The sequence below is a fragment of the Haemaphysalis longicornis genome, unplaced genomic scaffold, assembly GCF_048455015.1.
Source record: "Haemaphysalis longicornis isolate Haplotype H1 unplaced genomic scaffold, Haemaphysalis longicornis Haplotype H1 scaffold_1, whole genome shotgun sequence".
Classification (NCBI taxonomy): Eukaryota; Metazoa; Arthropoda; class Arachnida; order Ixodida; family Ixodidae; genus Haemaphysalis; species Haemaphysalis longicornis.
Window position 1 is genome coordinate 26,083,473 of NW_027526203.1, and position 71,863 is coordinate 26,155,335.

At 49.5% G+C, this 71,863-nt stretch overlaps 2 protein-coding genes across 2 annotated transcripts; both read right to left on the reverse strand.

The window, feature by feature from the left end:
- Positions 1–39,296: 39,296 nt before the first annotated feature.
- On the reverse strand, positions 39,297–43,083 carry LOC144159874 (uncharacterized). Its single transcript, XM_077691558.1, has 3 exons — positions 42,841–43,083; positions 42,589–42,756; positions 39,297–41,508 (listed from the first exon to the last, which is right to left on the reverse strand). The coding sequence occupies exons 1-3, from the start codon at positions 43,081–43,083 to the stop codon at positions 41,254–41,256; spliced, it is 666 nt and encodes a 221-aa protein (XP_077547684.1). The 3' UTR covers positions 39,297–41,253.
- Positions 43,084–71,121: 28,038 nt separating this feature from the next.
- LOC144159958 (epithelial splicing regulatory protein 2-like) lies at positions 71,122–71,847 on the reverse strand. The gene has a single exon (XM_077691620.1). It carries the CDS (start codon positions 71,845–71,847, stop codon positions 71,122–71,124), a length of 726 nt encoding a protein of 241 aa, XP_077547746.1.
- Between the last annotated feature and the right edge of the window lie 16 nt (positions 71,848–71,863).

Sequence of the window (71,863 nt, forward strand, 5' to 3'; positions counted from 1 at the left end):
TGTTGGGCGGTTGACGGAAAGAGAGGAGGGTGCTCAGGGCTAAAGTCGCACACCCCGATTACGGGGCGGAGTGTTCCTACTTCTGAGCAAAATTTACATTCAGCGTCGTAGCGATTCGGATACATTAAGTGAAGACGCGTACGCTGTGGGAACGAGCCCGCTGTATGAGCCGTAGAGTAGTTCTCTGGAAAGGTCAGGGTAAGGCGAAGGTACAGTCTGTCTGAGAAGGCGATAATGCTGGGTTATCTCCCTGAACGTGACAAGCGGGTGACTGTCCTCGTGCAGCTCCATAGCACGGGAGGTAAAAGCGCAGGCTTGTTGGGTGGGCGTATCTGTTGCCCTCAATGAAAGCGTGAGGTGGTGTCTAGATGAGGTGAATGAAACCATTTGGGGGGAGTGGTTTTTCAGCACACGCCGTGCAGATCGGGACACCAAACCCGACTGGTAATTCTGGTAGGCTTGTCGGGAATCGGTGACTACCTTACGAACACCTGGATGAGTGAGATCCAAGGCGATGGCTGCCTCTTCTGCTGCCGTCATGTCTTCGGTCTTGAGTGAGGCACAAGGCAGCAGTTTGGATCTGGAGGTAGCCACGATCGACAAACGTCCAGGAGTACATCAAGCGGAGGGACATATTTGTGCGGCTTAGCCAAACTGGATATGGATGCGTCAACCCGCCACAGTTCTGTTCGTTCGGAGCTTCTGGATAGAAAGATGGCCCTCTATCAGCTCTTCCACCGTGTTGTAGAGCCCCGTGCTAAGCAGACTCTCTGTGGACGCACTCATCAGAAGACCAATGGCCTGCTTGACCGCCTTTCTAATGATTACATAAAGCATCTCTATGTCTTCTTTGTCGAGAAGAAGACAGTGGGTTGACGTAAGTGACTCTCGAGAGGACAAAAGCTTCAATTAATCGAAAGGTACCGGATTCCGTTAGGCCTCGCTTCTTAGTGACAACTCGCCTGATCATGTGTATGATTTGATTAATGCTGTTTTTGATGCGCTTCAAGGAGATGTCACTCTTGGTGTTAGCCTCGAGATGTAGGCCCAGAATCTTGATGCTGGGGCTCGGAGTGATGGCCTGACCACCAAGCAGTATTTGAATGTATTCCTTGGTTTGGCGTGAGGGCGGACGACAAGGAGCTGTGATTTTTTGCGTGAACACTGGAGGCCAGAGGATTTAGCACATTGGCGTGCTTGAAGTGAGATGCCATGCATTGGTGTAAGCTTCCTTTAACTTTCGTAACTCTTAGCACATGAGCAAGGTGCGCGCATGGCCGCTAGACGGGCGTGAGTGGTCGCGTGACGCTTTCACGTGGCATTCAGCGAGAACGCAGGGGGTAAACCCGAAGATGTGCTTGGTGAGTACACCACCTGTCTTCCACGTCTTCGCGTGGGCTTGTAGCTAAATCGGTAAGACAACGCGCTCTCGCTTTGTTAGTCTATTAGTTCGAGGTTCGATTCCCGGTGGTGCCAGTAAATTATTTTATTTGTTCGCTGGAGTTTTCTGGTGACACCAACGGTCGCGAAGAAACCCTTGGGGGGTAGAGGTAGAAAGCTTTGCTTTAAAAGAATTTACTGGCACCGCCGGGACTCGAACCTAGAACAAATAGACTAACAAAGCGAGAGACCGTTGTCTTACCGATTTAGCTACTAGCCACCGCGGAGACTGGGAAGACATGTGGTGTACTCACCAAGCACATCTACGGGTTTACCCCCTGCATTATCGCTGAATGCCACGTGAAAGCGTCACGCGACCACTCACACCCGTCTAGCGGCCCTGTCGCACCTTGCTCATGTGCTAAGAGTTACCAAAATTAAAGGAAGCTCACACCAATGAATGGCATCTCACTTCTAGTACGCCAATGTGCTAAAGCCTGTGGCCTCCAGTTTTCACGTAAACAATGACAGCTCCTTGTCGTCCGCCCTCACGCCAAACAAAGGAATACATTCAAATACTCCTTGACTCTCAGTCCATCACTCCAAGCCCCAGCATCAAGATCCTGGGCCTACATCTCGAGGCTAACACCAAGAGTGACGTCTCCTTGATGATCACCGTCTACTGTGAAGATGCTGTTCCTGACGTCGACGCTATCGTAGAGAGTGACCAAAGATTGCTTCTCGACCGCAGTGTCTCCGTTGCAAGAGGCATTGCGCGCTTTACGCAACGCCAATCCCAATGAAATGCACTAACGTGGCTATCTGGGCGTGTTGGTTTAACATGATTAGGAGAAGACAGCGCGGTTTACACACGGACACAGGGAAGAGTACTTGACACACACGAGCCAATCCCAAGTTTTGGTCACTAATTTCAGCGGGGAATACCAGCATTTAAACAGGGGCGCTGCAATTGCGTTCCTTGAAGAAACGCAAGAAGCAAGTGACGTGATCGCGGTTGCCGACTTTGAACGCACACCCGAAGATACCTTCAAGCTTCCGAATCCCTTCGACGTGAATCCGGCGTTACCGCAAGAAGAACGGAAGAAATTATTGGATTTGCTGCATCGCTACAGAGAGTGTTTTTCGTCGAACTCAAAACTACGGCAGACACCCCTAGCGAAGCACCGAATAATAACCGAAGATGGAGCCCGACCTACCCGACAGTCACCGTACCGCGACTCTTCAGGCGAGCGGGAAGCCATCCGCAAGCTAGTGAGAAACTCTATGGCCATCCGGACTCAAGTCGACGACATTCTCAGCGACGACATTATACAGCCATCGAAAAGCCCCTGGGCTGCGCCGGTCGTACTCGTGAAGAAAAAAGACGGCACATTAAGGTTTTGCGTTGACTACCGGCGACTGAACAAAATCACCAAAAAGAACATACCCCCTCCCCCGAATTGACGACGCCCTCGACAACCTCTGCCACGCGAAGTACTTTTCATCAATGGATCTGAAGACCGGCTACTGGCAAATTGAAGTGGACGAGAGAGACCGAGAGAAGACTGCATTTATAACCCCAGACGGCCTATACGAGTTCAAGGTGATGCCGTTAGGGCTGTGCACGGCGCCAGCAACGTTTCAACGAGTCATGGACACGGTGCTAGCTGGCCTGAAGTGGCACACTTGCCTCGTATACCTCGACGATGTTGTGGTGTTCTCCCGGACTTTCGACGAACACCTTGCAAGGTTGCAGTCTGTACTCGAGGCCATCCGTACGTCGGGGTTAACGCTGAAGCCTGAAAAGTGCCGCTTCGCGTACGAGGAACTCAAGTTTTTGGGCCATGTCGTCAACGCCGCGGGAGTACGGCCTGATCTGGCGAAAACTTCCGCCATAGCGAACTTCCCAAGACTGAAAGATAAGAAGGGCGTGCGGAGATTTCTCGGACTATGCGCATACTACAGGCGCTTCGTCGCAAACTTCGCCCGCATTGCAGAGCCACTCACCCGCTTGACGAATAATAGCACCCCTTTCACGTGGGGAAATGCCCAAGACACAGCCTTCTACGAGCTGCAACAATGCCTGCAAAGCCCGCCTGTGCTCGCGCATTTCGACAAAAACGCCGAAACGGAAATGCACACGGACGCCAGTGATATAGGCTTGGGTGCCGTCCTCGTAAAAAAAGCAAAACGGGTGCGAGAAAGCAATCGCCTATGCCAGCCGTGGTCTGTCCAAGGAAGAAAAAAACTACTCAGCCTCTGAGAAAGAGTGCCTCGCGATTATATGGGCCATTTCAAAATTTCGCCCATACGTGTATGGAAGACCATTCAAGGTTGTGACAGAAGACCACCATGCGCTGTGTTGGCTCGCCAATTTGGAGGACTTTTCTGGCCGTCTTGCTAGGTGGAGCTTGCGCCTGCAAGAATTCGACGTTACAGTAGTATATAAATCCAGCAGGAAACACTCTGATGCCGACTGCCTGTCCCGTGCCCCCGTCGACCCACCACCGCAAGACTCCGAGAAGACAGCGCGTTCTTCGGAGTCATGACTGAGAGCGACCTAGCCGCCCAGCAGCGTGCCGACCCCGATTTACGCGTCATGATCGACTACCTTCAAGGATGCAACGTCGCCGTGCCCAGGGCCTTCAAACGCAACTTACCTGCATTCAGCCTGAAAAACTCCGTCCTCGTTAACAATTTCAGCCCCGGAACGAGAGCGAATTATCTTCTTGTCATCCCGGCAGATCTTCGTGACGAAATTTTGGAAGCTTGCCACGACGACCCGTCTTCCGGACATCTCGGCACAGCTCGCACAATTGGGAAAATCAAGATGATGTACTACTGGCCCCGCCTTGCATCCGACGTCACCCACTACGTCCGGAGCTGCCGTGACTGCCAGCGACGAAAAACGCCAGCGACGAGACCCACCGGTCTTCTGCAGCCGATCACCGTCCCATCTAGGCCTTTCCGACAGATTGGAACCCGCCGCGGTGGCTCAGTGGCCAAGGCGTTGCGCTGCTGAGCACGAGGTCGCGGGTTCGATTCCCGGCTGCGGCGGCCGCTTTTCTGATGGAGGCGAAAAGCAAAAACGCCCGTGTGTACGAGATTTTGGCGCACGTTAAAGATCCCCAGGTGGTCAAAATTAATCCGGAGCCCTCCACTACGGCGCGCCTCATCGCCTGCGTTGCGTCGGCGCGTTAAACCCTACAATCATCATCATCACCGACAGATTGGAATGGACCTACTGGGCCCGTTCCCTAAATCCCGATCCGAGAACAAGTGGATTGTTGTAGCGACAGACTACATGACGCGCTACGCAGAGACCGCCGCTCTTCAGAGAGTGACTGCACAAGAAGTCGCAAAGTTCTTCATAAGCCAAATTGTGCTGCGACATGGAGCCCCGGAAGTCCTAATCACGGACCGCGGAACGGCCTTTACTGCGGAGCTGATGCAAGGGATATTACGCTACAGCAACACGGATCACCGAAGAACGACGGCGTACCACCCCCAAACGAACGGACTAACTGAACGCCTGAACAAGACAATCGCGGATATGCTGTCAATGTACGTGGACGTTGAACATAAGACTTGGGACGAAGTGCTCCCGTATGTCACCTTTGCGTACAACACGGCTATCCAGGAAACTACGCAGACGACGCCGTTCGAGCTTGCCTACGGAAGACGGCCGACTACGATGCTCGACGCCATGCTTCCGCACGTAGAAGACGACGACCTCAACGCCGACGTCCAAGGATACCTTCAGCGTGCGAAGGAGTCCCGCCAGCTGGCTCGAGTTCGTACAGCGGACCAGCAGCTGGTGGATGCCGGGTGCTACAACCTCCGACGCCGAGACGCCGAGTACCACCCTGGGGATCGTGTGTGGGTTTGGACTCCCATCCGTCGACGCGGACTAAGTGAGAAGCTTCTGCCACGGTATTTCGGACCCTACCAGATTTTACGATGTGTTGGCCACCTTACCTACGAGGTGATTCCCGATGGTCATTCCAGAACATCACGACGACGCACGCGGTCCGAAGTCGTCCACGTGGTTCGCTTGAAACCTTACTATGCAAGATGACGGACTTTTCTTTTGTTGTTGTTCATTCGGACTGTCTTTTATTTTAGCATCGGGTCGATGCACTCTTACAGGGGGGGGGGGGGGTATTGCCGCGAACCAGGTATGTGTTTGTTTATTTATTGTTTGTTTTTACTGCCGGGCCACGCCCGGCTTTGTATCTGCGTTCCAAGCGAAGCGCGTCTTCCATTCTTTACTTTTATGCCGCACGGGCTATCACATTCAGATAAGCAGACTGTTTCGCCCTAACCTCACTAGCCCAGAATAATCTTCTGTGATCTACAATGTTCTGAATGTGAATCGACGGTTCCAGAAACACTTGCGCCGAAAGATAAAAGCCTGCAGAGCAGACGCCGCGGCATTCGATCTCCGACGCTCGCTTGTGTACGTCACTTTGCTGACTGCTGGTTCGCCACCCGTGTATTATTTGAGTTGTTAGGGGAGCACAAGTTCGCTCCAATAAACTTGTTTTAAATGCAGTGCATTTCAGTAACTCACGATGTCACCCGCGTTGACGTCCGTAGTCCGCACTGCACCCCTCCCTACTATATATAAAAATTTCGGCACAAATTCTTGCCTTTCGGCGAGTAGATTCAGAACGTCGTCGGCATCAGAGCGAGGCGTTACTCCTCTCGAGTCACGTAAGCCCGCCCACTGCTGTTCCTGTATTGTCGCTGTTTACCTCTCACAATGCAGTAAATCAGTTTAGTTTTGCTCTCACCTCTTCGTCGTCCGTAACATAGGTGGTGGTGGTAAAAAAGCCGCCCGCATCTTCCCACGGGGGGAACTCGAGTAAATGCGTCGCATCTACTCGAGTCAAGCAAAGCGTCACGTCAAGCGTAAGCCATGCAAAGACGCCCTTGACTGAATTCCGAACGCGCGCTCCGCCGCTTATATACGTTGAGGGGACTGCGTAAGCCGGTCCCAGTCGACGACGTTGGCGTACTTGTAAAGCGGCGTGGACTCTAGGTGTTTGAGCCAACCGCGGATGTTGCTTGGCCGGAGAACGGCACACCGGTTATATGCGCAGCGCGCCCGAAGGAGAGGAAACCGCGGAAGAGAGAGTACTGCACATGCGCCGGCCCAAGCGCGTCTGCCGCGGCTATGACGCAACGTGCCGCGGCTATGACGCAACACAATCCAACACAATCCACTTTAATCCAATCCAATCCAATCCAATCCAAATCCAAGCCAATCCAAGCCAAGCCAATCCAATCCAAGCCAATCCAATCGAATCCAATCCAATGCCCCTCGCGAGAGAGTATTCGAATCCAATCCAATGCCCCTCGCGAGAGATGTGTTCGCTTTCGCCTCGACGCGCATGCGCAGTGAGCGTGCGGACTACGGACGCCAACGCGGGTGACATCGTGAGTTACTGAAATGCTCTGCATTTAAAAAAATACTATCCGGCGCCAGGTTTCGATCCCTCGACCCTGCGGGCGGAACGCAATGTACATGGTGCTCTACCCACTGCGCCACAAAGCCGACACAGAATGGGACGCTACGAACGCGCCTTATATCGTTGACTCATTCAAATTACTGCTGACTAGCGCTCTCTCGTCAGCAGTTGCCACAAGTGCAACAACATTAACGTAACGCAAACTACTTAACGTCGTGCGCCCCCGGAAATGCTCTGCATTTGATCGTGCCCCTCGCGAGGGGGATGTTTTACTGCGTCTTCTCTCGGTCGCGGGACCCGTGGCGCCATCTGGCGGAGGCGCGGCACAACTCGTAGCACTTTCTTTGAAAAACCGCCTCGAAAGCGCGGCAAATATGACGCCGTTTCGAGGCAATCCGTACAGACTCGGCGGTGAGCATCCTGGGATTCTGGTGCCGACCGAACCCCATTTTCTTGAAGACAACTACGTCGTTTTTGGCAACGTGACAATATTTGTGCTAGAAATAGACATTTTCCCGACTGTCTTCGCCATCACCGTGCGGTATTCATCACTATAATATCTCAGCATAGTTGCATCGTTTCTGCTGTGACGTAAGGCGGGGTATTTGAACACGAATGAGCCTCGAAAAGCTTCCGCAGAATTTTGCATGGCACTTGTGGTTGACGTCGCTTACATGTGCACGGATTCAGCCGATTAACTGGTTAAAAGAATGAATCACGACGGAGCTATTAATCGATTAATCGGAAAGTCAATCGATTATTCGCCCACCCCTATTAGAAACATTTGCGTCTTAGTGCCAGTCTGATGTATGGGCGCTTACAAAGAACGGAGCGCCTCAGTCAGGATGTTTGTGGAGAGCTGTAGCCTCCAAAGCGATGGTAAGTATAAACGCGGTACTCCTAACGCGTGCGTGGTCCTTTTGTGTGGTTCCATATTATTCTCCCAAATACCATGTCTTGTCCGACACTTAAATGCATAGCGACATGTCGACGATGTCGCCACGGCTGTTGTCCGCCGGAAGAGCAGCCTCTCCCCACGCCGAATCCTTTCAAGGCTCCCAAGCTCTTCAGGCCTGTCCGACTATAGCTTCGGCTGGTGGAGAGGGCTGTAGCGGCTGACAAGGCAAGTGGGGTCCTGGACTGAGGACTTCACCTCCTGAAAACTCCATGGAAAGTTTGCCAACAATAAAGTTGTTTATCCTCCTCGTCCCAAGAGGAAAACCACGCGCGACTTCAACGCAGGAAAGACGATTACTCGTCACGGTGTGGCGGGGAACCAAGGAATATTTTAGAGTAATTTGCGGCGGAAAAAGTGGGACCGCCGTCCATTTCTTGGTGGAGAAAAGGAAAAATATGCTCTTTGCCTGATTAAGCAGAACTGCGTGCAACACAGTGGCGGCAGAAGACGTCCAAGACTCCTACAAAGTGACCGAACAAAACAATGGGGCTACGTATCGTGCAAAATGTATGGTTGGATGAATGAGGGCCATGCGCGGGGAGAGGACCTTTGTGAGTAAGGCGCATAGCAATGGGCCTCTCCCGGGGTACGTCACGCGGCGGCCGTGACGTCACGGTGGGCGCACGCGCTGGGTATGGTCGGGAGTGTGGTTGTTGTTGTTGTAAACTTTATTAGAAAGGAAGGCCAGGTGGGGGGGGGGGGGGGAGGGAGGAAGGAAGGGAATGGTAAGGGCGGAGCACAGTTCTTATGATGCCGTCTTCAAGGGTTCTCTTCCGAAGTCGTGCAGACCAATGCTAAATTGCCCGTACTAGGCCGCTTTTTGTGGCATAAATGACGATATCGAAGAGTGTGTCAATTGGCAAAGCATTCGGACCGGCGCGCGGCGCGTATGTAGTGAGGCTGCATTAGACGCGCGCAAAATTGGAGTTTTTGTTTATGTGTTGGCTTTTCTGATGCCGGTGGGCTGCTGTGCTATCGGCTACGCAAATAGTGCGAGCAAGATCAGAGGCATCAGGCTCTTCCGCGTCCCCAAAGAGGTAAACTCGCCGAGTGCGCGCAGTGCGCCGAGTAGGCCAGCAGCCAAAGCAGTGGCATGGTCTGCTCTTACTCAGAGCAACACTTCCCATTCTCGAACTTCTGCTGTTCTTCACAGCGCAGTCATAGCGTCTACACTGGCAGTCCGCGCTGATTAGTGCCATGAAACGATGCTGTTTATCAATTATCTGCTATCATGAAACACCAGCAGACATTTTTTCCAGTGAAATAGTGCCGGGGGCGAAGGGTGGGCACGGGGAAATTTTCTTGCTGCGAAATATTGTCATGTTTTGACTAGGTAGAGTACTGTATTAAAAAGACAATGAATGCCTAACCTTCTTAGGCATCGCGAAATAAATATTTCGACGAGCGATCCACAATAGCCACCTGCCGCCAGATCGACCACAAGTTTTGGTCGTATGGGGCGACCTGTTTAAGACGAACGGAATTCTTTATTTGTAAGTGCAATAAATTTTTACCTTGATAAATTATATTATGCCTTCAGGATGCGGCAAAACAGAGATGCTTGCCGTGCTCGCAGTAGTATTCTGATTTTTCTGGGGAGCATTCCAAGCCCACGGATTTTGCATGAGCTTGAATAATCGTTGTTCTTAATTAGAGTAACAAATAAACAGACATCTATCGTTCCCTTATCAGCCTCACTGTCAATGGCCACCCAATTCCCCGACGACCCCACATCCGCATCCTAGGCTTTATATGGCAACAAGATGGGAAGAGCACAGTATGGACCAAAAGTATTACCAATCAGATCAATTTAATCAATAACATGCTTCGTCGAGTCACCCGCCACACAACAGGCCTCAAGGAACACGAGCTTCGCAAGATAGTAGAAGCAACTATCTTTTCCAGAGTTTTGTACGCCCTTCCCTACCTTAAACTCACGAAAACTCAAAACAATAAATTGGAGATCGCCATCCGGAAATGCTTACGAACTGAGCTCGGTGTGCCCATGTACGCCCCCAACTATCTTCTTGTCGACACGGCCCTCCACAATACTCTTGAGGAGAAAGTCGCCTCGCACATCGCTGCCCAACAGCACAGGCTCACGATGTCAACCCAAGGTCGCACCATCCTGGCTGATATAGGGTTTGCGACATCTCACTTACCTCCTCTACCAAAAGAACCTCCACCATGGGAAACAATTCCTAGAATAATGGTCAATCCCATCCCACGCCCCATTGACCCATCTTCAGACTCCGGCAGGCGCCGAAGTAGAGCCTTCCATCTTTCCAGCCCATCACATGACACATATTACACAGACGCCACGTTTACCGACAACATGGCCACAACTGTCACGGTAGGTCCACGTGAAGAAACCATCCGTCAACACTGTAATGTACCTTCTTCTACACCTGCTGAAATTCAAGCCATTACCGATTCGATCATGCTGCAAACCCACTCAACTGACCAAATTACTATCCGCACGGATAGTCAATCTGCCCTCAGAGAATTCGCAACTAACTCCTTACCTGCGCACATTCATCACGAGCTGACATGCTACATGGCAGCCCACAGTCACCTGCACGTATTTCTAGAATGGGTCCCCGGACACCAGGGAATTGTAGGGAATGAAAGGGCTCATGCCCTTGCTCGTGCAAATCGAAACCCGAGCGACCCTCAACCCTGGCCCCAGGACTACAGCCCCAAGGAAGAACGCGCCGCCCATCGCAAGGCCCGGAGGCAACAGCTGAAGGACCTTCGCAGATCCCGCCGTAATCTTCCTCCTCCCACTTCTGACCTCACACGCCGCGAAGGCACTTACATCCGCCAGGCTCAGACTCTCTCCCTCCCTTGTGACCTCGTTCTTCACTATTGGCGGTGAGATGTTTGAGTGGCGCCCCCTGGCTCTGACGTCGACTTAGGGATTCGTGCCGCTGTCGTCTGCTACACTCCGCTTGTGAGGGGCAGCAATGCCTGTGCTAGAAATCGCCCGCTTTGTTGCTGTAGTGCTTTAAAAAAGCGTATTTCTAGTGACAGTTATTTTGCCAGCTTCTGACGCATCTGAATAATTTGAAGCTGTATCCCCCACAAGTTTACAACACACGAGGAGATGGAGAACAACTTTCTTCAGAGAATCGGTCAGACGATCGTGTGCAACTCGTCCTTTCTAGCTTATTCGCGAGGATCAGCGATCATAGCTTCTCGGTAAGTATTCGAAATGCGTAGGCTTCCCTGCAGTATTTTTTAGATGCTCTTATGAAGACTCAACAGTCTAATGCTACGTACCAAGCAGCGGGCCCTACACGCACATCGCACAGCAGGAAATAAAGCGGCTTTCTTCTATTTCTTTCGTTGTTGTTGTCTTGTATCAGATTAATGTTTCTTGCTTTTTTTTCTGCTCAGCGCATTAATTTTTCTGCGCTGTCACAAACGTTTTATTAGGAGGTTTTTGGATGCTTGAAGGCAGACAAAGATCGTGTGGATATTTCCTTCATGTTGTATGGCATGCATTCCCTTCTTCACAAATTGGCTTTCATTAAGGCTGCGTGCAAGAAGGTGCATATCCACTGCGTGCTCTGTTTATTCACATGCAAATACAATGAGAAGGTTTGTGCTACGCCACCGCGATCGCGCCTTAAACAACGTTGTCCACAGTACTCGAAGGCGGCTTTTGTGCTCCGAATTTCTATCGCAATCATATTGTTATCATAACGAACTGACTCTCAACCCGAACCATGATGAAATGATTAAGGTGTTGAAGGCATTATATACTCGCTAACTCCCGCAATAAATAGTATACCTGCATATATTACAAGAATCGAAACCGAGGAATAATTCTAAGTAGCTCTTTATTGCTTTCCAACCCTTCCAGGCGCAAAGAACAAATCCTATTCTACTCGGGATGGCGTTCTATGAATTGGAGAAAATTACTTTTACTCGATTGTCCTGGACTGAAGACCCGGCCCACTAACGAGATCGATTTAATTGTTACATAAAGTTTTCTCCTCCTCCTCCAACTCCTCCTCCTCTTGAGTGCAGTTTTCCTATAACCCTTATCCGAATATCGGGAAGATATGGCTGTGGAAAATGTACCGAAATATCCCTCCAGGTCTGAACAAACATAGTGTTACTGTATATTTAACGTAGACGTCACTCGTTTTGCTCCATACTGGTTAGATGCCTGGTATAAAATCAGCACGCGCCTATATACACAGTGGGTTATTTGGAACTCAACCCACAGTTTTCGCAGTCTATAGTGCATGTCGGCAAACTTTAATGCCTTGACAACGTAAAGTGATGTGACACAACATGTTCGAGCGTTCGGCAAGGTTGCAAAAACTGTTTTAACTTACATATGATTACCGGGAATCGTAATGCCTTCTGCCAAAGCCAACAGCCCTGAAAGCCTAGAATTTGTTTTGGTCTTCCATTTTCGCTGTTGTCGGTTATTAGCAGCTGACTGTTCCCTTTGGTCGAAAGATTGCTTAATTGAGAAGCTGAAGCCGAACTCCGACTCTTCGTGCTCCGCACAGGACCAGCTTCGCAAGTAATAGGGCGACACCGGCAATGTTTCTTCCGCAGCGGTATCCAAAGCTATACTTTAACTGACACCATGAGCTAGTGTGCGATTTTAAGCCTATTATTATGATAAAAAATTACCCACATGCCAATTCTGGCTCGAACAAGCATCAGATCTTCGTTGACCGAGCGCAAAGAAACAGCAGGGAGAGCGACAATGAGTGAAGCAGACGACAATTGCGAGAATCCCTAAGCTGACGTCACGGAGGCGCGCTTCGCAGCGCCGCCCGTGTTCGCGCTCACCGCCAATATCATGACCCAAGATGGCACGCCCCACTGTCAGGTGTGTGGTGCCTATCCCGACGTTAAACACACCTACTGGACTTGTCCTCGCGCCAGGCGATCACCTCACTTTCTCCATCCACACCTTTTACCACCCCACATTCCATACTAATTGGGAAAACTGGGCCGCTCCTCCTCCTGATCTTCGCCCCATCCTTTGGCCTCGCCTCCCCCGGCACATTGCCCACGTGCGGGGCCCTGACACCTGCGGAATTCCCACCTGAACGTCTTCCAGGCCCACCAGAACCACATTTTCGGCAGCCCGGACATGGGCCGCTTTAAATAAAGTTTGATCTCTCTCTCTCGCAGTAGTATCGTGCCTTAGGCGCGAGATGGGCCACTCACGTGCCAAGAAAAAAACTCGAAAAATCTGTTTGCCCCAAGCAAACGGGCTCGGTGAATGTATTCTTTTGTTGCGGCCTCCCGACGCTGGCGTATGCAGCGGGCGTACACTAACTTTAACTATCATCAAATAATGACTACCGATAATTTTAAATGCAGAGCATTTCAGTAACTCACGATGTCACCCGCGTTGGCGTCCGTAGTCCGCACCGTCGTTGTCCCTTCTATATAAAAAGGAAATACTATCCGACGCCAGGTTTCGATCCCTCGACCCTGCGGGCGGAACGCTATGTACATTGTGCTGTAACCACTGCGCCACAAAGCTTTTTTTTTCCGAAACAATAACTTTATTTACACATAAAAATACACGTCATACCGAGTGTTACACATGGTTCAGGAGCAGCTCTGAAAGTGGATGTGTCGGTTACATGTTTGGCAGGTAAGATGGCAACGAACGTGAAACCAGGAGAAGCAAAAAAAAAGGGGCAAAGAGACACGAAACAAAAATAGGAGGACAATGAGAAACTGCAGCACAGGCTCTACAAAAACAAAGGCTAAAGGAATTGTGTGTGTCCTATGGCTGGTGCTATCTCTCCTGTTTCTCAAAGGAGGACTTGGTCAACGTAGATACGCTGGCCCGTTGAACGCTCCAGCCCCCCCCCCCCCCCCCCCTTTTTTTTTTAATGGCTTAGGCGTTTCCCTGCCTGCGCCTTTCCTCATTTGTTTTGTAGCGCTTCAGCGCATGGCTGCCTCGAGCGAGCTTCCTTCGCAGTTCCAGGTCGCAGTCAGATGTGCCCAATGCGCTGACCGTCCATTGGACCTCCCGCAGAAAGTGTCGTCATGCGGGTTGTGGGTGGAAAGCGCACTCCACTGCATCTACCCTCGCTTTCCAGAGGGAGTGAAGTCCGATGGCTAGGACACAATCACGGAAAGCGGGGTGCTCTGTGTCCACACACAGGAACTTGAGGCCCGGCCAAGTGACGTTCCACGATGTTCTGAAGCACGCTTGTATTTCGTGCCAGAAATACATCGCCGTGTTGCAGTCAAGGAATGCATGTTCTGCGGTTTCCGGTTTGCCACACAGGAGGCATCCGGCGCCCCAGGGGAGGAAGAAGCCCCGCTCCTGCTGACGCGCCACGACTGGCAACACTGCCGCGTGGAAACCAACGTTTTTAGATTAGGTCAGTTTGCAAACTGCGCCTCGAGAGGCAGCACCATTTTGCCGCCATTCCGAGAGGTGGCGCTGGCGTTGCGTTGAGATCTAGTTTGGGGAGCGAGGCTCACCCCGGGCATGTGTTTTCGCTGTGCTGTTGGTGCTCGCCTGTTCGTCACGTCTGTATTAACGTATTAGGTCTGTGCTGTCATCGTGCATACATATTTTAGTGGATCTCTGAAGTGTCGGTGCGGTTTGTTGACGTGCTGCGCGCCGGGCTGCCGTTCGGGGTATGCTTCGGAAGCGGCAAAGTCCGTGCAGCGGCATTTCTTCAAAGCGCTGAAGGGTCCTGACTAGAGATGCGTCGCTCAGGAGTGATCCGGTTCTTTTGAGCCGCTCTTTTTGAAGAACCAGTGAGCCGTGGCTCAGTAAAAGTGAGCGGCGGTTCTTCTGGAGAGAGGGAGCCCCTTCTCGCCCCCTCAGTGATCCGTGTCGAACGAGCCAAGGCATAGAGTTAATACTACTGACTCTAGAGCAAAAGCTGCCCGGCCAGCCCGTGCATTGAAACCGTGCTACACCCGGGCGCTGACATGATGCCACCCTCACAGCGTTGCCCGCTGCCTTTTTGCCTACTAGAGTTGGCGGCAGTAGTCGGTGTTCACCTAGTAACCAACGCATTCCATCATGGCAGCCACCGTTGCTGTGAGTGCGCCGTCAAAACTTTGATGTAAACGTTGTGTGAAGTTTTCCTGTTCTAGGTAGCGAACTTTTGTGCCATGCTGCTGCGTTAGACGCAGTTTTGCATTCTCCGCAACTAAGAGGGGTAGCGCGTAGATTAGCGGGTACTTCGTACGCTCGGAGAGGTAGCTTCGTCGCTTCGAAGTTGAGCGGACGTGTCTTTTCGTGCTCCTGTGCTTCGGAGGGGCTTCATTTCGGCGGCCCGTTGCAAGCGCGGGCTGTTGGTGGTGGCCCGGCTTTCCCTCTGCTGGTGTGGGCGGTCGAGTGCCAGCTCGACCGCTCGTCTGTCGGCCGCACTCCTATCCAGCGAACTCCAAAGCGGTCGGGACCGCCGCAGACTTCGCTCTTCGTCGCACCAAGCTCTCCTCCGCGCTTCACCGTTCCCTTCGAGGTTTCTCGTCTCCCGTACGCAGCATCACGCCAGCCAACAGTGTTCGTGGTGTGTTGTGTGCGACGGAATCGACCACGGTGGAACTACTCTTTTATACTCTTTCCTCACCTTTCTAATCTTTACTTTTCTCTCTCCTATCCTATTTCCCCTACTATTCCCGCTTCCGGACTGTGTTAAATTCAGGTAAGCTCCCATGAAAGCTTAATAATATCCCTAGTACATTTTCCTTCTTCCTTTAAAAAGAAATCACTTTCCCTTGATTGCTTTTTTCCCGATTATTTTCCCGTATTCGCGCACGCGCTGTTTCTGTATATATCATCTTGTGTGTGGTAAAAGAGTTCAGTTGATATGCAGCGCTAGTCCTGTGTAGTCTTTTCTTGGTTTTCCCGTGTACAGCGCTAATTTATCATGTTTCACACGCCTCCCCCCCCCCCTCCTCCCTGTATGAGTCAGCTGATAATTTATTGAGTTCGAGCTGGACAACGCTTCCAAGAAATGCATGTAAATGGAAATCGTATTTGTGACTGCACTTTATGCTAAACAAACACGCTTTCTGTGCTTGTGCCTGTCTACGAGGCCCCTGCAGCACGTGTGTCAACTTTTTTCTCCAGTTGAAATGCTTTTAGGTAGTGGCCCTTGCATTAGCTTAGATTCAATAACCGTGAAATACCCAAGCCTATAATATTACTATATTATGGGCATCATGAAACTCACTCAAGAGATTTTCCCTTTTTCCCTTTCCCGAAACACAAGCTTCCATGTTGCGCCAAATATTTTCCCAAATATATTCCGATAATAATTGGCAGGGAACAGCTTGAACGACGTCTTTTAGAATTTCTTAGAATGACGCCCGTTCGCTTTTCTTAATTAAAAGCCAAGCCGATGCACTGCATGCAAGAGTAACGCATTTTTTTATTAGGTGGGGTTTCGAAACAAATCATACGCGAACAGTGGTGATACAAAACAAGTTGCTTCTTTGTGTTACTTTATTAAAGAAGCGTAGTGAAGTGAAGGCCGCGTGTGATCACTGGTGGTGAAATAAAATTTGTTTCGTGAGCATTGCTCGCACGTATGCGCCCCTTGCCTTTTCTGTAATTCTTTTGGCTTGCTCTCGCAGCCGAAGAGTGATGTACTGTTTGAGCATGAACTTGATCAGAGTAATAACGTGAACAGGATTTTCCCTGTAGTGCTCTGCTTGTTCGAACGACTTTGCATGTCTTGAACAAAACTGTTGGAAGGATGACAGAACAAGGCTGTCAACATTCGTCCTTTTCTCTTTGCCTGAGTTGCAACGCAGAATGTGTTCTGCCGTATGGAGCACATGATGCACAAGGGGTGATGGCATTATGAGGCCCCCATTATTTCTTATGAAGATCAGAATGCTCGTGACCTTATGCTCAATGAGCATTTCTGTGCAAGAAGTACAGCTTATGCGCTTGCACACAGCTCTTACAATAAACCCACCAATGTACTGCACAATTTCGCTGCTGAAATTGCTAATACCATAGCCGAGGCTTGTGTAATCATGGTCGGCTACAGCAGTAGCAGCAGCCAGCTCTGGTGACTGAGCTTCTTCGGGGTCATCCTCGTTGCTTTGGGCACGTTGAAGTGGGAGTGTGGAAATCCCACCAAGGTCTGGCATGACGTTGCCTGTTGCTGCCGGCTTGATTTCAGCATGGAGGAGGAGGCTGCGGTACGCGTAGCGGAACTGCAGGGCCGATGGGTTGTTATACCATCCTCCTCTCTGACGGATACAACTGAAAAACATTTCCAGGTGGTCTTGGCTGAGCCGGTATGTGCAGAGGTAACTGTTGGAAAAAAAGTGGAGTTTAATGTATTGCCGGCTTCCGAAATGACTGCAATCATAAATACACAGTAAGTTTCTGTACACAGTACAATGCTGAATGATAATAGTCTTATGTAAAGCAATTTGGCTAATATGCTATTTCTTGTACTGTTGAACTAAAAGCTACACTGCTAACGGTTGCACAAGGGTGATAGAAAAATTATGATGCTTTGATTTTATATATTGTATTGTGGAACAGAAACTATAACGTGCAATATTTTTCATTATGATCCCTTTACGATTTATTCACCTTTTTCAGCATCTAACAGGCATGCATTTCCCTTCAAACAAATTCTGTCCTCACAAAATCCTCATCAAGGCTTCTTTACATCGCAGCCGGCTATGCTAGGCCAGTCTACAAAAACTGGCCCTTGTGGGTTGCAGGTGTTGACGCTTGCATGTGTCTACACATGCAAGCAACTACACAGAACTACAGGTACCACGAGAAACCCAACTCGTATTTTTAGTTTGTGTTAGGTTAAGCATTAAGTGTTAAGGTTAAGTGTCAGGTTGAGTTTAAGGTTAAGCATTTAAAAGGCAGTGCTATTGTAATGAAAGGCAAGGGGCAATGTTAAAAAATTAAGGCTTGTGTGTTTCTTTCTTTAGTAGTAAAACATAAAGGCATGATAATTTTTCCATTAGTCTCAATGACGGGAATAGTATGGGTTTACCTTTTTGGATCATTGGTATGGAACATGAGATTAATTTTCCAAAATACGACTGAGGTCAGGCTAGCATGGTAGCTTTTGTTGTACTGCTTGCAAGGAAGGTTAATTCCACCTTATAGCACCGTTACTGAGTGAGGATGATTGTGGGCGACGCCTGGTACAGTTATGTTCTAAAGCATTGGATGCAGTTGATAGGTTCTGAAATTTAATTTAAATCACATAAATCTTGTAATGCACTAAGCTTACACTTCAAGTTAAAATTGTTAACTCAGCATCACTGTGTACATTTAGCAGATATAATTTTTGTCAAAAGCAAATTTGTTTCTGGTGCACTAAAAAGTGCAACCAGCAGTAAAAGGGAAGCTATGGGCGTACCTGCACAAATCCGACTTGAATAGCCTGTCTGCAAGTTCAGCCACACTCTTCAGAGAGAAAGCAAGGCTGATTACAGACATTCTCCTCCCAGAAGTGCAGACCAAGTCGCCACTTGGGAGGCGCAACATCATCAGCTTAGCCGACATCTCCAGCATGGTTTCCTTCTGTCTTTGGAAGGATGCAGGTCGAAGCGGAGCCTTTAGGTCCATTGATGTGGGGTTCTGGGAGTTCAGCAAGTCAAACGACCTGGAAAAAAATGCAATATATTTTAAGTTGCATGTAAAGTTCACTTGAACTACAACGTAGCGATCAACATCGGCGATGAACATGGCTGTTCCTGCACAACCCTCAAATTGCCTAAGCTCCAACCGTCGTGCCAGGTCGAGACTTTTGCTCACAGATGAGCTGAACGTCTGCGCGGCAAGCTTGACCTTCATGATTTGCCGGTAATACTCAACATGGCCCCTTCTGAGCTTGTTTGCAGCACGAAGCCCTTCAGCCTCTTGGAGGTCTTGCAACCTCTCGATGTAGGCCCACTCAATGGCCTGTAAAATAAGTTGTGGTGAGACACCGTGAAGCTATCAAAAATACACAAGTTACTTACTCCGTAATACCTGCTGCTTAGGACTTTTTTGTCCCCAAGGAGATTGCGGAGCAGCTTCAAGCCATGAGCAGCATCGAAGATCAAGGAAATTCTTTGTGCTGGCTTGTCTGGATGAGCAAATGAGGTCTGGAAGGAGTCGCTATTGCTTTCATGGATGCGACACCCAAGCAGCTTGCCCATGGAAACATTTGCAGCAAGTGCATCACACACAACAGCGACAACATTCGCTGAACATTCAGTAAGTTGTGCAATGGCTTCGTGAAGAATGTTCTGTAGTGCTTCACCCGTGAGTCCATTGTTCAGAAAGTATGCAAAAGGTACCTTCCATGGGGCCGCCACACCAACAGCCATGAGCACAAGTGCGTCACCAGCTAGGCCAGTTTCATCTGTGTCCAGAGTACTCTGGCCATTTCCGAGATCCACGTACCCAATGAGTCGTCCACTTTTTGTATCAAGATCGCACTTTTTGCGTATGCTCATGCCGTCTAGCATGATGCAGCAGAGCTTCTCCCGGTCGCTTTTTCCCTCAAGGGTCTTTTTGATGTGGTCAAGGGCTTCTTTCGTGAATCCTGGCCAGGCATCAATAATTTTGAGCCAGGTGCGTATTGTTTGCTTGCTAGGCATGGGAAAAATGCTAGAAACATACGTATATGCCCTCGGAGAATGGTAGTAAAGCGTGGAGGCAAACTTCCTGAATTTTTCGCCGTAGCGCCGTCGAGCTGGTGCTTTTCTGATGTTCGAGCCCCAGTTCTGTATGAGTTCACTAGGGAGCTCACCGAAGGCTTCCAAGGCCTGCTCTCCAGCGGGAGAGATGAGCTGCTTTTTTTTCATTTCCTTAAGAAGAGCTGTTAAGGTAATCAGCTTTTGCTTCTTCTCCTTCAGCCGCTTTCTCGTATAATAGAGCTTTTTCTTCATGACTCCAAGCTTCTTGCTCGTTTCCCGGAGCCTTGATTTGGGTGTCTGGGTGGAATGGTATTTGTGGTCAAGGGCAGATGGTGGCTTTTTGCTTGATTTGCCTGGAGAGGATGCTACCTGTCATAAAAAACAGTTGCTTAACTTTGCAAAATTGGTTTCATTCTGGTTCGCAACATACCTGGGCGAGAGTCTTGGGTGTTGCTCCACCTGAGGCACCCATGCAAGGGCTCTTTAGTTGACCTGGAGTGGAGTGTCGAGGCGTGGATGACTCCTGAGACAGAAATAGGTAACCTGATGCTTTCGCATTCTCACTTAAAACACTGCTCATGAACATTTGTGTTGAGTCTCGTGAAGAGTAGGCAGTCCTGCACGACCAGTTGACCTTTGTGTAGGCGTGCCATTAGACAGTGTGTCAATTAACCAAGGGTAGCATTCATTTCATTCACTATACACTACCTGCAAGCTCTTGCGGGGGGTTTTGGTTGGTGTAGGTCCTTCTGCAGCACTGGTGGGCCCACTTGTTGGTGTGTCCTGAGTCAGAGAGTCGGCGAGCTTAGTCTCTAGAGGCTAGGACACTTGTGTCTGCAGTCGATTCACTTTACCTGCGGGCGTTTGCGTAGTTTTCGCAGTGGTGTGCACGGTTCTGCACAGCTTCCTGACCTAGGTGAAGGTGTTCGAATGGGCATTTCCTGCAATACAAATTTTTAAAGCTTGGGGCTCACAATAACCAATTTAACCTACCTCCTGGCGTTTGCGTGGGGTCCTTCGGGGTATAGCTTGTTCTGCAGTGTGGCCAGAGAGAAGCACAGGCCTGGGACTCTGCGCTTCCTGCAACAATAAAATATTCCAGGTCAGGCACAGGCATGAATTTGTGATTCCACCTACCTCCAAGCGTTTGCGTGGTATAGTGCGTGGGGTCCTTCGGGGTGTAGCTTGTTCCACAGTGTGGCCAGAGGGAAGCACAGGCATGGGGCTCTGCATTTCCTGCAGCAACACAATTTAAGCTTGGGCACAGGCATGAATTAGTCATTTCGCCTACCTCCGAGCGTTTGCGTGGGGTCCTGCGTGGCGTGGCCTGTTGTGAGGTGTGGCCAGAGTGAAGCACAGGTATTTCCTATAACAGACAGTCACTTAGCTGGGCACCTTTAATCTTGCGTATTGTTCCTTACCCGCTGGGCCTTGTGTGGGGTTTGAATTGGCACAGATGGCTCTCCATGGCTCGAGGTAGCTGCTGCAGGCTCCTACGACAAAATTGGTGAACTCATTTGCATTAAGGAATACTGTCTGCGATGGTACAAAATTTAATGATAGCCTCAAAGGTTTCTATGCCGAAAATTTATTTTAATACTTGCCTCTTTCCTCTTTTCCTGTAGGAAAATTGTTGGCACTGCATCTGGTTTCAGAGTTCGCTTGGTGTGGCCTTCGTAGTAGCAGGATGGTGCAAAATGTTTGGAACAGATCCTCGGGCGTACTTTCACTGGAGTCGTTGACATGCCAATAGCACTGAGCCACCTCTTAAGCAGTGACTCATTGCTATAAGGAAAGCTGAAAATTGTTGATGGGTGAAGTATTCTATTAATATGGAATGCTTGGTGTCATGAAATAGATGTTTAGTGTACACCAACAAGCTCCATTCAACTAACCAATGTGAACCCCCCCTTTTTCACTTTACGAAATAATTTAGCAGGCTACTGTGCACGTGCACATGGAAATGATTTAGAACAACTGAGCACTAGTGCGGTCTCCTTGTCCCATATAGGGACTGTGACATTAGTGCTGAATTTTTTAATGTGCATGCAAAGGCATGCGGTTATTTTTACGAAGTCTAAGCATTGATCCATTTCATCCCAAGAGAAATAAATTTTGGTTGGTGAAAGCTGGTTTATAGACAAATTCCCAACTGGGCGCTGATAGTCTCAGCTGAGACCAAACCAGCTGGCACCAGCTACCATTATTTCTAGGTCTGCAGCACAAACATCTAACGGAAAGGTTTCTTTTTTACTTGGTAGGGCGCGCAAAAGTAAATTTTGTCTTTTATTATATATTTATCAATTCAACCTCCCTCCGTTTTTTGCTCAGTCTGGTATATCACTAAGCTCAGTCCAGAGACTCGAACTGAGTGATATGCGCCCGGGCTTTCCTAAACGACTGCAAATGTATGTATGTATTTATTGTACTTAGGAAAAGGAAAAGCCACCAACAGGCGTAATTTGTCTCGCCTAGGGGGCAAAGTTGCTGAAAAAGTTTGTGTGGCGTGCATAGCACTAGTGTGCTAATTAGGCCCTCCGTGGAGTTATTCGAAGGGGGTTAGCTGCTCAGAACCTCGGCTGCAAGCGGCGGGCGTTTTTAGTGATTTAGTGATAGAGCCCCCCCCCCTCCTTCAGAAAAATGTAGCGCCCGGTAACGATCGATCCCTGCGGTATAAATTAATCCATATAGTCCCGGCCTCTACCATCTGAAACTTCGCTTCTCATAGTTTCTGTGCGCGTATACTTAAACCCGAAAAATAAAACTGGGGGAAAAATGTCAACTTTCTCAGCCGAAGCGTGCGCTTTTCTTTTTTTTTTGCGGGGGGGGGGGGGGGGTAGGGGGGTCATGTTGGTTTCACAGTGGTTGCATTTTTTATCATTACATTACAAAACTACCGCAGCCAAGCATCATGCAGTTATGGGGAAATACCGAATGTCTAAGGACATTTCTAATTAAAAATTTCTAATTTATAATTAATGTAAATGCGCGTATGCATGTCAATCGATTTGCTTCGATGTAGTACTTTTCACGGAATACTATGATCATTTTCAAGGCGATGAGTAAAAAAAATCGAAGCCATTTTACTCTATGAAGGAAGCCACATAAAATACTCACATCACACTGGGTTAGAAATTGAAAGAATAAGCCAGTGGCAAAATTTGTAAATTTCAGAGATTGACGTTTCGGCTCCCGCACACGGTCATAATTAGTCACCTTTTATTTAATATGCATCTAGATCAGCTTGACTGCCTTGAGTTCGGGTCAGGGAATTGTACGCGCATTTATTTTAGGGACGGGATATACGTACAGCATTCACTGTAAAGTTGGCTTTGCCGCAAGGCGTTTTAGCTCGAGCTCGGAAAAATGCATGGAACCCTGCTATATAAAGCTTTCACTAAACAATATGAGGCCCGCGGGAACTCGGTATGGTGCTATGTTCGTCTATGAGATGAATTTCATGATATAAAAATACTGGTATGTAATCGACCCAAAGTGAATTCGCATGCAGTGTCGAATGTTGTACAGGTAATGTTAGGCATTTAGTAACTCGCACTAAATATTTGGTATCTGTTGCAAAATTAACCACTATAATCTAACTAAAATACAGTAACTCTTATTTATAGGTGCGCTCAAATTCACTTACTTGTGAAGGGAGACGTCCCTGGTCGGCTTCGCCTTGCACACAATACACGTCGGGGCCATCGCAGCCCGGAGACGCGCATGCAGTGCGAGGTGCTCTCTCTCACGGCGGGTGCAGAGTGAGCATTTCGGACCAAAACCGCAGGTATTTCACACCGAGGTGGTCCACGGTGGGAACGGAAGCAGCCGCTTCCGTTCATTAGGTATGGCGCGGAGGGGTTCGGTTGTGAAGGACAAAATAATTTGCTTTCTACTGAACCTAGAGTGGACCATGCATGGGCCATCGGAGGGGCAGTATATACACATATGTGAAAAAAACTTTACTTCGTAATTTTTCGCTCCATCGAGTTACGGAAATGTGTGTCATGAGGGGCATCAAGGGCAGCATATACGGTATGATTTTCAACAAATTCACCTTGCGTGTTTTAATGAAGCGGCGTCCATCACCCGAAATGTCGTACACGTCTCCATCGTGAGATATATACAACGGAGCCTGTTGCCAAGAATCGAACACGCGTCCTCGTGCACAGCAGCGCAACAAAGTGGTGCTCTGAGCCATATACGCAAGAATTATGCATACAAAACAGCATTTGAATACAATAAAAGTCAAGCAATTTTTTTTTCGGTTGCATGTGACTGCGTATGGGCACAACAGATTGACGCAGCTGCGTATGGTATACGTTTGTGCTTCACCTTGCAGAGCTCCAGATAACAATGGTTATGCAGAAATAAATTATCCGAATTTATGAACATTTGTTTTGCAGCTCTGGCTCAAGATGTAAACATTGTTCTGTGAAATTATGGCAACACGTACGTAGACAAGATCCAGTTTTATTATACGCAAGCCATTTACAAAGTGCGGACATTTGCTAGTTTCATTAACGCTTCGTATATGCTAAGTAAGCCTAGCTGCATAGCAAGATCGTTAGCTTAACATGACATGACCTGCAGACGGCAAAGGTTCTGCCACTCCGGGTAGGTAGGTAGAAAATTCGAGGATACGTGGCGACGGCTTTATTAGGCAGGTCGACAGAGTGTCCTTGCGCTGCAGCACGGGAGAAGACGAGCGAGGTTCCGCCAAGCAACGAACAGAAGACGCAAACGAGACGACGGCGTGAAGAGAAGCTGCGTACGTTAATTATTCGCATGTGTCCGACGCTCCCCTCAAAACCGGAACTGAAACTCGCCCAACCGCCACCCCCTTTCTCTCCTCTGCGTCTGCGGTATGTGTTGGTTATACTTGTCTAATAACTTCAATTTGCCTAAAAAAAACTTATAAATGCAGTATTTATGCGCAGTAATGTACATAAACATTGACAACAGTTAGTTTACGATTGACAATTTGCGCCCGATTTACGCATAATTTTTAGCCCCACCTTCACTTAATCGTCTAGCAACAACAGCGTGGCATCATGGCGGCAACCGTGTTTAGACACTTTTTACGGCCAGCTTTACCGGCCTGAGCCAAGGGAGCCGAAAAGCCGGGTCAAAGCTCTCTGCGCCAGCTATTGCCGGCGCAAGAAAGCAACTCCATTGCCGGGCCAGCTGGGGCTAATTTTCCAAATTCCTCCAGCGCCCCCTGTCGTGGGAGCAGACAATTCGAGCCAGGAGAACCGGATGCAGTTTTGACCCGTTCTTCGGCTCCTCCGGCTCTTTCCGTTCAGTTATAGTGCCTACAATATACTCTAGGCACTGCAGTTCAGTTACTGAGCCGAAGAACCGAAGACCCGGGTCAAATGAGCCGTCTCTCTGCGCCATCTATTATCGGCGTGGTAAAGCAACTGTACTGCTGGGCCAGCTGGGGCTAGTTTTCAAATTAGGGTGCCTCGATGCGCGCCCGCTCCGCGGAGCGGGCGCGCATCGAGGCACCCTATTTTAAATTGGGACGCTCTTACCGGCCATCAACAGATCGAGGTCGTGACGTCACAGCCAAAAGTCACGTGATAAAGACATTTTCGTCACTTCCTAGGCCGTAGGCTTTTTTTGTAGGTTTTACTTTTTTTAATGAAAGCACTGCGCATAGTATAAGAAGCTATGCACTTCGGTAAGGTGTTTTTATCACCATTGCACAAGTGCGCCCTTCTGCAGTGGTGGGTTCGCGTTGGCGTTTGTTTGATGACCGAGTTTTTGTCAACGTAGCCGTCACTTCCTTTAGTTTCACCCAAGGCTTCAGCCAAAGCATGTGGAGGCGATTGCCAAAGGCATCGTGTGTGTGCGCTACGGTCGCTTCGCCGTGTTTTTCTATTGTTATTCCGTCATTTTGCCCTGGGAATTTGTTCTGCGTCCGAGTTTGTTTCTTTCAACGTAGATGATACCCGCGTGATATGTTGAAGTGTATCGTCGAAGTGTCCCTCGGCGTCGTGTTCAGCTTCTTTGAGCCAGCTCACGAATGAAGCCGTCACCTTGAGCCCTCGCCGGTGAAACGACGACAACACGACGACACCGATCTTTTCCCTGAAGAATCGAGGACGAAGTGTGACACCACTAGTTGTGCGCCCACATATCCTACAAGAAAACAAGTCACGTTGCCGTCAGCAACAACATGCAGCAAAAGAGTTCACCGGGCGAGGATATGCCGTGCTGTGATGCAGCGAATTTAGTGATGTGGAAATGATTGTGTGCATTGGGGTGCCAAGCTGGACGTACCACATACGGCTTGTTATTTCGGTGACAGGTAAATGCGCAAATGAGACGTGGTCGAGTTCACTGTGTTCTGGTAGATCTACGAATTCCACGGTGACAGAGAGAGAGAGAGAGAAAACCTTTAATGAAAGGCGAGATTAGCCAAGCCATTGCACTTAGCTTGCTATCGCCCTTAATGTCTGCGCGCTTGGTGGCTGAGTGCGATGCTTGCACGGGCAGCAATTTTTGCAAGCAGCTGTATGACGTGGGCTTCCAAATACAAGTGCCTCACATGCATACTATTTTACAATGCCTAATTGGTGAAAAGATGATGATGATAGTTGGTGTTTAATGGCGCAAGGCCGACGAGGGCAAAGAGCACCAGAGAAGTTATTTAATGAAAACAAGTGATTACCACAAAAGGTAGGTATAAAATGTGTAAACTGTACATAGTAAGATCAACAAAGATAATGGTGATGGCTGGTGTATAGGGCCAGATGTGATTACGCATGATAGGAAATGAGGTTTAAAAACTTATCATCTGACAAATATTTAAAAACGCGTTTCACAGAAATCATGGCATCGTCACCTAGAAACAGCGATGGGTGTAGGGGAATATGTTGTCTGTAGAGTTCTCTGAAGTGTTTGTGTCGTGTTGTGTCAAGTGCCTTGCATTGTATGAGTATGTGGACTACGGATATGCCCTCCCCACACCTGCTACACAGGGGTCTTGGAGATCCCGTGAGCAGGTGCGAGTGCGTTACATGCGTATGGCCTATCTGTAACCTAGCTAAGGTAACTTCAATGTGCCTGTTGTGTGAGTCAGTAGTGTATTGTCCCAAGTGTGGTTTTATTACGTGTAGTTTGTTGTCTGTCTGTTCGCTCCAGTCTGCTTGCCAAGTTTTACGGAGTTGTTGTCTAATGTGTGGCTTGAGGTCTGTGTAAGGTAGTGTTGCCATGTCGACTGCGTTTCGGAGTGCAGCATTGGCGGCCATTTCATCTGCCACTTCATTACCGCCAATGCCAGAGTGGCCTGGCACCCAACACACAGTCACCCCAAGGTTTGAAGAATAAGCTACCATAATCGTTTTGAAGACAAGATTAATGACATGGTTTTTTGATGACTTTCCGGATGATAATGCACGGACGACGCTCAACGAATCTGTATAAATGACGGATGTAGGAATATGATGTTCAACTATGTGACTTACAACCAGAAATATGCCATATGCCTCTGCCGTAAAAATACTTGTATTACCATTCATTGTTCTACATGCTTCAAAATTGGGCCCATGCGCAGCACAAGACACCGCAGTGGACGTTTTAGATGCATCGCTGAAAAACTCTGCAGCCCTGTATTTATTCTGCAGATGCATGAAATGCTGCAAAATCCCACTTCTTGGTGTCCTGTTCTTATTGTATTGTACGAAAGACAAGTCACATGCCACAGGACGAAGATGCCATGGTGCTACAAGATCAGTGTGAGATGATTTGAATGTGTCTAAGAGGGAGACGTCATGAATAGTCACCTCGTCCCTCACTCTCTGCGAGAAAGGAACAGCAATGGATGGGCGGTTTAAAAAGAGTTTAGTTGTGGACGTATCATTAAAAACCGGTTTAAAGGGATGGTTATTCATTGATGAGATTTTGGAGGCATATAGGAGGTCAACATAAGTTCGCTGGTACGCTAAGCACCATTTGTCGCACTCTGCATAAAGACTGTGGACAGGACTGGTACGGAACGCCCCACAAGACAGGCGAAGCCCTAAGTGAAGCACTGGGTCGAGCATTTTAAGTGCTGTTTTTGTGGCTGAACCATACACAACGCTCCCGTAGTCCAACCGTGACCCTACCAACGCGGCATAAAGTCGAAGCAGGAGTTGTTTGTCTGCACCGTACGATTGGTGAGACAAGACTTTTAGAATATTCATTGTTTTTAGGCATTTTTGTTTAAGTCGTTTTATGTGGGGTATGAATGAGAGTTTCTCGTCAAACACCACACCCAAAACTTGTGTTCTCTTTTTACTGGAATCGAGTCACCAAAGAGTTTTACGTCGGGATCGGGCAGGATGCCCCGCCTTTTTGAGAATACAACGCAGGTACTTTTAGAAGGATTAAGTTTAAATCCATTTTCACCTGCCCAGCGAGAAAGGTTATTTACCCCAAGCTGGACCTGACGTTCACAAATGGATATGTTACATGATTTGAAAGATATTTGAACGTCATCTACATACATCAAGCAGGATATGGTTGGCGGCAGTGCCTTTCGGAGAGAGTTCATCTTAGCTATAAAGAAGGTGCAGCTCAATACGCCACCTTGAGGCACGCCATTCTCCTGCACGTGAACATTTGAAAGTGCCGAACCGACCCTGACACGAAATGTTCGTGAAGACATGTAACTACAAAGAGTGTTGTCGCCGGCTATCCACTCATTGTACAGTTCGCGGAGCCGGTCCGCGCATGGCCCCCGGAGCGATCGTGAGCGAAGTTCCCGGACGAAGTCCGCCACTTTGTTCTCCAACTCGGGGTGCACCTCTTGACGTCCACAGAACGATCGGTTTCGGGGGTTGCACGCGCACAGCTTAGCTTTCTGGCTCCGCCAGTACCGCACACTTTTCTCTGAAACGCGTAACTGGCGTTACGCCGCCATATTCCCATTCTGCTCGGTGACTCAATCGCCGTCAGCTTAAACGCCCCGGTGAACTGGCGTCGACTGCCGCCACTCATCTCGGAACAGAGACGTACAGAAATGTACGCACGCACGCGTAATAGACGAGTAAAAGACGAAAAACTAGAGAAAAGCGAAATCAAATAAAGGCCTGATAGAGCGAGAGAGCAGTCCGACACGAATGGCGATTGGCGACGGACTACGCTTGCACATTGTTGCCAGACAACGATTCACATTCTGCCAATGACCGCTATATAAGACGAGGGGTGACTTTTGTGCGGATTTTTTTGGAAAAAAACTCGACCTATATTCCGGTTTATACGGTAGTTACCAGCATGCGGCCATGTGCCGTGCACTTTTGTTTGCGACTAAAAGCGTAAAATATCCAAGTTGTGTTTTTACTGTATGAATGGTACTAGGCAATAAAATTAAAAAAAAAACTGTGCTCTTTATTCTTGTCTAGATTGTGTGTACTAGTAAACCAAAAAAACGTCGTTCTTAGAACAAGTGGTGCAAAAAGAAGTGGACGCGCAAAACTTCATCAATCAGAACGAAACAAATTGCCCTTTTGATAATGTGGTGGGTAGCGTAACAGGAACAAGGTCAAGCGCTGGCCATCTGAATATCTTCCACTCGCTGAATTAACCTTGCCTGTGCGTCCCATTTGAATTTGGCGCTAAATCGCCCCCCCCCCCTCGCTCGGCTTTTGAGTCCTCATCAAGATGGCGCCTCCCAGTGCATGTCTGCAACGCGCCGCCATGTTTTTAGTACCGCCCCCAAAAACCGGGGGTTTGTCCGCCGCTGCGAGCGAATATCGTGTCCCATGCACGGTATAGGAAGTTTCACTCCCCTGCTTCAGCTATCATCACTGTAAACGCAAACTAGCCGGAAATGGAGTTTTAATCAAGTAATGTTCCCTGAAAAGTACTTATAGCAAAAAAAAATTCCCCCGCATTTCCCCGAGGGGGAGAATGTGAAAGTGCGAATGCACGGTTGTCGGCCCGCTTGCGGCGCTTGCGCTCGGCCCCCGCAGCCCACCGCCTCGCCGCCTTCTCTTCCATCTCTTCCATCGGGTTTGTAGTATCACGTGTACACCACGCAGTTATCAAGCCGCTATAACGCCGCTGAGTCGCCAACGCACGCCGCTGACGACGTAGTTTGAATGCGTTAAAGATATAAGGCGCGTCTAACACTGATATCAGCATTAAGTTCCACCAGGAACTACCTGATTGGCTGCCGCAAATAGAGCAACTAATCAATATGAGGGCATTTTAAATGGACAAAGTCAGCCCTGTAGTGGCTGGCAACTCCACCTCTTGTATGTGTACTAATTGCAGTGTTGAGATGTAATCTGTTGTGAATTGTCAAAGACAGGCAATAAATACAAAAAAAAAGCGTCCGTGGCTTGGTCGGTAGAGCGTCGCGCTGCGGCCGCAAAGTCCTCGGATCGAAACCTGGCGCCGGATGCTGTTTCTTTTTTAAATATAGAGGAGCACTGCGGACGCCGCCGCCGCCGCCGGCGGTGGATGGTTTGGGGTCGCTTATAAAGTGCATTCGCACTTAAAAATGTACTCCCTAGGCATGGTCTAAAAAAGTGGACGAACTTCCATGGTAGTACCGTTGCCCATCCGTGTAGGAAAAGGGAGGATTTAGAACGACTTAACACCATTTGAGAGATGGCGTTCTGTTCCTTGTAAACAACCACGTCCACAATAAACTCCCCATCTGGGGTAATCATCTCAAGCGGGCGGTCGCCATGTTAGTCTTGTGTTGTTTCCGTGTGTCAGCACTTCAACCGTGGACTAATGGTAATTAGAACGAGAAAGCAGGACGCGACGGTTGCATGCAGCTACAAAACCGATACCGTACGTATACCCGTTTAGATGCTTCAGCCAGCGCGATCACAAGCAGACAGCGCGGCCGTGTTGTTTCAATCTGTTTATTTTGGCGGTAGGTGTTGTCAAACTCTGCTGCTAACAAAGAGACAGTTCTCGCCGTTGCAAACAATTGCAATGTTCATCTGCCTCGCTTGCTTGCGCATATCTAGACAATTTAAATTCTCGTGCCAGCGCGCCAACGCACCCGACTGCAGCGACTCAACTTGCCCTGGCGGCACGACTTGCTGCCCGGATGTAAACAACCTCCGTGCTATCAATGCAGCGTGGCCGGTGACTTGGTGCGGCCGGAGCTTCAAGCGCCTCGCCTTGGGCCATCATTTTTTCTTATTTGAGAAGGACTAGTAGTGCCATTTAGTGGAAAGATTTTTATGTGCCCCTGTCACACGACGAACGGCCGCTAACAACATTTCAGCGTTGCCAGATGGTGAAATACGGCACCAGATTGTGAAAATCTGGTGAAATTCGGGGCTACTAGTGTTGAGGTACCAATACGGCTACACCAGACAATATCTGGTAAAAACTGGTGAAAAAAGCGTGTTGTTTCTTTGAACTAGACTGTTTTATTTCTTGAATAAAAACTTTTTCAGCATATAAACACCAAAAGCCGCTGGACTGTCTGAGCATGCGTGTTCTAATGTGCTTCATAAGTATATTGGGTTTTCACTATACTGCTTGAAAGTAACAAAAGCTCAAATGATGCATTTTGTATTTGAAATACACCACAATGAACCACAACCTCCGAATTTTTTAACGGAGGGCGTGTACCCAAAAGCGTCCTGAGGTTCCCTCTCTAAATGGTTACAGCTACATAAGTTTTGTATGGCATGTTTATTATAAAAAATAGTGCAATGTTAAATCATCACATACTAACTAAACAGAAATTTACGTTGTACCAGGTCTTGTGTTTCAATACAGGTGAAAAAGCAGAGCGACAACTGAATTGGATGCGCAGTAACCTGCTCTGCGAGCGTGCCCATAGAACATGGAATAAAGGTTCCTTAAACAGGTACTGCGATGTATATGAATACGAAGTAATATTTCACTTCTTTTGAAACTACTTTGCCAATTTAATAATATAGGTAACTGAGTAACACTCAAAGCTATCTGGGGGGCTAGTTGGTTTCTTGACATAATTTGTTTTGTGTTTCCTTCCCTCAGTCCCGTCTTGTTAGCGCATTTTTTCAGTTGAGTAACACTCTTCGATTTTTAATTATGAGATGATGAAATCACCCGGCCCCCTGGGTAGGCTGGATGGATTGCCATAAGCAGCCAAAACGCCATATCAAAAGGCTGTGTTTTTGAGAATTGCATGCACAGAAGACGTGAAGGATCCAAAACAATGGAACAGTGGCTGTATTTAGTGCTGGTGAAATCTGGTGAAATTTGGACCAGGCGATGGTGTCGATGGGTATTTTCAATCTGGCAACGCTGCAACATTTGGATACGGCGACAGCTGTGGTCAGCTCGCTGGTAAGTGGTCTGTCATCAGTCGATGCGTTTGTCAAACGTTTGGATAGGGTTAACTGCGAAGTACCCGCGCCGCACACAGCACGTACAGTCAGGCTCAATTTGAAGGTTATCGCCGGAGCACCGAGCAAGCAAGACCAGAGCGCCGTTCCGTGGCACCTTTCTTCATTCGCGAAGATGAGACACGGCCGGACTGGAGCAGCGGCGAGCGCGCACTGCGCGCCCGCCGCTCCTCCAGCCCGGCCGTGGATGAGATTATGCTGCCCTCCCTCACCTCTTGGCTGTTTCATATAATTCGCTCACCCCCTTCTAGAAAGGCCGACTGCCGCAGTTTTTTTCTTCATTTCTTTTTGGGTGACGTATCCACGTTTCATTCCTCGGCAACCTGATAAGATACATCGGCAGGCGGCTTTGCCTCGGCATTGCGGGAGCAAATTACATTTTTTTTTACACAACAATGCCCTGGCATGCCGGCATAGTTACCCTGAGAAGGTTGCGTATCAGTGTGAAGTATGTCGATGAAAAGATAAAGAAAAAAAGAAACGAGCGTGGCCTTTATCGTTTTTGACGGCAGTGCGCGCACTGCCTGGAACAGCCATGGGAGAAGCAAAGCTAGCATAATCTCGTTGTGGCTGATGCTAAAAAGTGTCACGCTAAGGCGCTGTCGTCGCGGTCGGTCGGTGCTTCCGCGATCACCTTCAAATTGATCCCGACTGTACACGCACGGGCAAAGAAAAAAGCGCACACTCGTTTTATTGTACTTGTTTGTGGCTTTTGGGGTATGCATTCGCATTCTTTTGTAGGCCGGTTTGTAACAAGGCATTCGAGATGAAATCGTTTGTCGCGCGCGGCGTCGTTTCAAAGCAACGTGACGGTTACTCAGGTAGCCGAATCGCCTCCGACAGCGGTGCATCGTCGGGCCCGGTCGGTGAATATTGTGGGACTCTGTCTCTCATATGCATCGAACTGCTGGTGTTCTTTTTAGTTAACTGCTCTACTTTGTAATATCTATTTGTTAACGCTCCTGATGGCTTGCCTGTCCAAATATAAGTCTGTGTTGTTTTCGTTCAAGGCTCTGACTCATTATTAGCGCTCTGGTCGGCGAAAGCCGCAGATCAGACGGCCACCCCCTTCGAAAACTGTGCCCTGTAGATTCGGTGGGGTTGTTTGCTCGCTTGAGTCGACTCTTCACATCTAACAGCGTACCCTATTAAGGAAACGGTGACATGCGTAAAAGATGCTATGAGCCTATCGAACGATTAAATGCATATAGTGTGGACCACGATGGCGACGTGGTTCGAAACCGAAATGTTTTTATTCCCTTTCGGATGATAATGAGGGGTCTCGGGACCCGTCAGTCGCCAGTTAAGGCCACGTAATTAAAAACACAAATCCATGCCCTTATGGAAGAGAACCGAGTTTTCCGTAGCATGACACAAGTCTGCCGGGCATAAAAAAGGATATCATTTTTTTAGAAGAACAATGCACACACTCTTCTTTTGTTGGTAATAACTTTGTCATAATCAATAGTAAGACCATACACAAAAATTACTCGATTCATCTGACACTCGATTTTAACACGGAGCTTGCAGCTCCAAAAAGTGCACTGTGGTTTCGCGTGACGGAAACTTCTACAATCACGGTAAATTAACTAAGGCAGGTCTGTGTGGCATGCGGCGTTGGTAAGTTTGTGAGAATAGCGTTTCCATTTCAGCTGTTTTTTTTTTTTGTTGCCATGCAATCACAAGTAATTTGGTGCGATGAACGAGGTTTACGTTAGCTAACAAGGCTGTAGTAACGGTTGCGGCTACAAATGACCTTATGCACCAATCATGCTTGTCGGTGACACAGAATATTAAGGTGTCAGAATACGGATGACTGAGTCGCCTAGTTTATTACTACTGTAAAAAAATAAAGTGTTTTCTGACCCAGTGAAGGACTTTCCTGTATGACTAGCTGTGTTATGACAGATGACCATAGTTGATGAGACAAGCCGTAACAAATTAGCTTTGGATGTAACACCAGGAGGGAAATAGGTGGAGGTATCTGCAAGTATAACTGAAACAGTGGGTGCCTGTCCGGCATGAATTCATTATTTGCTGACACGATTTTCTTCTGCAGATCCTGATACATGATCGAGTTGAATGACTTCATAGATCTTAAGGCAGGATAGGCTGTGCTGTACAAGGCAAGGCTGCATTCGGAAACCAAGTTGGCCCCTCCAGCAGAAGTGAGTATTGCCACGGCTTGCAACAGCCGTCCAGCTCAACAGCCGTCCAGCTCGCAAAAGCTGCACTTTTAGGGGCGAAGCTCCTTAAGGCGTGGGTCTGTCCATCCTCGACGTATGTATGTAGCCACCTCTAGTTTAGTTCTTGGATTGTTTACTAGATGGCGTGGCTACCTCCGCCGCGCTCTCTAGAGCGCGGCGGAGGCATCGACGACGAAAACGGATAAGTGTTTCAAATTTATTATTCCTTTTTTAGAGTGACCATGTTTTAGAGAGAGATGTAGGTTAGTTGAAAGGGGCGGTAGTTAGCGCAGGGAAGTGACCGAATCAGAGGTGTCGCGCGGTTGTTGCACGTGGCGGTTTGTAAGCGTTGGTAATTCGTGAAAGATGAATTGATGCTGTAGGAGAGAATCGCACGTTGCGGCTTACTTTTAGATTGGAAGGGAGCGCGCGAGAACGCGGCAGTGAAATAAGCCAGAGTTGGGCACGCCTTGGACGGGCAGTACCATGCCTCAGAGGAAGAAGACGCGTGTGATGTGCACGGGGTGCGAGCACGAATACCCGCTCGAGGAGACGAGATTCGAGTCGGTCGAGGACGCGGAAGGACAGGACTTCAGGTGCAGAGTGTGTGTGCTAGCGTCGCGCCTCGACCGGCTCGAGGAAGAAAAGGAGCAGCTCAGAGTTCAGGTAGGCGAGCTACAGGAGGAGTTGAAGGATGAAAAAGAGCAGAGGAAGGCACTCGAAGCTAGGTTGGCGCAAATGGAGGTCAAAATGGCGACGAAGGGTGACATCCCAACAAAGGATGAAGTAGGTCACCAGGCAGATGTGTCGGCAGTGCTTGATCCCGACAAGGGAAAGGAGGAGGACAAAGACGCCACGCCGGAAGACGGTCCCGGACTGGCGCTGACTCAGCCGGTGCGGGAGCAGGTGGCCGCGCCGGGGGGCAGCCAGGAAAAGGAAGAAAGGCGCATGGTGATCGTGGCGGGGGACTCCAACATGCGGTACTCAGAAATGGAGATTAGAGGCCGGGTGAGAGAGGACGAGAGAGTGCAGGTTGGCGTGTTCCCGGGGCAGACGGTCAGGGTAGTGTTAGAAAAGGCAAAGGATAAAATGTGGGAAAATATGCAGGGGCAGAACCTAGTGATTATCGCAGGAGGGACCAATGACGTTCTGCAGGGAAGGGGCACGGGAGTGCGCAAGCAGCTAGAAAAGGGGGTGAAGGAACTTCGGGAGCTGTGCCCACATGTGCAGGTCGTCGTGAGCACAGTACCAGAGATAATTGGGAGAGGGATACATGTGGAAAGGGAAGTTGTAGCGGTAAACCGAGACATACGGGAGCTGGGCAAGGAGCTGAGTTTCGCTGTCGTAGACATCAACAGGGATGTCCGATGGATGGGCCGGAAAAGGGCGTTCCAGCGTGACGGAGTGCATTTCAACACAAGCATATCGGGCCAGCAGGCACCGCACCCTGATTGGTCAATTCTAAGCACGCTGATTGGTTGGTTTACAAGCGGATGTGACGTCATTTTTAAGGATGGCTTTTTTTATTTTTTTTTATGGGAGAAAGACGTGCTGCCTTGAAGGTGCCCTGCTCTGACCTCCGACGTTTGCGGCGCATTTACTTTTCTGCGGCATGGCGGGCTCGTCGAATGCTGCTCCCACCGATGAGGATCGTCGGCGCTGCTCTGACTGCGACAAGGTGTTTTCGCAACAAAAAGTCTTGCTTAAACACGAGAGAAACGTGCACCACAAAGAGGGGACAAGCTCAAAAAGCCGAAGTGTGACAAATGAGGTCACAGCGTTACAACTTTTGACAACCTCGTCCTTCACCACAGAGCGATGCACGGCTTCGACGCTGAGATTGTGCAACTGGTCTTCGGCAGCGCTGAAGGTAAGAAAACTTGGAATAGTTTGCTTTTATTTCGCCTGCGTTAATCCGCTTCATCTAGTATTGTGCCTAGTAATTTAAGGCCTCTTATCGCACGTGACCGTGAATAGCTGTGAGCAGCGTTTAGAAGTAAGAAAATGTAAATATGAGCGAAGAGATATTCGTATTTAATTGAATGGACATTTGTCTTAGATAGAAACGATGACTTCATTGTTTTATTTGTGACTGTGTTAGAAAATTTGGTTAGGCTTCAACGTAGGCCTATCAAGTATCAAGTCCACGCTCAGCGACGTTGCAATTAATGCAGGGCGATATCTTTACTGCTGTTAGCTAAACTGAATCAAATGAAATTTAAATGTGAGCCGACGTATATTCGTCACTGTGTAAAATTAACCTCCGCTTGCTTCATGTTGTGACTGTTCCAAATTTCTAGGCCTAACGTATTAGAATGGTAACGTTCGCAAGTGGCAGTTGCGCGCATTCACCATATTTACAACAATATTGCGACGCGGAGTCGTGGTTCTGGCGAGTTGGTACATCACTGCAAGGGATTAAAAGCGCCGCAAAGACGGCGGATAGAAACGGAAGACGCACAGAGCACGGTGTGTCTTTGTGTTTCGGTCCGCCGTCTTGGCGGCGCTAAAAAAAATCTTGGAATCAAGGCAACGCGACATAGTAGAGAGTTTTAGCATAGCGTTACCGTGTTTGCGGCAGTCGACTGCGCATGCGCGAGTTAACGTGAACGGTAACTTACCGGCACAGGCTTTACCGTCGCCAGCGAGCTTCCTGAGCAGACGAAGTGTACCGTCGCGTATTGAATACAGCAAATGCAGTGCGCTCGGCGCTTTATGCTTTGTACAGCCTATGAAAGTAATCTTACTTGATGCTGTTTATTACGTCTTCGGGTCTTCCCATGGTGAGGCTGCAGTGTTATGCTGCATCTGGCAGTGTGCCAGAACACTTTTCTCTTAGCAGAGCCTGCCTGCTTCAGAGAGCGCGTCTCCCAGGTGGCAGATTGGGAGGCTCCTACCAAGGAGGCGGGCTAGTATTAGCAGATTTCAACCAGCACAACATATGCTTCATTTAAAAAACTCAGCCTGCACATTCCTGTTTGGTAAAAGATGGCAGTATCATTAAGAATAAATGTGTTGTTGTAATTATATTGTTGTTGTAGTAATTGTAATACAGGTGCATTCAAATTGCATGTCCTGCCACGCTGGTAATCTTTGGACTGAAAACTGGACTGGGTGGTTCATCTAGGTTGGCCCAAGCATGTTGCAACTCAAGCCCATGCCTCTGCTTGGTAGGAGCGGTGCTTGCACCCGCGGACCAACAGGTGACGGGACAATGAAAGCTAGTGCCCTGTGTTCTGCCACATAAATCGGTGTTTTATATCATGCTTATGTGTGCGCATGCCGTCAACTTAGCCTGTTTCGGAGCTGAAAATGTTGCTCCGGACTGCCTGTATGTTTTCTTGCACCCCTCATCCAGTGCCCGTTTCCCCGGGATGGTGCATACCCAACCCTGCCTGAGCCCGTTAAGCTCCAGAGGACTTCCACCCTGGGCCACGGCCCACAATGGCCCACCAGGTGCTGCAGCCCCGTCCACTCACGCTTCGATAGCATGCTGCCATGGGTTCATTTTGGATAGCCGAGGGGGGGATTCGGTGCTGCTACAATCGATCACGGCTGAACTAGCAGTGCTAGAAGAGGCCAACTGTGGGGACAGATACTCCTGTACAACAGAAAATGGCCTGCTTTTGCTTGCGCTGTCTAATCTTTAAAAAAAAGAAGCAACACCTGGGCCATGAAGCACAGCATAGTGGAGGGCTACGGACTAATTTAGACAACCTGGGGCTATTTAATGTGCACCGTAATCTCGACACAACGGCACCATCGTAGTTTGCCTATTTATTTCCTGCAATTACAGCCTGGCTGTCCTTGGTTACTGCATGCTGCAACCCTCCTTAGCTTGTCATGCTGCCAAAGCATGCTACAAAAGAACTCGTGGCCTGCTCAGATTGACGTTTGGGTTTCACTACCGTTGACGGATGTGAAGGCTCGCTTACAGCCTCTGTACATTTTTTTTCGCTTGCTAGGAGTAGACCACATTCACAGGCACTACAAAAATTTCAGTGCCTTGGAATGTCGCCACTTTTGCCTGCAGTTGGATGTGCACTACCCCCACCTCCTCCCCAAACATGTGCTAGGCTTTTTTGCGAGCTGAGAACAAACTCGTTTATTACCAGTCAGTATGGTCACTCATGCTGTATGTGTTTCGTTTTTCTGTATTCAGCAAGTTCCTGTTGCCATGAAGATGCTCCATCCCCATTGCCTGCTGCACCTGTTACTGGACAAGTCACTGGTGCTCCAAGAACTTTCATTTTGAGCTGTGAATGCAACACTGAGGGAGCTGAAGACATGTTGAGAAATGTGTCGCCTGGGCTGCAGTTGGTGTTTCCCTTATTGCTTGAGATGTGCTCTAATAGGAGTGTTGCCACACTATCTTGGCAATGGGGCCTACACTGTATTCATACTAATCCAAATAAACATGATTTACCTGGAAAGTTTGCTTCAGAGACATCTCTTTGCTACAGACAGCAATATTGGCCAGGGTGGGAAATGGGAACTATTGAGTGCATGGTGGAGGCTGCCACGAGCACACCTCATTTGAAAGACTAGCAACAGTACCACCTGATTATGAACTTCTGCAACTTAACTTTCCACATGGTGGTTCGTTGTGCACCTGCAGCATTCCAAGAAAAATGGTATTCATGATGGAAATGCGAGGGTTTTCAAGGTCTTTCACAGCTGTGTCAATTTTTGAGCACCACAATGGGAACCTTGATAGAGCCAGCATTTCAACAAGAGGAATCCCCTTCAGATAACTCCACTTGTCAAAGCAATGGCTCAACAATTGTTCCTAATGGTGTGTTGATAGATAAGCACTTTGTGTGTTACAAAATTTTTTCATTCGTAATAATGATCAACCGAACAATCGGGTCGTCCTAACGTGGTAGCCTTATGGTTAATTTTATTTATTCAGAAACTTTGACGCTTATCAAGGGTGTGTGCAAGGCAGTGATTTGTAAGTGTTTAGAGAACCATCATGAAACCCAGTAAAAGGCAACAAACCTCAAGACATCAGAGATCAAGGCGCTTGCTTTCAAGCAAAAGGAGCTTACATAGTAGCCCCCTAACTTTGCGGTATCCTAAATGGTAGAATGCAGCGCACATGAACAGGTAACAGAATAATGTTTCTTAGCAAAATGGCTCGGTGCAGGTTAGCTGCCATGGCCATTTTGAGTCACGATGAGGAATATTTGTGCATAATCAGCCTCCTACTGTCCACTGTCCTCCCACAGACTTCAAAAGCATGCTCTGTCATCTGAATCCATTCCTTTCTCTGCAGTGGCAAGAGTATAGTACAGACAATATTCATGCAGCAAGCACACACAAGTAAAATTGGCCAACGAAGTATTTGTGCCGAAGCAGCAGCAAAGCCTAGAATTATGACGGGGGTCAAAAACACCGCAGCAACTACATTTAAAGGGACCCTGAAAAGCTTTGTGAAGGTGGCAATCAAATGCATTCAAGTGGTAGAACACAGAACGGGGGATTTTAGAGCCAAGTGTGAGCCCCATACGTTGTACGGATAATTTGTAAACAATTATTGAAGATCGCCTTTTTAAGCCGATGAGCGCGACGCCGCAGCGAGCCGACCGCGGCTGACGCAACGGCGAAGGTGCCCCCTGATTCGCCCAATCGCCGGCGAGGTCGGCCGCCGGCGGCGTCACTGTTATTGGCTTCCGGCTGCTCTCCCTCCTTCCTGCGCGATCCCGAGGCAAAGGCGGGTCCGCAGCGATTGACGCGTGCCTAGGCGCAGGAATGTAGCTAGCGCAGAACGGAAGTCGAGCGTCGAGATGTCACATAGCTATTCCCAGCTGCTTTGAAGGAAGCAGAGAGGGAGGAGGAGTCGATTGATTGATTGTAGGGTTTAACGCGCCGACGCAACGCAGGCGATGAGGCGCGCCGTAGTGGAGGGCTCCGGATTAATTTTGACCACCTGGGGATCTTTAACGTGCGCCGAAATCTCGTACACACGAGCGTTTTTGCTTTTCGCCTCTATCAGAAAAGCGGCCGCCACGGCCGGGAATCGAACCCGCGACCTCGTGCTCAGCAGCGCAACGCCTTAGCCACTGAGCCACCGCGGCGGGTAGGGAGGAGGAGTCGATCGGCAAGTGGGGAGGTGCATTTAATTGCTTCTGGCGCAGCTAATACTGAATATAGATCAATAATTCCAATGGCATTGCATCGCTATATTGGTGCTACGCGACAATACAGGCCTTTTGTAACTTTTACAGAAGGCTTTTGTGGGTCCCTTTAATTGCAGAATACGTGAGCTTTCCGAGATGCACTGTAAAGCTTACAAACTGCCCTAAAGCTCTGATGCAGAACAGCAGCAAGTTGAGAGCTATTTTAAAGCTAATAATGAGGAGGTCGTGCAATGAAGTGTGCATGTCTCGTAGAAACATCTGCACTGCTATTCTTGAATCCTGATTTTAGAGGACTCCTTGCAAAATTGCTAGCCATAATTACTTTGGTTCAGGTTAGCTGATGCTTAACAGTATATATAACAGAAATATATCATGCAAGCAGAAATGATGCGTTAAGCAGACACAGCCATGCAGCATTGAGTAAATGGAAGCAAGTGTGGCATCTGTGCAAATCAGTGGTTGCCGAAAGAAACAATGTGGCATGGCTATTAGCAGCAAATTTCCCTAGGGCAGAGGACACGCTGAGGCTTGATTGATTGTAGGGTTTAACGCGCCGACACAACGCAGGCAATGAGGCGCACCGTAGTGGAGGGCTCCGGATTAATTTTGACCACCTGGGGATCTTTATCGTGCGCCAAAATCTTGCACACACGGGCGTTCTTGCTTTTCGCCTCCATCAGAAAAGTGGCCGCCGCGGCCGGGAATGGAACCCGCAACTTGGTGCTCAGCAGCGCAACGCCTTAGCCACTGAGCCACCGCGGCGGGTGGCACTGAGGCTTCATCAACTGGGTGGAACAAACCATTTCTGATTCGTGTTTGGGAGAAGGTGTACATGAAAGTCGAGAATTTCGAAATTAAGAGCCTATAAAAAGAAAGTGCGACTCTCGGCCTAGGGCGAGCACAAATCATGGCTGCATGTACTGCAATGAATGTGCAAGTAGTTTTCTCCACCACCTATTCACCAAGTAGGGTTTTATGCTGACCATACCACTAGAGAGAGCAGGTTACGGGGTGACAAGGGTTGGCTGCAGCGAATCCCGCATGGCAGGCAAATATGTGGCCCTGAAAAGGGCCGTTTTAGCAAGCCGATGGTCTTCAATGGTGCCTCGTTGCACCTCAGGACGGCGAGCAGTACTGCAGGCAGTCGTTCCTCTCGTGGCCCTTGGCTCCACAGCGGACACAGCGGGAGAAGGTGTACTTGGCACCAGGTGCAGCTCGGTCTGGCGAGAGAATGCCCCGCCCGTACCGCCTGGCCAGCGCCTTCACAAGGATCGCGGACATCTCGTCGATGCCACGATCCCTCGACACGTGGTATCCATCCGCGGCAAACAGGGACCGCTTCGGCTGTTTCGTCGCGTTCAGGAAACGGTGCTGCGCACAAATTCAACAACAAAGCAAGCAGACTGTCAGGGCAAATGCAAGCACACTTCACAGTACAGATATTTAATGTTAGGTAACAACAAGACTCGCGAAGAAATGCGAAGCAGGCACCGGTTCACTACTAAGTTCTTTTTAAACCATGTATACAAACATTTAGTGTGCCTCTGCCATAAATAAGTTCTTTTTATGCCCCTGCTACACTATGTTTTGAAATGACATTCGGCTCAAATGAGATTCGAGCCAAATAAGCACCAAAAGAGACATTTGGGATTTCAAATGCCATTTCTAGCACTCTCGCACGCAGCGTCTTCGATTGGCAATAAAAAATATACTACTGCCGTACGTAAAACAAACAAAATATTTGTTTGTGGAACTTTGTTCACTGCTGATTTACTTAAAATATGAAACAGACATATTTAATTTTAATACTTTCAAAACCAGTGGGTCAGTCGCAAAAAAAAAAAAAAAACCACGCAAGACTGCAGCCACATTAGAGTAAAAACTGGTGCCTCTTCTAATTTGACATCATTTTACTGCCTTAGACTGCTCCTACATTTCATCGTTGTATTATTGTACGAAAACGGAACGGGGCGACAACAGTGCCACTACAGCACAGCGAGCAATTGTGAAATCTTTCAAATGCCATCGAAATTGTAGTGTAGCACGGGATTCTGAATGACATTCGAAGCACCTGATTTGAGTCAAATGACATTTAGTGGCACTCTGCCATTACTAATTTTGTAAGGCGGACTTCTCCAAAGTTTCATACAAAGTGGGACTTTTAGCTCCTATTTCCGACTCTATAAGCGTACTTCAGTGCAAACGCTAGGGGGTACGGCAAGTTTTATAACATGCATTTCGAGAACACAGCGACGTCGCAGGCGAAGCACGTGGTCGGTCAACATGTTTCCACAACAGAATGGTACCTTCTATACACATACTTCCACGCAAAACTGGCTAAAGTTGTGTACAATTTCTAATTTTTTAAGACAGCGTTAGAAATATAGTTATACGTAGCCACTAGAGAACAAAACAATACACGTAGGCCTATACGAGCTCGTCCATTGTTACCTCAGCGTTCAGTATGTAGACGCCCCGCATACGTTTCGGGGTGGCCGTTAGCTTCCTGTTCAGCAAGCGACGAGTGGAACCCGCGCTTGCCGACTGGAAGCAACGAGGCAGCACCGTGAAGACGTACACAGCAGGGGCCACCTCGCGCTGCAGCTGGGTCACCAGGGCCTACAACACAAATAGGGCGACATTTAATGTCCATCCCGCCTTCACAGACAAACAAAATAGTGCGAGGGTTTCCTCTGTACACACCTTGATGCTGTCACATATCCGCTGCGGATCTGCGCCGGTCCGATCTAAATTGTTCCCCCCAACATAGAGAACGGCGAAATCTGCCGGCCGGCAACGCAAGCGCGACACTGCTTCGGACAGCCGGGGAGTGTTGTGGCCACCGAAGCTAAATGTGCAGGTCTCCACAAACGGCAACAAGCGCAGCCGCAACCTGCACAAGAATTTGAGTTGGCTGTGGCCAACTAGAACTCCGCGTAACGACATCACTCGAACCTGGCTGCCTGGCGTTGCACTAACCATGAACCACGGTACAGAGAACCGTCCTCTGAACTCACGCTGCCAAATGCCAAATGACTGCCCTGGCGAGAAAAAAAAAATCAAACGTCACATCCGGTTAATGTGTGTGTGACGTCATTTTAACGGACCAATCAGGGTGCGGTGCCTGCTGGCCCGATATGCTTGTATTTCAACGGGCAGGTGGGAGCAGCCATCGGAAGACGACACGCGGCGCGAACTGTGGCTTTTTTAGGGGGCCCACAGGCCTTTGCGAAGATGGCGTAGACAAATGCAAGGAGCAAAGGGATCGAGATAGCGGGGTCGGTGCAGATCGGTGCAGGCAAACGAAAGGGACGACGACGGCGTGTAAAGAAGAGAGGGGGAAAACTGAATATCGCGTACATAAACATGCAGGGTGGCAGGAAAAGAGAGAAGTGGATGGAGATTACTAAGCAGGTAGAAGAGGAAGATATCCAGGTATACGCTGTGACCGAGACGCACCTACGGGACTTGGAGGAACTTCCGGTAATCGGAGAGTATGTATGGGAAGGTTGTAACAGGACGGCTGGATTGAGAAAAGGTGGAGGAGTAGGTATGCTGGTACGGCAGGGGACTAATTGGAAGAGAGTGAAAGAAGACTGTAAAGAACATGTGTGAATGAAAGGGATAGTGGAGGGTAGAGAGATGGCTTTAGGGTTGTCTTACCTGTGGACGGGTAAGGATAGCAAAGAACAAAACGAAAAACTGGTGGCGTGTCTAAAAAAGGACATCGAAGATTTGAAACGTTCCGGGGAGGTACTATTGGTAGGGGACATGAACGCCCACATTGAAGACCTAGACGGGTACACCGACTTCAACGGAAATCTAATGCTAGATATGTGTGAGTACCAGAAGCTGATCATAGCAAATAGGGAACAAAAATGCGAGGGTCAAATAACGTGGGAGCGTGGTAGGAGACAGTCGAGTATTGACTACTGCCTTATTTCAGAGGGACTTTATGAATGGTTGGATGGCATGACCATAGATGAGGAAGGGGGCCACAGTCTGGGCAGTGACCACAAGCGCATAAACCTGAGTTTTGGGAAACTGGGGGGCGAAAAAACGGGTCGACCGGAGCAGCGCACAAAGTTAAACAGCAAACAAATTGCGGATATAGCCAAAAGCATTGAGGCTGACATAGAAAGAAATCCTGGAGAAGAGTGGGAATATGACAGGCTCATCAAGACTATGCAGGAAAAAATAGTCAAGGCAGAGGGGGCCAATCGATGGAGAGGAAAAAAAACACCCAAAAGCTGGTGGAACAAAGAAATAAAGGCGGCGATAGAGAGGCGTAAACAGGCGTCTAGAGAGCACAGGCAGGCCAAGAGGATGGGGAGACATCAGGAGGAGGTGGACCTAAAATGGGAGCAGTATAAGCAAATGAAACAGGAAGTGCAGCAATTAGTGCAGGCGAAAATAAAGGGGGACAGCGAGCGATGGGTAGCGCAAATACGAGGAACGGGTAGAGACGCGCCGAAAAGGTTTTGGAACCATGTGCAGGCATTAGGGAAACGTACGAGTCCCACAGAAGGCGGTACTATAGAAAACGAGCAGGGACAGATGCTCAAGGGAGAGGAAGCATTAGCATACCTGCACAAAATCATCACGGAGAAGTTCGGTAAGGTGGATGAAGAGGCCCCGCAGCGACACAGAGATGTCGCGGCGGGTAGGCCGAAATGTCTGGAGATAGATGGGGACAAGCTGAAATGGAAAAGAGCAGAGGAAAAGGTCCCCAAGAATACCGCGGCAGGCACGGATGGGATACCGATGGAGTTGATTAACCAGTTAGGACCAAAGAGCAAGGGAAAGCTACTGCAAGCCATCAGAACAAGGATAGAAGAAAAGGCAATACCGGCCGCGTGGCAAATGAGCAGGATGAACTTGGTGTACAAGGGCAAAGGAGTCAGGACAAACCCAAGCTCGTATAGGCCAGTAACCGTCACGTCAGTGCTGTACAGGTTAGCAATGCAGGCAGTGAAGTTCGAACTAGAGCAGTGGGTGGAAGAAAATAGGATATTAGGGGAGCTTCAAAATGGGTTTCGAAAGGACAGAAGACTAGACGACAACTTATTCGTGGTAAGCCAATGCATAGAGGTGGCGAAAATGCAAAACCGACCTTTGTGGTTAGCCTTTCTGGACATTAAAGCGGCTTATGATAATGTAGACAGGGAGCGGCTTTGGAGTATCCTGGAGGACGAGGGAGTTGGGGCAGAATTCATTAGCTTACTCAGGGAGCTATACCGGGAGAACCAAGTGCAAATAGTGTGGGAGGGGGTAACATACAATAGGCCTGTATACGCCTACAAGGGTCTGAAACAAGGATGTCCTCTCTCTCCCCTGCTGTTCATGATCTACATGACGGGGTTAGAAAGGAAGCTAGAAGTCAGCACGATGGGGTTCGACTTATCCTACATGAAAAACAGGCAGGTGGTGGAACAACGGGTTCCGGGACTAATGTATGCAGACAACATATTGTTGATGGCGGACAACCGGATAAGTATGCAGGGCTTGATGGATATATGCGGTGAAGAAGCGACGCACCTAGGGCTATCCTTTAGCAGAGAAAAATCGGGGATCATGGTCTTTAATGACGGCGAGGAGCACAAAATAGTATCAGTGCAGCAAGTAGAAATACCATTGGTGAAAGAGTATAAATATTTAGGAGTATGGCTGAACAACAGCGAAGATTACACGCAGGCGCATGAGGCTCACCTTAAGACGAAAGGAAGACGGAACGCGGGTATAATGAAGCATAGAGCCCACTGGGGATACAGCAAATACGAGGTGGTAAGGGGAGTCTGGAAAGGGGTCATGGTACCAGGATTAACTTTCGCTAATTCGGTTCTGTGCATGAAGTCAGAGACCCAAGCGGGCCTGGAAGTAAATCAGAGGGCGGTAGGCAGATTGGCCCTAGGGGCCCACAGTAAAACTACAAATGAAGCGGTACAAGGGGATATGGGCTGGTCGTCTTTCGAGGCGAGGGAGGCGCAGAGCAAGATAAATTTTGAGGAGCGACTTCGTGACATGGAGGACGAAAAATGGGCCGCGAGGGTGTTTAAGTACCTGTATTTGAGGAGCGTGGACACGCGGTGGAGACGGAGGACCAGACAGCTGACCAAGCGGTACGGAAAGTCGGTAGGGGAAAGCGGGGTTTACACAACAGTTAAAAAGTAGGTAAAGGCAGCAGAGACGACGAAGTGGGCAGAGAGAATGGAAGCGAAAAAAACCCTGGAGACTTATAGGACAGAGAAACGGGAAATTAAGAAGGAGGGATTCTATGGCAATACGAGAGGCAGTGCGTTGCTCTTCGAGGCACGGGCAGGGTGCCTGAGAACCCGGGCATACACGTGTAGCTACAGGCAGCAGGATGAAACGTGTGCATGCTGCGGCAGTGATCGGGAAACTATACAACATATTGTCAGGAGCTGCACAGAGATACGGCCACCGTGGGGTGAGGGGGAAACGACGCTGGCGGAGGCTTTGGGATTTGGGGCGAGGGGGAACCTCAACTTCAAGGCCATAGAGGTGACGAAGAGGCGACTGGAGTGGTGGTGGAGGAAAAGCAGGGAAGGGATGGGTACGCAGGTGGAGTAATCATGCGGACGAGAATTTAGAACAGCGAGGGGAGAAAAAAAGGGGGGTGGGGGCGATGAGTTTAAAACAGAAAAGAGGGAGAAATGGGAGGGAGGAAGCAAATCTATAGGTTAACCTGGGAGTAGGGCATGTAAACGTAATAAAACAGGCAAGTCGATTGCTGACAACCGACGCCCCGATTCAAAGGGAAAGCCACTAATCATCATCATCATCATCATCATAGTTCTTGGATTGTTTACTAGATGGCGGTACTTGTATATGACGAAAAGATGCGCTTGGATTGTTTACTAGATGGGGTGGCTACCTCTAGTTTAGTTCTTGGATTGTTTACTAGATGGCGGGGAGCGTTGTAATAAAATCCGTTCGCTGTTGGCGCGCGCTCGGAGTCGCCCGATGGATAAGGCTGCAGATGTGCGAGCCCGCGAGGCAGAAGCGCTCCGTGAAGCTGCGCGACGCCGCCGCCAAGATCCTGCCGTACGAGAGCGGGAGGCCGAAGCGTGTCGTCTGGCTGCGCGACGACGCCGCCAAGATCCCAGCGTTCGAGAACGAGAGGCCCAAGCGTCAGGGCAACGGCGCGAGGACCCTGCCGTACGCGAAGCGGCACGGCTGCGGCGCGAAGAGGATCTCCAAAACGTCAGAGAACGGGAAGCGGCGAGAAAGCGCGCGTATCGGCAGGCAGACAGCTCGAGGCGTCTGCAAAACGCATCAGGCAAGCTCAGCCCCAAGGTGCCGACGCGCGGTTTAAGCGAGACTTTCTAGACGTTATCCATCATTACCGCCTCCTCCGCCGTACTCTCCCACCCCCCCATCCACACCTATCCCCCGAGGCTGCCCACATGTGGCGGATACTCCAAACGCACACGTTCCCTCACCGTACTCAACTAATACATACACATCCACATCAATTCCACACACCCCACTGCCCCAAGTGCGGTCAGCTGGATACTCTGTATCACTCTCTTTGCGAATGTCCTGCTGACCCATATTCCCCACTCCCCTCCTCATTCCACTGGGAGCAGGCCCTGGGCAGCTCCGAGGAGTCCAGCCAAGTGCTGGTCACCTGCCGAGCTCTGGCGGTCGCGGCGGACCTCTGGTCCTCCGCCACGCCCCCTCGCTAACCCGGTTTTCTTTTCTTTTAATAAAGTTTTGTTCTCCCTCTCTCTCTAGACGTTACGTTCAGACACAGATGTAGTGGGCGAACTTTCACTGAAGAGTCACGGTTTTACCGATGATTTCCCCTCAGGAGCTTCGCCCACTCATCATCATTCACCCCGTGGATATGCTGTGAATTTTTTCTATGAAAGTGAGCCACCATGGTAGGGGAGAGGCAGTGTAAGGGTTTGCATCTTTAACTGTGCGCCCACTCACTTGAATAGATGCAAGCTGGCATCTTAAAGCAAGAAACAGCGGTTAACAAAATCATGTAATACCAAAGTGTTTTTCAGTCAAAAACAAAAACTAATCTATCAACCTACAGAGACTTGCATTTTATCTTCACTGTCATTTAAAGTTGTGCTCGAGTATATTGTGCGGAAGTAATATCTTTTTTATTGCTGCAAAAGCCACGACGGTTAATGTACTGGCACTTGGTTTTATGAAGCCTTTGCATTCCTAATTTAGGTACTGGAATTCGCAGGGAACCTGGCCTTACAATTTTATTACTGTACCGAATTATTAAGTTCATTTAACCATAGTGTATGTTTTGAATTTTACGTGTGGGGCATTTTTTATTTCTTTTTTGCTTTTTCAGGCAGATGTTCCTCTGACTCCCTGCCTGCATTCCGTTAACGGGGAAGTTAGCCTCCACATCGATGGCTAGCGTGTCTTGACTGCACCATCTTTACTGGGAGGACTGTGAAGTCTGTTTGCATCGTTCTGGGTTTTCAACATTCAATATCCCAAGAAGGCACACAGAGCTCTAACGTTTGTGGAACATGCCTTTTTGGACCTTGCCTGCACCAAACCACGTGTGAAGGATTTAGAACTAATTAACTTTTATCGCATCAATATCGCTCACTAATATTTGTTTTCAATCCTGTAATCATTGGATAGTAGTCAAAAAGAATTCCGTATTATATCTCTGACTTGTTCTTTTTTCTTTTTTTACTGAACAGGGGATATTTGATGGGCCCTTCTGTATGCTGATAATACAGCTATCTTTCAGTGAAGCAATACTATTAACAAACTAATTTAACTTGAAAGAATTATCTAAATAATATTGGCAACTGGTGCGAAATGAATCAACTAAAAATTATCCGAAAAACACGAATTTCATGGCTTTTTGTTCTCACTCTAAAGAAGCTGTCGCGATACCACCCATTTTGCTCTATATCATTGCAATTAACCCGTCAGACTCGGTCACTTTTCTTGGCGCATTTGTGTCTTTATCAAAACGCACCGGTATTTTCCGCAGCATATTTTTCGTTCTTTATATTACTCATTTATCCATAGCCATCTCACTGCAGTCTGTCTCCTACATCATTTATCTCTTGTGCATTTACCACCTACAAAATGCTTGTTACCTTTCAATATCAAATCGTTGCACAGCTCTCGCTCATTTCACCACAAATTGAAAAATTGTTTTGTTGTAAACCACTGCAGCCATTTTTTCTTCACTTTGTGTACTTAGTACTGATCCCCGCACGGGGCACCTTGAGTATTCATGGTGACGGTGTTGGCGACACCGCGGACCCCGAGCCCCCAACATAAACTGTAACCTACCGTGGTGATGTGTTTAAAGGTGAAGGGTAGAAGCCTCAAACGGTGGCCGTCGGAGCCCAGGTCAAGCTCCGGCGGATGGGCTCCCTGTCTGTTTACCAGGCAGGGAGCTCCGGGACCTCTCAGGCTATCAGGGTAAGGTTTGAGAAGAAAGTACCCCCGTCCCCTGCTTTTTTCTATGCTGTATGGAAAATTCAAAACCCCCCTCCAAACGTGATCGGTCCCTGAAAAGGGGCCGCACCGAAGTATCTTTCCCTCCACTTTCAAGTATGAGCTTCCCAAAGCCAGACAAATACTCTCGTTTCCTTGTTGTCGAATCTCTTGATTCAGCTCGCCCTCTTGCTTCACAATCAGTATTTTTAATTACAAAATACCTTGATGGAATAATTGGGAAAACCTACAATGCCAAAAAACAACGCACAGGTGAAGTCCTTGTTGAAGTAAAAAACCAACAGCAGGCAACCACACTTCTTGGTCAGAAGAAAATGGTCGATCTGGACATCAGGGTCACACCCCACCGCAGCCTGAATAGCTCGCAGGGTGTGATCTCTGAGGCAGATCTTCTTAATGAGACAGATGCCGACATTCTTGAAGGTCTAAAGGATCAGGGTGTCACAGCCGTGCGCCGCATCACGATGCGTAGAGATGATAAGGTAATCCCCACGAAACACATTATCCTGACCGTCAACTGCTCCTCACTTCCTGACCATATCAACGCAGGGTTCATCCGATGCTCCATTCGTCCTTACATTCCAAACCCGCGCCGGTGCTTTAAGTGCCAGCGGTTCGGGCACGGAACCAACTCCTGCCGTGGTCGTCTGACCTGCGCAAAGTGCGCTCAGCATGATCATCCTTCCGATAATTGTCCATCGTCAACCCTCACCTGCGCCAACTGCCAGGGACCCCATGCCGCCTACTCTCGAACGTGCGAGAAGTTTAAGCAGGAGAAGGCGATCATTAATGTGAAGGTAACTGAGAACATCACCTTCCCAGAGGCGCGAAAGAGGTTCGCCTCTTTCCCCCTGGGGAGGTACGCCGACGCGGCTCGCCGGGGGGCGGAGCGGCGTCTGGTGTCCACAGGGACCCAGTTCAGCGAGTCTGACCTGGTCCCTCCTCCGCCCCCCCCTGGGGTGCCTCAGGCAGCCCAATCCGTTGCCACGCCGCTTGCTGAGGCAGCAGCGGTTGTGGTGACCTCTTCTGTTGGAACCGGTGCGGCTCCCGCCTCTGCCTCCCCGTCCTCCAGTGCGTTGGAGGTTGCCGACCGGATGGACACCGGGGGCCCCGCATCGGCTCCCGCCGCCACCGCCCCGCCCGTGCCACGTCTGGTGCCCCGGACGCCCTCGGCGGTGGCAGCTCAAACAAAGGGCTCCCGAAAGGGGGCCAAGTCCGGGGGGCCTGGTCCGCCGGGCACCCTTCTGGCATCCGACGAGGAGATGGATGTCACGCCGTTCCTGCCTGCTACGCAGCGCAAGGAGCGGCCTCCGATGTCCAAGCAGACAGAAAAGCCTAAAAATCCTAGAATAACAGCCCCGAAAGACGACACATGAACAAACACACACACACACACTCCAGTTATTCTTAAACTTAAATAATGGGAACAGAAAACATCATCCAATGGAACTGCAGAGGCCTCCTTAAAAATCTTGACGATGTGTATGAAATTCTGCATGCCAGTCAGCCAAGTGTCATGTGTCTCCAGGAAACCCACCTCAATTCTAAACAAACAAATTTCTTAAATAGGTACATGGTTTTCAGAAAGGACAGGGTTGGCTGCACACACTCTTCAGGAGGTGTGGCCATTGTCGCCCGGAAATCCTTAGCCTGCCACCCTGTCACTCTGAACACTGTCCTTGAGGCTGTAGCAATCCGTACGATAATATTTAATAGGTTAATAACGGTATGCTCCATTTACATTCGTCCTGATTTTGCACTTCTGAGCTCTGATTTCGAGGCGCTGGTTGACCAGCTGCCCGAACCATACATACTAACAGGCGACCTTAATGCGCACAACTCTCTTTGGGGCTCCTCCAGAACGGATGCCCGAGGTCGCCTGATAGAGAAGTTTCTTACATCTTCCGGAGCATGCCTTTTCAACAAAAAACAGCCCACATACCATAACTTAGGACACAATACATACTCGCATCTTGACTTGGCTATTGGTTCCGCAGTTCTCTTTCCATGTCTTGAGTGGGGTGTGGGCACGGACCCATATGGTAGTGACCATTTCCCCACTTCATTAACGTATATAGGTATAGGCCCGAGCAGTCCATCTTCCCACAACAGGTTTAATGAATCCAAAGCAAACTGGAGTACATTCACAGAAACATCTAAACTACACCACACAACCATAAAACACCTACACGTGGAGGAAGCCGCCCAACTCGTCACGGCACACATCCTCGACGCCGCCGAAAAGTCCATTCCCCAGGCCTCCAGTGGGTCCCGCAGCCCAAGGAGGCCCTGGTGGAACGAGGACTGCAGGCGGGCGCGAGAGGCCCAGAACAAGGCGTGGGGTGTCCTTCGCCGGTACCCCACGTCAGATAACCTCATTTCTTTTAAACGGGCAAAGGCTTTAGGGAAGCGAGTGCGTCGTGAGGCGAAAAGGGAGAGTTGGCGCACCTTCCTCACCTCCATCAACTCATACACTGATACACACATAGTCTGGACACGAATACGCAAGCTGAAAGGACAACAAAAAAACAGCCTGCCCCTGGTTAGCACAACAGGGGACACACTCGAAGACCAGGCCAACACACTTGCACAACACTTCGAACACGTGTCCAGCTCATCACACTACACAAACACTTTCATGAAGCACAAAACGTCTGCGGAAAAGAAGTCCCTGCGTGATAGCAAGAAGTCGCACACTTCTTACAATTCTCCTTTTTCAATTCATGAGCTGAAGGTTGCTCTGAGCACATGTAAGCCTTCAGCACCAGGTGCAGACAAAATCACATACACCATGATACAACACCTACACCCAAACACTCTTGAAACACTCCTACATCTATACAACAACATATGGCTTTCGGGGCACATTCCTCGCTCTTGGAGGGAGGCCATAGTAGTGGCTTTCCTGAAGGAAGGAAAGGACCCTTCCTCTCCTGCTAGCTATCGGCCCATCGCCCTTACAAGCTGCCTTTGCAAGCTCTTCGAGAAGATGATAAACAGGAGACTTGTGTACTTCCTTGAGTACAACGGTCTTCTCGAGGGCTGCCAGGCAGGCTTCAGGGCGGGGCGATCTACAAATGACCAACTTGTCGCCCTTGAATCATACATAAAGGACGCTTTCATCCACAAACAGTTTTGCACAACGGTATTTTTTGACCTTGAGAAGGCCTATGACACCGCTTGGCGTTACGGGATCCTAAGTGACCTAAAGTCTTTCGGTGTTTCGGGCCATATGCTCAACACCCTTGCTAGTTATTTGTCCGAAAGAACGTTTCGCGTGAGAGTAGGTAGCGCACTATCAAGAGTTCATGTGCAAGAAAACGGCGTTCCGCAAGGTGGAGTGCTAAGCTGCACTCTGTTCATAGTTAAAATGAACTCCCTAGGGAAGGCATTGCCACCTACGATTTCTTATTCAATGTATGTAGACGACATCCAGCTATCTTTTAAATCATGTAATATGTCCATCTGTGAGCGTCAAGTCCAGCTCGGTGTCAAAAAACTTGCCAGCTGGGCAGACAAGAACGGTTTTAAAGTTAACCCAGAAAAAAGCACCTGTGTTGTCTTTTCCAGGAGGCGTGGGATCCATCTGGACCCAGACATTATCCTTAATGGCGTATCGATTCCTGTGAGGAAGGAACACAAGTTTTTAGGTGTGGTGCTGGATGAAAGGCTTACGTTCATCCCTCACATTAAACAATTGAAACATAAATGTCTAAAGGCTCTGAACATTCTCAAAATCTTGTCCCACCAGTCGTATGGAACGGATAAGCAACTCCTGTTACGTATTTTCACAAGTCTAGTGGGGTCTAGATTGGACTATGGGAGTGTTGTGTATGGGTCAGCCACTAAAACAGCACTTAAAATGCTCGACCCAGTGCTTCACTTGGGGCTTCGCCTCTCTTGTGGCGCATTCCGTACGAGCCCTGTACAGAGTCTTTACGCAGAGTGTGACAAATGGTGCTTATCACACCAGCGAACCTATGTTGACTTGTTATATGCCTCTAAAATTTCATCAATGGACAACCATCCTTTTAAACCGGTTTTTAATGATACATCCACATCAAAACTCTTTTTAAATCGCCCGTCCATTCCTGTTCCCTTCTCGCTCAGAGTAAGGGACGAGGTCACTATTCATGAGGTCTCCTTTGTAGACACATTCAAGTCATCTATCACTGATCTTGTAGCACCATGGCATCTTCGTCCTGTTGCATGTGACTTGTCTTTCTTAAAATACAATAAGAACAGGACACCGAAAAGTGGGATTCTGCAGCATTTCATGTATGTGCAGGATAAATACAAGGCTGCAGAGTTTTTCAGCGATGCATCGAAAACGTTCACTGCAGTGTCTTGTGCGGCGCATGGGCCGAATTTTGAAGCATATAGAACCATGAATGTAAAGACAAGTATTTTTACGGCAGAAGCATATGGCATTTTTCTTGTTGTAAGTCACATAGTTGAACATCATATTCCTAAATCCATAATCTATACAGATTCACTGAGTGTCGTCCGTACATTGTCATCCGGAGAGTCCTCGAAAAACCATGTAGTTAACCTTGTCTTGAAATCAATTGTGCTGGCATATTCTTCAAACCTTGAGGTGACTGTGTGTTGGGTGCCAGGCCACTCTGGCATCGGCGGAAATGAACTGGCGGATGAAATGGCCGCCAATGCTGCACTCCGAAACACAGTAGACATAATAACACTACCTTACACAGACCTCAAGCCACACATAAGACAACACTTGCGCAGAACATGGCAAACACACTGGAATGAACAGACAGACAACAAACTACATGTAATAAAGCCACACTTGGGACGGTACACATCTGACTCGCACAACAGACACACGGAAGTCGCCTTGGGTAGGCTGCGGATAGGGCACACCCATGCAACGCACTCGTATCTGCTGACGGGATCTCCTAGACCCCAGTGCGGCAGGTGCGGAGAGGCCCTATCCGTAGTGCACATACTAATCACATGCAAGGCACTTCACACAACACGACACAAACACTTCAGAGAACTCTACAGACAACATATTCCCCTACATCCATCTTTTTTCCTAGGTGACGATGCTATTGTTTCCGTCAAACGTGTGTTTGAGTATTTGTCAGAAGTCAAGTTTTTAAACCTCATTTCCTATCACGCATCATGAAATCTGGCCCTTTACACCAGCCATCCTCACTGTCTTTTATTGATTTTACTTTTGTTCTTGCTTATTGATTTCAGTGTCTAAGTTCTCACCTCTCATATTTAACCACTGTTTTGGCGCTCTTTGCCCTAGTTGGCCTTGCGCCATTAACATCCAACCATCATCATCATCATCACTTAGTACTGATGCGTACTGATAAGTTCTGATAAATACTGACGCGTTCTCGATCCTCTAGTATTATATAATGATTTCACTTACCATGCGGTTGTGTTTGCGCCTATCTGTTTTTCAAGTATTTCCAGTTCTTGTATTATTATTGTTTCTACAATTTGTTCAACTAGCAGACAGCTCTCGCTCATTTCACCACCTACTGAATTTTTTTTTTTGTTGTTGTTGTAAACCACTGCAGCCATTTTTTTCACTGTGTACTGAGCGCTGATGCGTACTGATAAGTTCTGATAAGTACTGACGCGTTTTCGATCCGCTAGTATTCTATAATGATTTCACTTACCATGAGGTTGTGTTTGTGCCTATCGTTGTTTTTCGCGTATTTCCAGTTCTTGTAGTAATATTGTTTCTACGGTGTGTTCAACTAGCATCGTATTGCTGTCTTCAATTCCTAACTGGCGTGTTATTTAGCAATGTACCATTTGTGATTTCTAATATGAGGTCGCCATAAGTATTTATTTCGGAACCTCCTTGTGTACACCATGTACCATGTAAACTTGTCTGCGAAAGTTCGTTTGAAATAAACCTGAAATCGAGAAAAACCGTGTGAAATCAGTACTCCCGCAGGGAACTAGAAATTCTCCCTTGCGGCCTTGAAAACCTCCTTTCGGAAAGCCTACAAAACTCCCCAAGCTTTCGTCAAACTCCATTCAAAAGAAGTAAATGCTCCCCTTGAACCTCCTAAAAACGCCCCTAAACTAACATAAGTACTTCCAAAGGGAGCCATAATAGGCTCCTATTCAACCGCCTAAAAATTTCATAAACATCACTTAAAAACGCCCTTCAGGAAGTAAAGAATACTCCATTTTGACCTCCTTAAATTCTCCCGAACATTTCTTAACACTCCCTAAATACTTCCTTTCAATAACCTAAAAACGCCCTGTTTTGAGGAGGTAAACAAAACCTCCCTGTTCCATGTAGTAAAAAAACTCCTACAAGGAGGACCACTAGAGGATAGGCGAAAAAGAACCTCTACGGAGTATATGGGAGGAAAAAAATTTTAGAGTGATCTGCACGCAAAGCAGTTTGAAACGAAGCGTTGCATGACCGTGTGTTTTGTTTATCATCAGCGCGGCGGACAGTTTCCCTCGAGGGGTTGCGCAGCGCGCATTTCTTGCGGAAACGTTACTGACAGGATAGCTTATCGTACGGCTGGGCCAGATGGCGCGCCGGAGCGATACTAGCAGCGCTGCGCGCGGCGGAGAACCGCCCTAGATTGCCGTACGCGCACCGCGCTGCCGTGCGGCCGCTGCTGGTTTTCAATGGCGACTAACACGTTGGCATTCTACTGCGACTTCCTTCCTCTCGAAAACTGTGAGCTATTTTTTAGGGAGGCGACCCTGAAGAAAGGAAAGCTACTCGTGAAACCTGTGTTCGCGGTGGAGGAGATAATACAAGCAGACGAGCATCAGCTGAACGCCAAGTGCGTTTCACAAGTGCAAGACAACGTCGTCTACGATGTGCGTCTGAAGGTAAACGCTCTTTCTCTTTTTTGTGTTCTTTCTACCGCTCTTGTCGAATGTATTCGCGCTCAGAGGCTAAGTACACAAAGGTGGTGATACTAAATTGACTTTTCGCATGCAGATCTGCGCTCACACACGGTCCGTAGCTTCCGGGACGTGCTCTTGCAAGGCGGGAATAACCGGCCGCTGTAAGCATGCCGCGGCTGTGTGCGCCTACGTGAATGAGGCAACTGACGATACCTGCACAAGCAGACCCCAGCAGTGGGGAAAACCGTCGAAAAAACCCAAGCGGGACGTGAACAAGACCATCGCGGACCTGTTCCCAGGTATTTTGATTAGGAATGCATTCACTCGATTCCTCTTTTCACCGTGGTTTCGTGATTGATTGATTGATTATGAGGTTTAACGCGCCGACGCTACACAGACGACGAGGCGCGCCGTAGTGCAGGGTTCCGGATTAATTTTGACCACCTGAGGATCTTTCACGTGTGCCGAAATCTCGAACACACGGGCGTTTTTGCTTTTCGCCTGCGTCATAAAAGCGGCCGCCGCGGCCGGGAACCGAACCCGCTTTCTTGACATACCCTGGTTTCGTGAACTTGAAAACTTATCCTCCTCATATTTCTACTGTTAAACCGAGTGAAAGCTGATTAGTTTCATGCTAGCAGCGTTGCATTCTTCGACGCGTTCGACGCGTTCGGCCTCCGACGCGTTCGAGAGCACGTCCACGGGTGAGGATTCCTCGGGCGGATGAGGCGACGTCAAATTTCTAGCAGCTGATCGATTCCGCTTTGCCCACTTGCGGTAAAAGCAGGGCGAGTATAAGTCAGTGCGAAATCTGGCTGATTCTACCCTTCATCTTACCTTTCGTGTCTCTCACCGCTTACCCGCCGCTTTTTGTAAACATCCGGAAACAGAGTCGGCAGGTAGCCTGGGTTGGCCTGGCTCTCGCTCTTCGCATTGTTCACGAAGTGCCTGCTGCATATTCGTGTGTTTTTTGGGGGGAGCCACGGGGAGCCATCAGAGCTATTAGAAGGTAGGGTAATTTAGTGCAATTCAGCTACTGAATGACAGGAGAAAGGCTCAGAAACGGTCACTCACTTTTTCCGCCGCACAGCCCTAATCCAGGCTTCTCGGCGGTCTGTCTCGTACCACTTGCCGGGAAACGAATAGAACTTGACGATGGGCTCTTTTCCCTTCGTGTTTGCGACGCTGTTGTGGCACCCAACTACACAACAATATTTAGAGCCCTGTCTTTTCCTCTCAGGCACGCTAGTTTTCATCACGGCGAAGCAGCAAGCAGCGTACTCCAAGCGAATCTGCGGAAGAGCGCACCCCGTGTGCGGCAGTGAAATGGGAGCAAAGGCCGCCAGGGGAAGAAACGGCGCTGCATGCGCGCGGCGAAACTTGAGCCGTACGCCCCTATAAGTATTACATATACTGTCAAGGAGGCAGTCGACGCACCGCTAGTCGGTTGAGGTGGTGTATTCGCAGGGTTGAAGCGGATAACGCAGGTCCGAGCGTCGACATAACCCAGCTCGTTTCTCGCACATGCACCTGATGGGGTTCGTCTTTTCCCCCTAGCACGTCTTTGGCGCATATCCCCTTGTCTGGATTGGACGTAATCCTGCCTTCATCTTCTACATGGTCGATGCACCCGCCGCGGTGGCTCAGTGGCTAAGGTGTTGCGCTGTTGAGCACGAGGTCGCGGGTTCGATTCCCGGCCGCGGCGGCCGCTTTTCTGGTGGAGGCGAAAAGCAAAAACGCCCGCGTTCGAGATTTCGGCGCGCGTTAAAGATCCCCAGGTGGTCAAAATTCATCCACAGCCCTCCACTACGGCGCGCATCATCGCCTTCGTTGCGCCGGCGCGTTTAACCCTACAATAAATCAATCACATGGTCGATGCTGGTACGACGAATACCCCGATAGCTTGATGGCGTGTTGCATCTTTTCATTATCCTCTCTACAATACAATGAACGGCGCGTGCCTATTGTGAGAGGCGATCTTTGTAATGAAGGAGTGACGTGAACTACACCCAGCCGTACGTGTGGCATACTCTCTAAAGCCCCAACCACATGGAGCGATTTTGCAAGCGAGGGGAGCGACGCGACTAGCGAGACGAACTACTTTTCGCCGCGGACCAAGTCGCTCATCGAATCGCTCGGTTCTGGGTCGCCAGAAACAGTCGCTCGCCTCCCGGAAGTTGCCTCAGCGACTAGCCAATAGGAGAGCCCCTACGTAAGCACGCAACCTCCGGTTTTGGAAGAGAACGGGGGGAAGATTTTGCAAATCCCCGCAGACGCCGTTTGCGGTGCAGCGGCAAAGAAAGCTTTGCGTGGCAAAGCTTGTGTACACGCTGAAGCAGAAGCAAGGAGGCTCCCGCACACACTGGGCGAGACCCGTCTGGGAAAAACGACGTCAAGAAAGCGAATTCTTCACGGCGTTCATGTTGGAGCCGAGAGACGAGGCGCAGAAGGAAAAGCGTGCGCTATCGCTAACCCAAACCCGTTTTAGAGATGCAATGAAGTGCAAAAAGCAAGGTAGAAAGGCGTAATACTTTTTAGTCATGCTTTTTATGACAAATGAACAAAAAAAAATGTTTGCAAACAACCAGCGTACCAACCGCGTTACTATATGCGCAGTGCGGCAACATTGAAATCGCCATCGTAAGTCGCTCGAGCCGTCGCTGTCATGTGGTTGCCTCGGCGAGCGACTTCGGTTCGGCGACTGCGGATCCTAGTCGCGTCGCTCGTCGCGTCGCTGGAAAAATCGCTCCATGTGGTTAGAGCTTAATAGACGTTGCGCAAATATATACATACACAAGGACACCAGTGTTTAAAACCGAAACTGAAACTACCTTTCAACGGGTTTCGTTCAGCGTCACCGTCGTGTCGTAGTAAGCAGAGCATGGAAAGCGGGTAAAGAGGAGAGCTAAGAATTAAAGCAACCGCGTGACGCCAGAGGGGGGGTAAGCAGCAGCGGGAAGGGCGCGAAGGAAGAGAGGGTTGCAAGGGGATTGAACTCTACGACAATAAAAAAAAAAACGACGCGTGGAGAGCTTCTTCGAACAAGAGCGGTAGAAGAAGAAGGCAGCAGAGGTGGCTTCACATCGCTCTGTAGGAAAATCTCGCACACCGCGGAAATACTTCCCCTACGCAAAGAGAATCGAGTTTACATCGTCAGAACAGGTAACGGACGCATGCCCGCTACTGGTCTCCCTGTCATCTGTCGATTTTCTCGGCGTCGCGGAAGTCCACGATCATCGAGCAGTGGGTAGACCTAGCTTGCCCAGCGCGGGTTCGGCAGGGCCGTCTCCGCCCCCGCTGCGAACTCTTACGACGGCGACCCCACCAACTTCGGATGCTCCGTTGCCACCCGGACAAGGCTACGATGCTGTCAGCACGACACCAACATCCGAGGCACGTCAATCGGTGAGCGAATCGGTTTCCGAGCATACCGTTCCAATGGACATTTAACCCGTGGTTCGGGATGAATCACAAGCTGCATCGCACCTCCAAATGACCAACCCGACTACGTCAGTGAACAAGACGCAAGACTTGTCTTCTGGGACATCCGCTTCACCATCAACGTCCACAACCAATCGCGGTGGCCATAAGCGTCCCACAGGAGACCCCGAAAAGAAATCATCCCCTCGTGATTCTCAAGGGAAGCGTTCTTGCCTGACTATGGACCACCCAGTCAATTTTACACCTGGATCAGTCCGGTACAAGGCCACGGTTAAGGCTTTAACACCTAAAAGCCTTGCAATCATCCCGAACCGAATCTTACAAGCGAACTTTGACTCCTGCCTCGGCACCAAAGGATTTCGCGGCTTCGCTGTTCGTCCGAAGTCAAACACGATTGCTGTGGGGCTCCCGACATTGACTGCAGTGGATCACCTGCAAATGCTCAAGTTCATAACGATCACACCCGAAGATGTGGTACCCGTGCAAGTGTACCTATGGTTGAAGGGTCTGACTTGCAACGCTACGTTGTGTACGGTGTTGACTGCAACGAACACCAGGCGGTGCTCCAGCGTGAGCTTTACTGCCCTACACATCATAGCAGCGCGCTACATGGGAAAAAAGGGCTCCTGCCTAGTAACGCTGATAGGACCTCCTACACCCCCCGCCTGCTTGTACTACTACGGGTGCATTTTGCGACCGCAACCCTACAAGCCTAGTGTTGTGTACTGTTACAAATGCTTTCGACCTGACCACATGCACAAGTCTTACCCTTCCTCAAGTCAGGATGAGGAAATGGCTGAGAGCAAGGTGTCTTACGAGTGTGGCCTTTGCAAAAGTAACGATCACCACATCACATCGCCTACGTGCCCGACCAGGCGGAAGGCTACCGAAACATTACGCCGCCGTCAAAACCACAGGCTCCAAGCAGTCAAAATGAACACATTTGCCGTACCGACAGCCAACAGTTTTTCGGCTCTTCAGTGGGATGAAGAAGACTGGCCAGACCTCCCTGATTTGAGTTCTGCACCTGAACAACCAGTATTGTACAGTGATGCTGCGCGCCGAGGGGGTCGTCGCCGCCAAAAGAATTCCCTGCAGCATACACCTATGCCAGAACCCGATGATGACACGGCGGCTGTTGATGAGAAAATTGCTCAACTCTTAGCAGAAGTCACTAAACTCCGGCGGCACCGAGAGTTACTTTTACGCCGGAAGCGACCTGACCAACGCGCAGACCTGCCCTCAACACCCGCACCAACGATGCGCCAGCCGCCACCCTTTTTCGGATCGCAAAACCCGTCCGCGATTCCAGACAACTCAACTTCGTCGCTCTTGCGTCTTATGGTCAACCAGTTATCGCACCTGACATCAGTACTCCTACAGCGCTTGGACTCTTAATCACCCTGGCGACTCCACCTGTGTCCGGCGTCTTACAGTGGAAATGCAGGGGCCTGTCATCGAAGATTGGTGAGCTAAAGGCTCGTATACTCAACAACAAGCTGCACGTCTGGGCTCTGCTTCTTCAGGAAACAAACGCTCTGCCTGCTATTTCGGGTTTCAGTGGTCATGTGTCCCCATCTATGGTCGATCGTGGTGTGCACGCTGTGGCGCCTCCGGGTAAGGCGGCCGTGTATGTGGCGGCGTGTTACCCGCAAATTCAGCTCTCCCTTGAACGGTGGTGCAACTCGTATCAGGAGGTAGTGGCATTTGCAGTTCAATTTACAAGGGCAACAGTGGTTGTCGTTTCTTGCTACGTGAGGCCCGCAGGTGGCTCACCCTCACGCATTAATTTGGGCTGGCTATTGGCTATTCGTCAGCAATACCCAGGGTGCCCAATTTTGGTGGGTGGGGACTTTAATGCACCCCATTTGGAGTGGGGTTACCCCGTATCAAGTCCCCGTGGCAGGCGTGTGCGGGATGCGCTTGCGGATGCGTCCTTTGTGCTGGTCAACCAGCCCGGCGCAGCGACACGAGCGGTGCAGTATTCCCGCGGGGCGTCTTATGCACCAGACCTCACTTGGTGGTTGGGGCAAGGCACTCCTCTATGGCACCTGGAGCCCGACTGCTGGGGGAGTGATCACCACCCAATCATAGGACTACACCCGTCGCAGGCCCGCCGGCTGCGTCGTGAGTTGGGACAGTTTCCGATCTAGGCTGGCTGCCCCGTCTGTGGAGGCGGCAACAGATCTTGTCGACCGGATACGAAGTGCGCTCGTTGGTGCCACCACTACCACGTGGGTGGACGTGAATCGGCCTCCTCAATCTGTGGGCTGCTCGCAGGCAAGCAGATCTTGCAGCATCTCGTGACCCTACTTCTCCAAACGGCCGTGCGCGCTTGCAGTTTCTTACAGCGAAGGCACGCCGATACGAAAAAGACCTATCGCGTCGCCAATGGTATACTTGGTGTGAAGGGTTTTCCTCGAAGACCTCGAATGCCTCTCTATGGCGAATATTCCGGGCGATGGAACGTGGACGGCGCCCTCCGGATCCGGCTGCCCATGCTTGCTTTGCGGCTAGGCTAGGTCCCGAAGATTTTGCTAAGGAAGCGGCCAGAGCGTTTTTTCCGTTCTATGCATGGTGCGACACCTGTCCGATATGCGACACCTGTCCGAAATCTATTGCCTTCCCCTCGATTCCTCCCTGCACATGTGGACAAGCCTCCTTTGTCTTCTGACATCGAAGGTATTGCTACGGCTTTTACGATGGCAGAATTGCTTGCGGCAATAGACTGTTCTAAGCGGAAAACTGCGCCTGGTCCGGATTCTATTCCTTACAAAGCCTTCAAGAATTTGAACAATGATGTGCTCGCTCAGCTCCTAGATTCCATCAACGAGGTATGGCTTAGTGGAGTCGTCCCTGGCAGCTGGAAAGCAGCGCACATCGTTCCCATACCACAAGCTGGCAAGCCAGCGATGGTGCTCGAAAACCTGCGGCCAATATCACTTACGGCGACGGTTTGCAAGCTTGCAGAGAAAATGCTAGCCACTCGCTTGTCGTGGTGGCTTGAACAGCATGGGTATTACCACCCCGCGCAAAGCGGCTTTCGCCCATCACTTGGCACGGAGGACGGGCTTAGCGTTTTGGCAATATCAACACTGTCGTCAACCCGAAGTCATGCTGTTCGGACCATCCTAGCAATGGACATCCAAAAAGCGTATGACAACATCAGTCACGCTGCTATCCTGGACTCAATTGATATGCTCCACCTTCCCATGCGGGTACGGCAGTTCGTCCAGTCATTCCTTCAAGACAGGACATTTGCCATACGCCTTCACGGACAAGCTTTTGGGTCCTTCGTTCCTGTACGTGGTGTGCCCCAAGGATCGGTATAGCTCCGACCTTGTTTAATATGGCCTTTATACCACTGCCATGGCGCTTTCATGATGTACCGGCTGTTAAATTTCTCCTTTACGCCGATGACATCACCATGTGCAGCACTCACCATGACCTGAAAACTCAAGCGAGTTCGTTGCAGTCAGCCCTGGATGTCACCGCAGCCTTTGCCTCTTCGGTGGGCCTTCAGCTATCAACGAGTAAAACAACATACACATCCGTTGCAAACCTCTGGGGCCGCCGAAAGCTTGCTGCTTGTCCCATCCGCCTTCATCTGTCTGGGCAACCACTGCAGGAGAGCCCAGTAATCAAAGTCCTGGGATTGCTGATACATCAGTCAGGAACGGCGACAGCTTGGCTTGCTCAGGATAAACACCAAGCTGCTCACACGCTGTCACTAGTACGTCATATTGCTCCCAAAGCTGGTGGAGCCAGCTCACACGTGGCGCGACAAATAGTGAGAGCAGTTTTACAACCGCGCTTGGTGTACTCTGCTCAGTTCCAGCATTTGACGGCAACACAGTGGGAAAGACTGGAAGCGATTAACAGAGAGGCTACGAGAGCAATTACTGCGCTTCCACGCATCACCCCTATAGTTGCTCTCCAGGAACAAGCCCAACTGAACACGTTGGATGAACTTGTTCATCAACGTCGCGAAGCTCGGAAATTGAAGAATGCACTGTGCGATTCGGCGCGAGCATTAATAGCTTACGCAGTCTCTCATACGCTACCAGCCCTACCGCAGCGAGTACTTCCCCCGTGGCAGTTCGTGCAATTGAGTGGCAACAAACCAACTGAACTTCGTCGTCCAGATTCCAACATTTCAGCGTCTGCCCTCAAACAACGCATCGCCGACACGGATAGGCACTTATGCTCAATAAATGTTTATTCTCTCTCTCTCTCCTTCCACCCGGCTCTATCATATTATATACTGACGCCAGTATACAAGAGACTGTGATTGCCACTGTCATTCATTGCACTAGTCATCCAGCCCTCAGCAAGACGTCCAGATTTAAGGTCCCGGAACCTCCATCATCGTTCTGTGCAGAACTTGTAGCCATTAGAGAGGCTCTGATTGCTGTAACCGGAATCACTTTGCAGCCCGGGGCGCGCATCGAGTTCGCACCGATGCTCTACAAGCAGTCCGCCTACTACGGTTAGTTAGTCGTAGCCCTGTGCTGGCTCAGAGTATTCATCATCTTGCGGCAGGAATCGCTCACAAGATCCTGATTGAATGGGTTCCACGTGACCTACTCACAGAACACTGCAAGGAAGACGTAGCAGCCCGACTGGCAGCATCCGTTCCATCTCCGACTACCCCGTTAGAGCTGGATGATGCCACCCTCCTGGTGACGAGCAAAGAACACCTCCGGCGCCGCACACGTGCTCTCATTCCACCGTGTGCTGCCACCCTCCCCCCGGGTCTTACCCGTGCAGAGGAGGTTGCGCTCAGGAGGATTCGGGTGGGGGTGGCCTTAACTCCCGCCGTGACCCGCCACTGGCCTCAATACCGAGATTCTTTTACAAACCCTGGTTGCCCAGTGTGCCACCGCAGCGACGCGATTGCCGACCTTCACCACTTGCTGTGGTCCTGCCTCGCCTTGAGGCCGACGAGACTGCGGCACCTTGCGGCGACGGGCCTCCGCGCAGACGACGCCTCCGCATACGCCGCATGGATACATGGGCGCCATCATCGTTCACTCCTTCACTTCATCCGCGAAGCGAACATTTTCATTTTCATCTAATCATCATCACCTCATAATCACATATACAGGGTGTCCCAGCTATCATGCACCAAGATTTAAAAAAAGAGTAAAGGCGTAACTCGAAAGAAACCAGGTGCATAATGTTTGCAGTACTGTGAAGAAGCGCACAGTATTTTTTTTCTTTAATGAGACTTAATTAACTAATTGTAATTAATTATCTAACTCGAGAAATACTGTCCTAATCACTAAAGTGTCAATGAGGCACTTATAGGTAACCACGAGGGGCATCTAACTGCGGTATTTTCAGCGATGAACTAATTGCGTACACATTTATTCTGACTGATAAAGGAAACCCGCGAAATATGAAAAATACCACGTGACGGCGCCTCCGCGCGCACCGTAAAGCAACGCCCTCAAACAGGCTGCCTCTGAGTTAGCCAGAATGAAATAGACAAAAGAAAGAAAGAAGAAATTGCGACCGAGTTTGTTCCTTATCTGCACACGCGTCCCACGAATCTTGCTGCTGCTGCTCCTTCCATGCATGCTTATCAAAGGGATGCGCTGTCTCTTCGGGCGGGTAACACGCGAAGCAGTTGCTTTCAATCAGCTTTGTTTGGGGACGCTGCTTTACAATGCTCGCGTAAGCGTCGTCACGTGGTATTTTTCATATTTCGCGGGTTTCCTTTATCAGTCAGAATAAACGTGCACGCAATTAGTTCGTCGCTGAAAATAGCGCAGTTAGATGGCCCTCGTGGTTACCTAAAAGTGCCTCATTGATACTTTAGTGATTAGGACAGTATTTCTCGAGTTAGATAATTAATTACAATTAATTAATTATGTCTCATTAACGAAAAAATTACTCTCCGCTTCTTCACAGTACTGCAAACATTATGCACTAGGTTTTCTTCGAGTTACGCAACTTCTCTTTTTTTAAATCTTGGTGCATGATAGCTGGGACACCCTGTATATACCCTGTGGCAAAATAAACGTTCTTAAAAAAAAGAGCGGTGAAGAGCAAATGAAATAAAGCAAACAAACCTGAAAAGTCGTTTTCCTTGTTGCTATTCTTTCCTTCGTAACACATGGCCATTTGGGGGATCGGCCCGGAATTTGGACCGTTGAGAACTAACGTGCACGGTTCGCAAAATTCGTAACACTGTAAATTCGAACAGTAACAGTTGTAGAACAGTGCGTGCAGCTTGAAGCCTGAACGTGATGTCACGGGAGTAGGGCAGGTGCACACCACCCTCGCAGAACCCCGATTCTAGGGAGGTTGTGGCGTGTCCCAGTCTGCTTGCACACTAAGACGAACAAATGAAAGAGAAGAAACTGACGCAAATACGCAACAGCAGAAAAAAAAAGCCGTTTAAAGTAATCCGTGACAAAAAAAAAAAAAAAGAAACGAGCGAGGAAAAAGGCGCAAGTACATAAATTAAAAAAAGAAGTTGCTAATACGTCTCACCAGGGCTTCGCCTTAGCAGCACGTAAGCAGACTGGACCACGCCGAGGAAATTTTGTGTCGAAAATCGGAGGGTTTCGTTAAAGTAATACGAGCAGCAACTGTTTTGAATGTGACGCGCTTTCATCACCCGCTTTCTTTTTTTGCCAGTCGGCCATAGTCACGTGATTGCACTGTGTGCCACCAACGGCAGAAACTATTTCTTAGGACGAAAAATTCCAAACAAAAAGCTCATGTGAACGCATGAAATAAAAAATAAAATGGACTTTGTAGTGAAATACAGATTAATAAAGTAAAAGTACAATAAAATGAGTGAGTGAGTGAAGGTCTTTTATTAACACAAGGAGGGCCCAGGGGCCGGAAGGGGGAGAAGGGGGAAAGGGGAGGGAAGAGGTGGTCACGAGGTGATGTTCATTTGAAGATCCTGGAGAGGAATAGTCAGCTCCTGAATGCACACATAGGGGTGGTAGACCCCGGCTAAACCACTTATGCGAGGCCACTCTCGAGAGCAAAGCGCCCAAGGGCAGCAAGGAAATCTGGGTCGCTGAGTGTCTTGGGAGGTATCTCGCTTGGATTGGGTAGGGCATTCAACAGGATGGGGCGGAAGGATTGTTACGCAGAGCAGTGCCAAATAAGGTGGGTCAGGTTTGCTATTGTAGCTGTGTTGCAATATGGGCAGTAGGGCGGAGGATCGCCGTTCGGGTGGTGCCATTTGCGTGTTATGTGGGGAGTCAATGCAGCGTTCGCGCGAAATTTGTTCATAAAAACTTCGGCAGGACGAGTTAGGGATGGGGCGTTATGCAGGAAACCTACAGGAGTCACGTGGCAGCGGCAAGGCGCTTGTGCCTAGCCTGGCGAGCGTGATCCAGCTGTTGCCTGAGAGAGCGGGGGAGCAGGGCTGTCAACCAGTGGAGGAGTTACTCGAAGACTCACCTGCGCTGCCTCATGGGCAGCCTGGTTGCCGGAACCCTGAGCCATGTATCCCGGTATCCACGCAACGCGTACAGAGGTACCATTGCGAGCAAGCAGACTAATCACATGTTGAATAAAATGAAGTAATTGGATTTGCGTGCCCCCAGTAGCCACCAGTGCAACAGTGGAGCGAGAGAAAGCACTGAAAGATCCTTGGTGCGCGCTGCCCTGGACCGATCACGTCACCTCAACAATCAGCAAATAGCATGAATCGCATTTTTAATGCGGTTTAACCATGCCCCGAAATGTTATCATGAGCTTCTTATTATAACCACAGCTCCGCCTTGCCCGAGTTTCGCTCAAACTCGGGCCCCAGTTGTGCGTTTGGGCGCGGCACTGTTGATTGATTGATTGTAGAATTTAACGCGCCGACGCAACGCAGGCGATCAGGCGCGCCGTAGTGGATGGCTCCGGATTAATTTTGACCACCTGGGGATATTTAACGTGCCACGAAAGCTTGTACACACGGGCATTTTTGCTTTTTGCCTCTATCAGAAAAGCGACCGCCGCGGCCGGGAATCGAACCCGCGACCTCGTGCTCAGCAGCGCAACGCCTTAGCCACTGATAGATAGATACAACTTAATTTGAGCCATTGAAGTCACCGTTGAGGCGGCCTCCGACGGGGTGGTCCCTTATTCACAGGGCTTATAAACGGCCAGCACCTCCAGGCCCCGGGCCACTAGGGCCGCGTGGGTCATTGCGGCGGGGATGGACCGTACAATCTCCCATCGCTCTTTGGGGGAAGGAGGTAGGGGGGTGTTGGCTGGGGATGGGATTTGTGGGATGGGGGCTTTGAGTGACTTACACTCTGCAATCACGTGTCGCAAGGTGCCTTTTTCTTGGCGACAGAAGGGGCATGCGTCTTCATATTGTTGTGGGAACATGGTGTGTAGCAATGTTGGGTGGGACAGCGACCCCGCTTGAATTCTTAATACTGTCTGCTCTTTCCGTGTTAGTGTACGATGGGGTGCCGGCAGTGCGCGCCTGTCCTCCCTGTACATTTCTGTTATTTCTTTGAAGCTAGTGACGGGAGTCGGGTCGTCTTCTCCTCCACTCGCCTCCTCTTGTGCCCGGCGTGCCATCTCTCGGGCGTAGTAGTCGGCAATTGTGTAGCCGATTAATGAGGAGTGAACGGGTGTCCATACGACCTCGACAACCCTTTCTGGTGGCTCTCTCTTGTTCATAATGTTTGCTGCCAAGGAGGAGATCGTGCCCTTCCGGTAGCTGCTGTAGGCCTTCTTGCTGTCAGTGACCACGACCTCGACTCCGGGTTGAAGCAGCTGAGCCACCGCGGCGGGTGGCGCGGCACTGTTGAAAGTGTGCTCGACTGCGTGTTTGAAATGGCAAAGTGGCACGTGCTACCACAAATGTTGTCGCGTTACCTTAACGGGTCTCTGTAATGTGTCGTCATTGTCTCATACACAAGAAGCATAAACTGCTTCCCTGCTTCTTATATTATACTGTTCGTATTGACAGCGGAAGACATGAATTTATGTGCTTTGATCGATTTGATTTGATTGATTGTACGGTTTAACGCGCCGACGCAATGCAGGCGATGAGGCGCGCCATAGTGTAGGGCTCCGGATTAATTTTGACCACCTGGGGATCTTTAACGTGCGCCGAAATCTCGTACACACGAGCGTTTTTGCTTTTCGCCTCCATCAGAAAAGCGGCCGCCGCGGCCGGGAGTCGAACCCGCTCAGCAGCACAACGCCTTAGCCACCGCGGCGGGTAGCCAGAGTGTTCTGTTGAGCAAACTAAGCGAACTGTGAAATAATATTAGGGAGTTTTAGCTCACCGCCTTTCACGGTCCGCTCCGCTCCGATAGCAAGCGGAAGCGCCATTGCGCATGCGTGGTGCGCTTGCCCGCGAACGGCATTGGCTCCGGTTGCGCTGAGCGGGCCGCCGATACCGGAGCGGAGCGTCGAAAACGGTCAGCTAAAACTCTCTATTAACGCCGAAAACTGGTGTCAGTACTTCTTTAAGCTACTGCTTTTGGCGAGTTTGAAAAGACCTCAGTGATCTGCGGAGTTTTCAGATGATAGTCAGATGGGCATATTTTACATTTGGAATCATCGATATATGGAACTATTCCGCGATACCCTTGAAGTTAGATATATATCCTTGTTCGATTGTAATTGATTCTTTTGAGTCTTTCCACGTTTCATGTACCGATACGTCACGGCAAAAAAAAAGAAGGTTGTTTCGGCATATTCGGTTGTGGGCGCCCCTGTGAGGGCTGTAAAGAATTGAATTTCCTGTTTAATTACCGAGTGCCTCGTTACTTTCGGTAGGCGTTCGCTGTTAAATCTGAGGAGATTCGAGCAGAGAAGATCGTACAGGAACGACAGCCGCGTTTCTGTACTCGGCCGTGGTGTTGCATCTTCCATAAGCGTGTACGCGTGATTGTAGCTCCCAACGCTCCAGCTTGGTGCCACGCTGCCGCAGAGCGAGCGAAAAGGGCAGCGCGGTCAGTGTAAGCAGCGTAAAGTGAACTTCTCCGAACGCACCACAGCCGCGTGGGGAAGAAGCGAAGAGCGGCGCGGACGTGCCCGTTCGCCCCGCACGAGCACTGAGGCAACATCCCACCAAATCTCAACTACAACCACTCATCCCGCCCAACCGCCTGACCAAACAAACGCTGCATGTTTGCACCAGTCACGTGCGCCAAAATATTTCAGATCTGTGGGTTTGTACACGTCGACATCGCCCCTGGCGTATGGAAGAGCGTTGTTCGGGCTGTTGGATTATTTAGACAAAATCTCGGAAACTTCTAACACGGCCGTTCTCATTTTTCGACTCCATGAAATAAACGGCTGCCTCCGCCGGAAACGAATACGCGCGCTTGGGCTCAGCGGAACGACGATAATTAGCCACTGAGTCACAGCCGAGGGTTCCGGTCTGTTCCACCCAACTTACAAGAGAAAAAAATGACGAGAGCCTGGAATTAGTTTGACGTCGCTAACATGGGAGCACGCGGTTGGCGATATCGGCTTTAGATTATTTTACTTTACATGCGTTACTGCGCTGATATTGCCTGGTTGAAAAACCGCCTGCTCACGCGACGAACGTGAGTCACGGCTTCGAGACGAAGATGGAGTCAATCAAACGAGGATTTACCCAGTTCGAAACCAGTGTGCAACATTTGGTACGATTAATAATGAGTGGATTGATCCTGGGCGTAGTAAGCGCTATGATGAAATAAAATCTCTGCAAAAATACCTTCGTATCATGCTTCCACGGTGAACGTGCTCTTTTGCAGACTCAGTCAAGGCGTCCTCAAAAGCGCATGCTTGCACGCACGGAATGATATTCCCTTCTTCGAAAGCCGGGCCTGTTCCCAGCATAAAAGTTTTCACTAGTAATAATGAAGAACTCTGCGGTACCCACAACCATAACTTGAAGCACGGGATAGGCACCTCATGAGGTACGCATAAAGGGAAAAAAACACCTGGAAACACTTGAGCGCACAGCAGACGCTCGCTCGGCTCCATCGTAAAAGTAAAACATCCACACGAAAGAAGGGTAATCAACAACGCATGTATTGTGCGACAGAAATGTTATACGGCACTCTCTTGGCCCGCACACTAAACATCACAACTCGCAACCAAACAAATTCGCAACATATAATGAGCGACGCCGGGTTTTCGGTGCATCCAGTCCACAGCCGCACGGAGCTCCCGGGTGCCGCAGACAGCCCTTGCATTGTCGGCTGGGAACCGTTTCTAGGGGATGAAGAGCTCGATGTAGCGATGGCGGATGTTGCGCCCCTGCTTCTCACTGACAGCCCGTTCGGCTTCCTCTCGAGACGGGAAGACCACGCTGGCCTCGCCTGTCGCACGTCCGTCGACAAAACGTTGGATGTAGACGCTGTCGAACGTCACGGACGGGAAGTCGCCGAAGAAGGCTATAATGTCCTCAACAGTGCATCTGTACGGCAGGCCACGCAGGAGAACCATGGTCGCACCGGCTGGCAAGTAGAACCACGGAGCAGGATACTGAAGCGGGCTCGGGTACCAGTGTTCCACCGGCGGCGGGAGAAACGACCATGCCGGCACAGCCAACAGGGCTGCGACAAAGGGAGACGCTGGCGGCGGAGCGACGCCAGCCACCGCGGGAGACGCCAAACCCTGCACGGCCGCGGCGTTCCCGGGCAGCTCGTAAATGTTGAAGGAGCACAGGGAGACGTCGATGCGTCGCGGCCCCATCACGTGAGGGTCCCAGTTCTCGACCACCATCAAGGCCGCATCCTCCGAGTGCATCCGGACGAAGGCCTCGCCCAACAATTGGCCGCTTGCGTCAAATACCACGTACACGCCGTGGAGCACAACGGCGTGCGAGTATGGGCCCAGAAGCTCCAGGATGGTCTCCAAGGTGGCGTCGCGCGGCAAGCCCTGCAGGTGCAAGCAGTCCCTCCTGGAGGACAGCAGTTGTGCGGCGTGGCGCTGCATTGCAGTGGTCAGCGCA

Excerpts from the sequence above, each read along its gene's own strand:
- LOC144159958 (XM_077691620.1), bottom strand. The coding sequence starts at position 71,847 with ATGCAGCGCCACGCCGCACAACTGCTGTCCTCCAGGAGGGACTGCTTG.
- LOC144159874 (XM_077691558.1), bottom strand. The coding sequence starts at position 43,083 with ATGTCGTTACGCGGAGTTCTAGTTGGCCACAGCCAACTCAAATTCTTG. Across the intron at positions 42,757-42,840 it reads GGATATGTGACAGCATCAAG|GCCCTGGTGACCCAGCTGCA; the intron begins GTGTGTACAGAG and ends TTTGTGTTGTAG. Across the intron at positions 41,509-42,588 it reads TCTACATACTGAACGCTGAG|CACCGTTTCCTGAACGCGAC; the intron begins GTAACAATGGAC and ends ATTTGTGCGCAG.